Below are 72,089 nucleotides of genomic sequence, written 5' to 3'. Positions count from 1 at the left end.
ATTCCCATCAAACTTCCAACATAATTCCTCACAGACTTTGGAAAGAGAGTTCTCAGGTTTACATGGAAATGCACAACAAAAAAACCAAAAAGACCCAAGATACCTAAAATAATCCTGAACAATAAAACAGCTACTGGAGGTCTCACAATTCCTGATTTGAATATTCCCTACAAACTTATACTAATAAACAGAGCATGGTATTGTGATTAAAACATATATGTTGACTAATATAATTTAAGACTAACACATAAATCTACACACATATGGGTGCCAGTTATTTGATAAAGAAGACAGAAATAAACACTGGAAAAAACGATAGTATCTTTGACAAATAGTGCTGGTCAAACAGGACAGATGTATTTAAAAGAATGCACATTTATATTTTTGGTTGTGAACCTAACCTAAATGGGACCTCCTGAAACAGAGAATTTTCTGTAAAGCAAAGGACATAGTCAATAAGACAAAAGGCAGGCTACTGAATAGGAAAAGACCTTCATCAACCCCACATCAGAGGACTGATCTCCAAAATATATATTAGAAAAACTAGTCAAGAAACTAGACATCAAAATTCCAAAGAATTCAATTAAAAAGTGGGGTGCAGAACTAAACAGAGAATTCCCAACAGAAGAATCTCAAATGACTGAAAGACACTAAAGAAATGTTCAACATCCTTAGCCATCACTCTGAGATACCATCTTACACCAGTTAGAATGGCTAAGATCAAATATACCAATAACAGCTTATGCTGGAGAGGATGTGGAGTAAAGGGAACACTCCTCCATCACTGGTGGGAATGCAAACATGTATAACTACTCTGGAAATGAGTATGGTGGTTTCTCAGAAAATTGAGACTCAACACACTTCAGGACCCATAATACACTCTTGGGCATATACCCAAGGGACTCTCATTCATACCGCAAGGACATTTGTTCAACTATGTTCATAGGAGCATTATTTGTAACAGCCAGAACCTGGAAACAAACTAGATGCCCCTAAACCTAAGAATAGATAAAGAAAATGTGGCAATTTACACATTAGAGTACTACTCAGTGGAAAAAAAACAATGATATCTTGAAATTTGCATGCAAATGGATGAAACTAGAAAAAAAATCCTTAGTGAGGAACCCCAAACCCAAGATGAACCTAGTATATACTCACTCACAAGTAGATACTAGTTGTAAAGTAAAGGATAACAAACCTATAGTTCATGACCCTAGAGAAGCTAAGGAACAAGGTGAACCCTAAGAAAAACATATAGATCCATCAGGAAAGGGGAAATAAACAAAGATTGCCTGAAAAAAAATTAGGAGCATGGGGGTGGAGGGAGAAGGGAGGGCAGAAGGGGAAGAGGGAGAGAGAAGCAGAAGAGGGAGATGGACTTGAAGAAATGGGATAGTGAAGGTAAAGGAAGGACAGAGATGAGAGCAAGGAAAGAGATACTTTGATTGACAGAGCCATTATGGGGCTAGAAAGAAACCTAGCACTAGAGAAATTCCCATGAATCCACAAAGATGACTCCAGCTAAGACCCTAAGCAATAGAAGAGAAGTTGCCCAAACTGGCCTTGCCCTGTAGTCAGATTGATGAATACCTTAAATGTCACCATAGATCCTTTATCCAGCAACTGATGGAAACAGAGGTAGAGACCCGCAATGGAGCACTGGGTTGAGCTCCCAAAGTCTAGTTGAAGAGTGGGAGGAGTGAGAATATGAGCAAAGAGGTCAAGACCAGAATGGGGACACCCATTGAAACAGTTTACTTGCACTAATGGAAGTTCATCAACTCCAGCTGGACAGGGAAGGAACCCATACAGGAACAAACTAGACACTGAATGTGGGTGACAGTTGCATGGCTGGGGTAGACTGTAGGGTCACTGGCAGTGGTACCAAGATTTATCCCTACTGCTTGTACTGGCTTTTGGGGAACCCATTCTCTTTGGATGGATACCTTGCTCTGCCTAGATATAGTAGGGATGACCTTGGATCTTCCCCCAAAGCAGTGTGCCTTACCCTATCTGAGGAGTGAATGGAGGGTAGGATTGGGAGGAAAGTGAAGGGAATGGAAGGAGGGGAGAGGGTGGGAACTGGGATTGGTAAGTAACATGAATAAAGGCAGGTTGTTTTCTCTTTTAAAATAAAATAAAAAAGGATAAAATAAAGAAATGCACAAATATACATACCTATATCCCTGCACAAAACATAACTACAAATGGATTAAAGTCCTCCACATAAAATCACATACACTAAACCTGATAAAAGAGAAAGTAAAGAATAGCCTTAAACTCACTAGCAGAGGAAATGGGTTTTATAACAACCCCAGTAGCAGAGGCCCTACAATCAACAACAGTAAATAACTAAAAAACTTCTATAAGGCAAAGTGCCTCATCATTTATACAAAGAAGCAGACTAATAATGGGGAAATATTTTTACCAACACCACATCTGATGGAGGACTAACACCTAAAATATATTTAAAAAGAAACCTCAAGAAACTAGATATTGACAAATCAAACAATTTAATTAAAATATGGGATACAGATCTAAATAGATTTCTCAATAGAAGAAGCTCAAATGACTGATAAACACTCAAAGGAATGAATGTTCAATATCCTTCCTTAGCAATCAGCGAAATGCAAATCAAAAGTATCTTGATGTTATACCTTACATTTATCACAATGGCTAAGATCAATAACAAACCACTAGTGACAACTCATGCTGGCAGGGATGTGAACTAAGGGTGTGCTGAATAAGTTTATATCATCTTGGCACAAGCTGAAGCCTTCTGACAGGAGGCAGCCCCAATTAAGGAAATGTCTCAGAAGATCAGGTTGTAGGCTGACCTGTAAAGCGTTTTCTTAGTTAGTGGGGGTATAATTTTCTTAATTGTGGGTAGTATAATCCCTGGAATGTTGGTCCTGGACTCGACAAGAAAGCAGGCTGAGAAAGCCATTAGGAGTGAACCAGTAAGCAGTATTCCTTCATGGTCTTAGCATCACCTCCTATTTCAAGTTCCAGCCCTGTTTGAGTTCCTATCCTAGCTTCTCTGTGAAAGTTTACGCCAAAGAGACCCCTTCCTCTCTGACGTGCGTTTGTTCATGGTGTTTCATTGCCGCAATAGAAAATCTGACCGAGACAAGTTGGTACCAGTATAGTCAGGTATTTCTGTGACAGACCTGGCAGAGTTTTGAAGAGGATTTGAAACATTGGATTAGAAAAGCCATTGATCCTCCCAATCCAAGAGCAAGGGAGATCTTTCCATTTTCTGGTATCCTCTTCAATTTCTTTCTTCAAAGACTTACAGTTCTTGTCAAATAGATCTTTCACTTCCTTGGTTAGAGTTACCCCAAGATATTTTATGCCCTTTGTGGCTATCGTGAAAGGTGACACTTCTCTGATTTCCTTCTCTGCTTCCTTATCCTTTGTATATAGGAGGGCAACTGATTTTTTGGAGTTGATCTTGTATCCGGCCACATTACTAAAGGAGTTTATCAGCTGTAGGAGTTCTTTGGTGGAGTTTTTCGGGTCGCTTATGTACACTATCATATCATCTGCAAATAACGAAAGTTTAACTTCTTCCTTTCCAATTCGAATCTCCTTGATCCCCTTGTGTTGTCTTATTGCTATTGCTAGAACTTCAAGCACTATATTGAAGAGATAAGGAGAGAGTGGACAGCCTTGTCGTGTTCCTGAATTTAGTGGGATGGCCTTGAGTTTCTCTCCATTTAATTTGATGTTAGCTGTCGGCTTGCTGTAAATAGCCTTTATTATATTTAGGAACGACCCTTGTATCCCTAATCTTTCCAAGACCTTTATCATAAAGGGGTGTTGAATTTTGTCAAATGCTTTTTCAGCATCTAATGAGATGATCATATGGTTTTTATCCTTCAGTTTATTTATATGATGGATTACATTGATAGATTTTCGTATGTTGAACCAGCCCTGCATCTCTGGGATGAAGCCTACTTGATCGTAGTGGATAATTTTTCTAATGTGTTCTTGGATTTGGTTTGCCAGTATTTTATTGAGAATTTTTGCATCGATGTTCATGAGTGAGATTGGCCTGTAATTCTCTTTCTTGGTTGAGTCTTTGTGTGGTTTAGGTATCAGGGTAACTGTAGCTTCATAAAAGGAATTTGCAATGACTGTTCTGTTTCTATATTATGAAATACCTTAAGGAGTATAGGTATTAGGTCTTCTTGGAAGTTCTGGTAGAATTCTGCATTGAAACCATCTGGTCCTGGGCTTTTTTTTTGGTAGGGAGGTTTCTGATAACAGTTTCTAATTCTTCGCGACTAACAGGACTTATTTAGATTGTTCACCTGGTCCTGGTTTAACTTTGGTATATGGTACTTATCTAAAAAAGTGTCCATTTCTTTTACATTTTCCAATTTTGTCTCATACGGGCTTTTATAGTAAGATCCTAGAGAAGCTAAATAAGAAGGTTAATCCAAAGAAAAACATATAGTTATCCTCCTGGATATTGGAAGTAGACAAGATTGCTGGACAAAAAATGGGAACTTGGGGGTGGGGTGTGATGGGTGATGGGGGGATGGGGAGAGAAAAGTGTGAAGTGGAGGATGGGGAGAGCTTGGGGGAATAGGATGGTTGGGATATAGGAAGGGTGGATATGGGAACAAGGAATTATATATCTTAATTAAGGGAGCCATTCTAGGGTTGGCAGAGACTTGACTCTAGAGGGGTTCCCAGGTATCCAGGAAGATGCTCCCAGCTAGTTCCTTGGGCAGCTGAGGAGAGGATATCACCATAGAACCTTCACCTGGTGTTGGATGGAGAAAATGACAGAGCCCCACATTGGAGCACCGGACTGAGCTCCCAAGGACCTGATGAGGAGCAAAAGGAGGGAGATCATGAGCAAGGAAGTCAGGACCGTGAAGGGTGTGTTCACCCATTGAGACAGTGGGACTGAACTAAGAAGAGACCACCAAGTCCAGTTGGAATGGGACTGATGGAACAGTCAACCAAACCAGAGTCTCTGAATGTGGCTGATGGTGGAGGAGGACTGAGAAACCAAGGACAACGGCGATGAGCATGAACTCTTCAGCATGGACGGGCTCACTGTGAGCCTTGTCAGCTTGGTTGCTCACCTTCCTGGACTTAGGGGGAGTTGGGAGGACCTTGGACTTAACATAGTGAAGGGAACCCTGATGGCTCTTTGACCTAGAGAGGCAGGGAGTGGGGATATGGGTGGAAGGGAGGGGAGGGAAGGAGGAGGAGGAGGGGAGGAGATAGAAATCTTTAATAAAAAAATGAGAAAAAAAAAGAAAAGCCATTGAGTGTTAAGAGCTCAGGGAGGATGTTCTTGGGGACCTTAGAAAATAAGAATGTTGAGATCAGTACAGAAGATGGAGGCCTGTGTTGGGAAGTTTCAAAAGAATTGTGTGTGTGTGTGTGTGTGTGTGTGTGTGTGTGTGTTTGAGACAGAGTTTCTCTGTAGCTTTGAGGCCTGTCCTGGAACTAGTTCTTGTAGACGATGATGGCCTCAAACTTACAGAGATCTGCCTGCCTCTGCCTCCCATGTGCTGGGATTAAAGGCGTGCGCCACCACCGCCTGGCTTCAAAGGGAATTTTAAAGACTCTAATAGGGCCATTTGTGAATATGAATTAAGATTCTGTGGTTCTGGTTAACTGGGGCTGAAGTATCAGCTCTGATTCACAAGATACCAAAACATTAGCACATTCAAACACATACAGTCAGTCCCTTAACATACGCAGTGCCTTTAAAAATCTAACGTCTCCTTTAAAAGCTCTAAATCTCTAAACTTTTATTCGTTAAAAATCAAAATTAAGTTAAATACTTCCTTACCTCAAGAGGGAAGAACCAAGCATAGTCACAATCTGAACAAAGCAAAACCAAATTCCAATTGTGTAAATAACTAAATGTCCCATGTCTGGAGCACACATAGGAACATACTACATGAAGAGTGACAAACCCAGGGACAAATAGCTCTACATGGGATGTCTCCATCAAATCCCTCCACTTAAAGACAGGGAAGAGCAGGTAGAAGGAATGTAAAAGCCAAGGGAGATATAGGACACCAGGAGACCATGGCCCTCTCAGTCAACTGAGCAAGGCTCATGTGAACTCACAGAGACTGAAGCAGCCAGCACAGGGACTCCACAAGTTGGTTGTTGGTTTTTTGCACATATATTACAGAACTCTATCTAGTATTTTTATGGAATTCCAAGTATGTGAACCTGTGGGTCTTGGATCTTGAACCTTCTCTTAAGCTCTTTAGGCTCTTAGGCTCTCTTAGGGTTCATTGGATCAATATATGTTATACAAAATTTTCTAAGGACTACTAACAATAAAACAAAATGAAGAAATTATTTAATTGAAAAAATAATAAAAGAATTGAATAAAATAAAAAAATTCACATGTGAGGAATAAACATTCACTTGTAATGGAAATAAATTAGTTGAGGAGAAGACAGAACTTCAAAGAGCATGCCCCTGGATGTTTTACTAGCACATTCTCAGCAGATACAACCAGGCCACAAGAGCTTAGCTCCTAAGTCACAGGCTCTGTGTGGAACCTGAGTGTTACTTACCTGCTTTTACTCCAAAATTATGCCATTAACTAATACAAGGAACTTGGGCCACAGGCTAAAAAGGGATTTCCAAAGTAAACAGATACCTATATTCTCAAAAACCATAAAATTTTTACTCCTACCCTGACTCTAGCATTTTGGAGCCTTACAGAAGTCAGCTTGGATTCAGGAGAAGAGGAGATATATACAAGAGAATGGTGGAATAGAGAAAAAGTAGTCTTCCCTAACTCCACTTACTTAATAGAAATACATTCAGTGTCTTCATCCCATTTTGTGAGTCACTGGATATGAGAACTGATGCTTCTGGTTATGTAGTAGTGAGTGGGACAAGAAAGCAGCTTTTACTGCAGTGCTTCAGCTGAATTATAGAAGGTTATAGTCAGTAACAACACAGCAACTCGCACAGACGGCTAACTGGCTGTCAGGCATTTCTTTATTAAAGGATGTGACCCATATTGCAAAAATTTTAACTTAAAAGGGGATACTGGTGTTCTGGATTATGCAACATGGCCAGAGAAGGGAGATGTGAGAGGATGCAAAGAAGCCCTAAAGGAATGGGGAAACAGTCTCAAGGATGAAATAACAAGCAAGCTTTCAGAAGCCTGCATTGACTGGTATATAAAAGCTATTTTTAGAGTGCAACAAGTTCCTCATACCAGAGCACCTGATCTAATCTGTGTTTGCTGAAGGAACAATCACCTCTGCAATCTCAGTCGCTATTGTACACTGTTTACAGTGTTCAATGGTGTGAGACTTCCTGGTTTGCCAAGAATAGACTGTGACTGAGATCTTGCAAAGGCTGTAAAGCTCCTGCAGAAAAACAACTCACAGGAAACAATCACTGCTTATCACAATGATTTCTCCAATGCCTGAGTTCATCTAAAAACAGTTGTTTCAGTTTGAGGTTTATACCAGGTGTGAGTCTAATAAAAACCCATCGAAGTGCGATAAAGAAACAACTTCCAAATGAGAGAAAATATTTCTGATAGGGCCAAAAAAACTTTCAGGTACTATTTGGGTAACACTCCTCTACTTGCTCTAACCTCTGTCAAGGAACCCTCTCCCTCTCTGCCTCTTCCTATTGTTCTCTTACACAATGGAGTTAGCTTCCGTGTAAATTGATATAAGCAAGAAATTCCCTTGAATCAGCAGGATTATAGAATAAAAGAGGAAGCAATTCTCCATGCTTTGATCAACAGAGAAATGGGTGGTGTCACATCAGATTAGGAGAGTAAAGTATGTGAAACAGAAACAGAGGTGTCAATTACAAAATCCAATCAGTAGATTCCACATGACCTGCCAGGCAACGCTGCAAAAGAGGAGGGGAAATATTTAGAATTCCCTTTCAGATAGCGAGTACCAGCACAGCTCTGCATGCAGCTGAAGGGAGTTTAATGCTGGCAACAAACTGGGAGGCACCATAGTCATTGGATTGTCTGCCAACACAGTGTACAGACTCTCCTGACCCCTTACAACAATGACTCCTACACGTGCGCTGCTGGCAGAAACTTCATGGAAAACTGTCCTTCTGGCCTTGTCTGTGAGCCCCCTGGGATGCCTTTAGAGGCACTAAAAGCCCAGACCTTAACGCTTTTCTTACAGATTTCCAAACTTGTCTGTCTTTGCTTGAAAAATGGCCTTGTTACCATTTAGATAACAATTTAAAGTAACCACCTAATGGCACTTTTATACCGATATTCTTTGGGAGCTTTCTAACTACTGTCAGTGCACAGGCAGATGGAAGGAGTTTTCCTTATATCCAAGCCTTTTACTATCAAAGCTCTAAGTCTAAGCCCTCTGTCCCTGCAAGTTGTTCACTGCTCACGTGTTGCTGGCTATGCCATCTGAGCTGGAAGAACATTCCGCTTCTGCTCTGGACCCAGCTAACAAACCCCCACCTTTCTGACCTCAGTGGGCAGCAACTCCTGCTCCTTCAGCGCCTGCTCTGGTCCCAGCTAACAAACTCCTACCTTTCCAACCTCAGCGGGCAGCTACTTTCACTTCTTCATCTCCCACTCTGAAACCCTGCTAAGGTACCCACACCTTTTCAAGGTCAAAAGATGGATACTTGTACTTCTTCACCTCCTGCTGGCTCCCTGCCTGCCTTGCCACCTCTCCTCTTGGCTTACACCCACTTAGGCTCTACTGCCCTCTTCACTGAAGAAGTATCCATACAGGCAATGATCTTAGGAGACCATAGGAAAGTCTGATTGAATAAGGAGAGATACATTAAATCATAGAATCATAACAGAGTTGTAGTCTGAAATCTCCTTCTTAGTTGTCATATCCTGTGTTGAACAAAACCAGGCAGGACTTACTCTCTGCGTGGGGGGGGGGGTGTCTCAGAGATCACCACAGTCAGCACACTAACAGTCCACAGGAGTCAAGAAATTAGTTTGTTTCAACATGGCTGAGTAGCTGGTGATGTTTCAGACTTCAGGAGCTTGACCCCAACTAGATTATTTTTATAGCACAACTTGGTGAAAACTTTCCTGTTGATAATTAATTCAGTCCAATAAAGTATGCATACATGACCTTAAGAAACAAGGTAAATAAATTAAGAAAAGACATGACTTTCAAACCTCTTTGGAAGTACATTAACACCTTCGGTAAAGGTGGGGTTTATAGATTGGCAACACGTTTTAACTTCAATAAAAAAAATGTTTCATAGGTTGAATAAGAGAAACAATTTCCCAATAAGGGACTGGCTGAAGGTTGGAGGGAATCCTAACCGTATAGTGATGGAGGAGAGTTATCTGTCTATGTTTCTTTCATTGGTTAATTAATAAAGAAAACTGCCTTGGCCCTTTAAGAGACAGAAAATTAGGTAGGTGGAGTAGACAGAACAGAATTGTGGGAACAAGGAAGTAGAGTTGGGGAGATGCTTCAGGCAGTCTCCATAGTGAGTCTCCATGCTTCTCCTCTCCGAGATGGACACAGGTTAAGATCTCTCCTGGTAAGCCACACCTCGTGGTGCTACCCAGATTACTAAATATGGGTTAAAGAAAGATGTGAGAATTAGCCAATAAGAGGCTACAGATAATGGGCCAGGCAGTGTTTAAAAGAATACAGTTTCCGTGTAATTATTTCGGGTGTAAAGCTAGCCGGCGGCCGGGTGGCAGGACCCAGCCCCGCCTGCTTCTCACTACAGTATAGACAGCACAAAAATACTAGTTCTATCTAGGAACCATGTCTGTTCTTAGCCATCTCAGTGGGCGACAGGTTATGCATTTCTTCCTTTGAAAGAACAGTCCTTCCGGGCGGTGGTGGCGCACGCCTTTAATCCCAGCACTCGGGAGGCAGAGACAGGCGGATCTCTGTGAGTTCGAGGCCAGCCTGGTCTACAAGAGCTAGCTCCAGGACAGGCTCTAAAAAAGCTGCAGAGAAACTCTGTCTCGAAAAACCAAAAAAAGAAAGAACAGTCCTATGTGTTTAACATGCTAGGTTCCGCTAGTGCTTATTCATGAGCGCAAAGACCTATGTGTCCTCTATATCTATGTCTGATTAAAAACTTATTTGTGAAAATAATGAATTTGGCCATGGTGCCTTCAGTACTGCCTCAGCAGAACTTTCTGGTTTTTACCCATCTGAGATCCTGGTAGTTGCAAGGTTATTTAAGAAAGTGTTAACCAGGATGTGCGTGTGTGGCTAATCAGTAAATCAACAGTCTGGCTCACCAACTGACTCAACTGCTTCAGTATCTCAACACAACATCACCTTTTTTTGTCCTTTATGGGCAAAGCAATACTATATCTCCAAGAATTTTGGTGGATAAAATTACCATAGGGAACACTCATTCACTTATTTACAGATCTTAGGGCACCTGTTCAAATATAGTACTTACGTTTTGTTATTTAGATATTTCATAACTAACATCCAATTACAGTCTTACTGGAGATCAAACATTACACTTCCTTCATAGCTGTTAGCTCTTTCTCAATCTTTTTCTTTCTGGAATTACTCCCATCAAAGTCTTAATGTCATTCTTTCTCACTTTTTGTACTACTCTCTTGACACTCAGTCAACAGCTGTTTCTAGAAATGACTCTAAGTTATGGGTGTAAGATTATTTTTTATAAGAACAAATGGCCCATGGATAATGTCTCTCAGGCCCAAAGGCATTCTCTAGACTTCGAAAATATCATCTGACATATAAGAGTTTCTACAAAATGTTTTCAGTTGCCAATATATAAAGATGATTGAGAAAATGAAATATCTCTTTCCCCAAACCATTTACTACTTGGAAAGTTTCTGAATGTGTGTTCAAAATTAGTTCCTTCTACTCCCTCCAAAGATGTTCTGCTCCCTTACCTTAGATTAAATTTCTACATATTAAAAATATTGTACCTCTAACCCCTGACATACTTTGTTTCTGCTCAAACTGTCCTGCTATTTCTCATCTCACTCTTTAGCCAATGACAATTCCTCAGGTCAAGATTAGTCCTCTTTACCTCTCAGTTATGCACTCTCTTCATTCTCTTTCTGTAATTCAAATTGTCTGGACAGTGTATAGATGTTACCCTGTGACAATACGCAGAACTTAACTAATAGGAAATGAATGTTCATCATGATAAGTCTCTTCCACACTGGAGTTATTGTTAGTTTAGACTAATTTCTCCATTTAATCCATCTGGAAACTGAAATGCTTCCATTCCTTCTATAATGACTAGATTTTGAAGGCTTGGTTGCCATTCACAGGACAAGGCAAAGCTTCAAAGAAATGCTTTCAGAGAACATTTAACTGTACAAATAACATCAAAAATTTCTGTATGTACTTGTTATGGGTCATTGGTTACAAATGCATATTTCTTCCCCCTAGGCTTAATTTTTCGGGTGACCAAAAACAACCCTAACAATCATAAATCAGGGTATTTGGAAAACATTGGGATCTCACATCATCAAAGCAATGAACATAGAAACTGCTTTTGAACTGAGAGAAATCAAGTCTTCATGAGAGGAAGGAATTAGAATTGGAAGCTAGGATAAATAAACTGCAGTGTTTTCCCCAACAATGAGTTCAGATCCAATTGTGAATCAAGATGATGTTAGAAAATTCTCAAGTTGTGGGGTACCAGAACCTATATTAGGAAAGGACAGGGCAGAAGTACTTGTGAGTCAATCAAAGAATATGGGGAAGGACAGCTAAACTTAGGACCATTTGAGTGGTAGCATGGAAACTTAATACAATAGAAGCTAACTGGAATAAACACATAAATGAAGGTGATCTAAAAGAAATCACCAAATAGTAGGCAGAAGGACATTCAAAGAATGGGTGTTAGAACACAGTGGTTTAAACAGTTTAAGGAAAATAGTGATACACAGAGGTCTAAACTGAGATGTTTGAAGAGGAGACAGAAAAATTACTAATATTAAGGACCTTTTGAAAAATTCATATGATAACATAGTATAGTAAAACCTTCCTAAAAGGTATATACACATATCCATATAAAAGTTAATATGGGATACCTTGTAGTGGAACAATGTCCCTACTTCATACCATAGTATAGCAAATTAAAAGTTCAATGAAAAGAAAGGGTTACCTCTTTAGAATTCTTGGCCAGTGAGGTCCCACAGAAACCCAATTATTGCCAATGTTTGTCTTCTACAACTTGACAGTAAAATTCTGTTGATGGAGAAATTGACAGAGTCCAGAACATGAAGAAATCAAGATGGTACTTACCTAGAAGCTGAATACCTACTGGCTTTCTTTTTAAAGTACTCAAATATGCTATGCCTACTACCAGAGGAATCATCAGTCCTACTGAACTCTGAGAACTACAGTAATGGCTAGCCTTATAGGACCAAGAGCATTATAGTAACCAAACACTTTCTCATTGGATTTAGGTCCTGCTCTACAAGATAATACCCATACCTGCAAACATTATCAGGGCCAGAACCCATGAGTATATAGACCCTAGAATGAATGGACATAGTAACAAAGTGACTCCTAAGGATTTACTATAATACTCATATATTAATGCTTCCCTCAACCCCCAACAGAAAATCTATTTGCAGTAGAGGGTGATTAATACAGAGACACACAAATGTACAGCAATCACAAATAATCCTGAAAGGTGTTCATCCATAAATATGACATCTATACCACAGCTTCTATTCTCAAGTCTCAGGCCCTTTAAATCACAAATGGATAAGGAAAAGTGGTACATTTACACAATGGTGTAATACACAGCAGAAAAAATAACATCATCTTGAGTTTTGTAGGCAAATGGATGGAGCTAGAAAACATCATTTTGCGTGAGGTAACCCAGATACAGAAAGGCTATTATCACATGTACTCACCCCTAACCAATTTTTAAACATAAAGCAAAGAAAACCAGCCAACAAATCACAATCCCAGAGAACCTAGACAACAATTAGGACCCTAAGACAGATATAAATAGATCTAATATACATGGGAAGTAGAAAAAGACAAGATCTCCTGAGGAAATTGGGAGCATGGAGACCTAGGGAGAGTGTTGAAGGGGAGGGGAGATGTAGAGAGGGGAGCAGAGAAGAATGTAGAGCTCAATAAAAAATAATAATAATTAAAAACAAAACAAAACTAGAACTAATAACAGTTGATAGCAGTTTTCATTAACAGTGTAGCCCCTGGTAGGACAACCAAGCCCCAGTGGAAGGTCACATAAGCAAAAATATATGTACAGTTAAAATTATATTTGATGAGTTTTTTAAAAAAGACACAAAGTTGAACGGCTAGAATAGAGAGTTTTGACATGGAAGGAGATCAGGGAGAGGGGTGGATTTTTTTAATGATTTTTATTAGCTCTACATTTTTCTCTGTTCCCCTCCCTGCCTCTCCCCCACTTCAACCCTCCCCCAAGATCCCCATGCTCCCAATTTACTCAGGAAATCTTGTCATTTTTCTACTTCCCATGTAGATTAGATCTATGTAAGTGAGGGATGGATTTAATCAAAGCACATTGTACAAAACTTTCAAAGAACAAAAAATTAAAGAATTTTAATTTTAGATATTATGAGCATATCTAATCAAATTGAACCTGCGCACCAAAAGAAGAGCCAAAATGGTAAGCTTTATATACATTTTACTACAACAGAATGTGGAAAAGTGTTAACATGTCTAATATTAGTGAATGCCAATCAATCAAAGTAGTGGGAGTATGACAGATGATGGGAGCTACTGCGAGGACTGCAATGAGAAGGGCAGTGTCTAGGAAAATATCCTCTATGACCTGTAATTAAGCATTCTTCCCATGAGGAGTCGACTGCAGAGATATTCCCCAAATCCCAGAGGTATAAGAGCTGCTCTAGTTTTCACTGGAAGTGGGAGAATGTTCTGACCATTCATTCCTAAGCCAGCCAAGCATAACTCCCTGGTTTGGAGTCCTGGAGTCATCATGGCTTGTAACATGAGGGAGCCAGGCCTGCTTGTTTGGGTTTCTGTCCCGCCTAGTACCCCACAACTGGCAACGCCCAAAGAAATAACACAAAGATCTCTAAAGTTATAAAGCTGATTGGCCCATTAGCTCTAGCCTCTCACTGGCTAACTCTCACATCTTGATTAACCCATTTTTCTGATCTATGATAGCCATGTGGCTCAGTACCTTTTTTCAGTGGGGCAGATCACATCCTGCTGCTTCGGTGGTCTGGACAGGAGTGGGAGGAATCAACTTCCTCCTTCCCAGAGTTCTCCTGTTCTCATTACATCATTTCTACTTTCTGTCTGGTTTTCCCATCTTTACCTCCTGCCTGGCCAATCAGCATTTATTTAAAACATGATTGACAGAATACAGACAATTCTCCCACACCTGTGGCTTTTTGGCAGTAGTCACTAGGCTATAGATGTTTCTTGTAAAACCCCTTATCTTTGGCCATGTGTCAAATAGTGATTTTCTACTCAAAGCCTCAGATGCATACAGGTAAGTGTTAGTAGATAGGTTATAGAAGGGTTAATTCCATTAGTTCCTCACACAATCTCTTCTGTGTCTTCACCCTATGCAAGACTGGTGTTTTTGCCGGGCGGTGGTGGCGCACGCCTTTAATCCCAGCACTCGGGAGGCAGAGGCAGGCGGATCTCTGTGAGTTCGAGGCCAGCCTGGTCTACAAGAGCTAGTTCCAGGACAGGCTCTAAAAAAGCTGCAGAGAAACCCTGTCTCGAAAAACCAAAAAAAGGAAAAAAAAAAGACTGGTGTTTTTATATCTAGGAAAAAATTCTTCCAGGGGTGTAGGTGCATGCACATACACATACACACACACACACACGAAGAACATCCCAGTTTTGACTGCAAGTTTTAGTCCAGAAGCATTAGTGGGTAAAATGGCCTTGGGAAAGAACAAAGGAGACATCCTGTTAGAACTGGTCAAGCTCAGGCACATCTGCATCATCACAGCTATGTCTGACAACAAGTTCTCAGTTGGAGTTCTGCTCATATGTGATTCAAATCAGGCTGTGACTTGACAGATTATTCTTATTCATCACAGGTGAGCAATATTGAATCAAGCACCAGAGAACTACCGAACTTTCTCTCACCCACACTGTCTGGAGAAGCAGTTATTCACTGAAAGTCAAACATAGAAGCCATACAACCTAAAACACACACCACAAATAGCTCAGCAATGAGACCAGTGAAGTAACTGGCTTCTCTGAGGTAAAGTAAAGCAAAGTAGTCATGGTGGTGTAAGAATGTAACTATCTCCTCCAGAGTACCTCAGGAATTAGAAAAGCTATCATATCAGGGCTCTTTTCTCAGGATCCCTGGAGAGCCAGTGCTAGTAGCTACAATTTCAGTGTTGGAAGATTTGATATTTTCAAATTTCTACTAGAAATTTTGGTGCCTTTTATTTGTAGTATAAGGGAGATTGAGATATATTTCTTTTTGTGGTTCCTTAGTCCAAACACAGGGCTTTGCCTTGGCAGGTAAAACTCTCCCAATAAGCTACATAACTAGTCTTTGTAATTTTGAGAGAATAATATAAACATATAGCTCAAAATTGCTTCAAAACAGCAATGCATCTGCCTCTATCACCTAAGTGCCAAGATTATGGAGATGAGGCACCACACCTGTTAACCTGTGCAATGTTAACAATGCACAGTGCAATCTTATATTTATCCCTGTGCCACTGTAGATTGAGCTAATGGCCACCCACATAAAAGGATTGATACTGACCCATAGTCCTACACATTCTTTTTAAATTTTCACATTAAGCTCTTATTTTTCTGCTGTAATTTTGTGCTTCAGGGTATAAAGAGATGTGTATTTATTCATAATTTTATGTTGTAATAAAAATCTATAAAATGTAACTTAAACTAGATGTTATCTTCTGCTCAGATCTGATTAAATTATTTTGATGTTTTATATATTTTAGTATTTTCTTAATGTGAGTATCTTAGCTAGGGATTTTGTTGCTATGAAGAGACACGATGACCATGGAAATTCTTAGAAATGAAAAACATTTAGGGAACTTGCTTCAGAGGTTCAATTCATTATCATAAGGCAGGGACCATGGTGGGTGGCATGTAGGCAGATATGGTGCTGGAGCTTAGGGTCCTACATCTTGACTTAAAGGCAACAGGAAGGCAGCTGACTCACTGGGAAGTATCCTAAACATAGAAAACCTAAAAACTACCCCTACAGTGACACACTTCCTTCACTAAGGTTATACCCACTCCAATAAAGCCACATCTCCTAATAGTGCCACTCCCTATGAGATTGGGGAGCCAAATATATTCAAACTTCCATATTCCACTTCCTAGCCCCTTTACCCTTTAACAGTATTATAATGCAAAAATCATTTAGTCCAACTGCAAAAGTCCCCATAGTCTTCTATAGTCTCAACAATAATTCAATGTTCAAAGTTCAAAATCTCTTCTGAGATTCATGCAGTGTCTAACTGTAATCCCCTGTAAAGTCAAATAAAAAAGCTGACCACATACTTCCTACATATATTGACATAGGGTATACATTATCATTCTTAAACATAGGGAAGAGAGCATAGTGAGGAACTACTGAAACAAAGCAAGACCAAAAGCTTGCTGGACAAACTCCAATCTCTCCATCTAAATGTTCTTTATCTCTCCAATTCTGTTCAGCTTTGTTGACTGCAACACACTACTTTATCTTGGGCTGGTTTCCCTCCCAGTTAGCAGTTCTCCTTGGCATATATTTCAGAACCCTGGCATTTGTATCATCTTGGGCTCTCCAAGGGCAATCCAGAGATTGGGCAATCCAGGCTTCAACTTCATAGTTTCATGTAATGGCCTGTCTACTAGGTCTCCATTTAGGGACACCCTTGACACATGCCTGGGCCCAATAGCATTCTCCTTAGGCATGGAGGCAATTTTAATAACCTGTTTATTCTATTCTTAACTCTAAAGCCAGAATGTTGCGGCAGAGACTGCCAAGTTCTGCTGCTTGCTGGGATGGATAATGGCCCCCTTTTCAATTACATCTTTGTTGGATTTTCTGTTTTCTACCTTCACTTCCTAAGCTTGACTGCTCTTGAACTTGCTCTGTATACCAGGCTGGCCTCAAACTCAGAGATCTGCCAGCCTCAGATTTCCCAACACTGGGATTAAAGACATGAATGGTCACACCGTGTTTGAAGCATTTCTTAAATTCCTTTTCACAAATTGGAAACCTAGCTGGGTAAGATCTGACGACCCCTACCTCCCTAATGCAGGAATAAGGGCATGTACCCTCACACCCAGCTGCAATCTTTTCTTTAGCTCCTTTTCATTATAAATCTTTATTAGAATTACCACAAAAACCCATAGGACAGAGATTAAAACACTTCTAATAAAAATTTTTCTCCTCTGAGGTTTGCCCCCCACAGTTCCTCAAATCAGAGTCCGTGACCCTACTAATATGGCCCATTAAGCAGTGCTTAAAGTATTCCACTGCTTTCCTAATCCAAGTCCCTAAATCCATTTTACTCCAAACAAATGTGTAGTCAGGCCTATCACAGCAATACCCCAGTCCCTTGTACTACTTAGATTTTTCTTGCTGTGAAGAGATACCATGACCATGGCAACTCTTATAAGTGAAATAATTTAATTGAGGGGGCTAGCTTAGAGTTTCAGTGGTTCAGTCTACTATCATCATGGTGGGTGTTATTTCAATTTTCTTGTCTCTGTTGAACCTTCTTTATATCCAAATATGTGATCAATTTTAGAAAATATTCAATGAACTACTCCAAAGAATGTATATTCTTTTGTGCTTGAATGAAATGCTCTATAAGTATGTTGGGTCTGTGTGGCTCATGATGTCACTTAGCTCCAACATTTCTGTTTATTCTTTGTCTGTATTACCAGTCTATTTTTGTGAGAGAAGTATTGATGTCTTCCTCTATCCCTGTGTGAGGGTCAACATGTGATTTAAGATTTAGTAGTGTTTCTTTCATGAACTTAGATACCCTTGTATTTGGACTATAGACATTAAGAACTGTAATATCTTCCTGAAGGGTTTTTTCCTTTTGGTGAGTGTGTAGTGACCTCCTCTATCTCTTCCGACTAGTTTTGGTTTGAAATCTATGTATTTCAGTTATTAGTGTGGCTACACAGGCTTGCTTTTTCAATGTATTTTTAAAATAACTTTTTTCATATTTTTATGCTGAGGTGATACCCATCATTGATGTTAGGTATGCATCTTGGATGTAGCCTAAGGACTTATCCAAAGCCATTGGAAATTTTTATAGAGAACTGTTTCATTTAATGTAATCTTACCAGGAACAATAAAGGCCATAAAACATGCCATGGGTGTAGTCATGGTACTTGAGCTGAGTAAATGAGTTTATAACACTTTTATGACCATTTCTCACATCTACATACACACTTTCAAAGGCTTGGATTGAACACAAAAACTGACTGAAGATAAATCTCATCCTATCTTACCTGAAATCTCATCATTTCTTTAGTGTTGTTAGTTTTTGACTAAGTGTCCCATGTCAGTATGCTTCAGTGCCTTCAAAATTCTGTTCCCCTGGAGTAAAGACTCTTCTTGAGGAGAATAGTTAAATCAATGACAACTTAGTGTTGTATGCAGGTAGAAGAATTACTTCAATTTAGTTCATATGTATTTCAATCTCTCTAAACTTTTGCTGACTACTGAACTGGAATTCCACTGAGAAAAACCTCTTGTGAATGTCAGTTTCTTTAAGGCTAATGCTACCTTATGTCAGGAATAAGAAAGATGTAAAGGTAATTTTATTCTTCATATCTGCCAGGAGACTAATGAGGAAGGCCTTGTTCTAACAGTAATTGAATATTAAAATACTTTAAACTTAATGCTTCTATCACTTACTTATTTTTCAATTCATTGGATGCCATGTAGGGAGTCAGAGAATTTCATAATTTGGTTGATAGCTTGTTCTGAAACTCAAAGAAAACACATAGCTTGGAGTCTAAGTTTGAAAGTTCTGGGCCCGACATATAATACCCATTGCTTATCAGAGCCTGTTATTCAAAAGAGGGTGAGTAAACATTACACAGAAAGGACTCCAGTGATTATAAGTATGTAAGAAACCACAAATTTCCAAAGAACTTTTCTTGTTACCTCAGTACTTTCTCACTTATCCAACATCCAGTCTGGCTCAAAAATTCAGCCAGCTCCCCCAGAGAGTGATACATTCTAGAAATCCTGTAGGAGAATAGGCAGAAGACTCTGGGATGGCTTGCTGTGATGGGGCTTTCTTAAAAGTCTTTGGAACGGGTGTGTTTTGAGTTGGGAAATAGCCATCAGAAAGTATTTTAAGTTACCACACAACCCCCAGATTATTGGTCTTTATCCATGTTATAACTTAGGATTTCTTACAATAACATTAATAAATTTAGTTACAGTATGCCATGAATTTCATGAAAAGAACTTTAAAGTAGCCTTCAGATCAGAATCTCCTATATCTGAATATTCATTCTGTCTTCTTCCTATCTGCTCTAACCAGAATATTTCTCTAAATGTTATTAGCATTTTTAAATAACTTTCTATGCTTAATAAAAATGGAACGCACTTAACAATAAGAATATCCCTTAAGGGATGGAGAGATGTGGAGAGAAAAGTGAGGAGGGGAGGATGGGGAAACCCTGGGGGAACGGGATGGTTGGGAGGACGGAAGGGTGGATAGGGGAGCAGGGAAGAAGATATCTTAATTAAGAGAGCCATTTTAGGTTTAGCAAGAGACTTCACTCTAGAGGGGTTCCCAGGTATCCATGGAGATGACCCCAGCTAGTTCCTTGGGCAGCTGAGGAGAGGGAGCCTGAAATGGCCCTTTCCTATACCCATACTGATGAATATCTTGCATATCACCACAGAAGCTTCATCTGGCGATGGATGGAGATAGAGACAGAGACCCACATTGGAGCGCAGGACTGAGCTCCCAAGGCCCAAATGAGGAGCAGAAGGAGGGAGAACATGAGCAAGGAAGTCTGAGACGGTGGGCCTGGTCTAATGGGAGCTCACCAAGGCCAGCTCTACTGGAACTGAAAAAGCATGGGATCAAACCGGACTCTCTGAACGTGGAGGACAAAGTGGGCTGACTGAGAAGCCAAGGATAATGGCACTGGGTTTTGATCCTACTGCATGTACTGGCTTTGGGGGAACCTAGTCTGTTTAGATGCACACCTTCCTGGACCTGGATGGAGGGGGGAAGACCTTGGACTTCCTGCAGGGCAGAGAACCTTGACTGCTCCTTGGACTGGAGAGGGAGGGGGAGGGGAGGGGAGGGAGGGGGAGGGAAATGGGAGGTGGGGATGGGGTGGAAATTTTTAATAATAATAATAATAATAATAAGGAGGAGGAGGAGGAGGAGGAGGGGATTCTCTTCCTCCTCCTCCTCCTCCTCCTCCTCCTCATCCCCTGCAGGCCGGGCCTCGCAGCCGGCCGGCGCACGCCCGCCACGCCGACCCGCAAAAAAGAAAGAAAGAAAGAAAGAAAGAAAGAAAGAAAGAAAAAACCAGAATATCCCTTAAGCCAGGCGGTGGTGGTGCACGCCTTTAATCCTAGCACTCGGGAGGCAGAGGCAGGTGGATCTCTGTGAGTTCAAGACCAGTCTAATCTACAAGAGCTAGTTCCAGGGCAGACTCCAAAGCTACAGAGAAACCCTGTCTCTCAAAAAACCGAAGAAGAAGAAGAAGAAGAAGAAGAAGAAGAAGAAGAAGAAGAAGAAGAAGAAGAAGAAGAAGAAGAAGAAGAAGAAGAAGAAGAGGAGGAGGAGGAGGAGGATCCCTTAAACCATGATATTATAGTTTCATGATCTTTTTTATTACAATATAAAATGATTAATAAATACACATCTCATTATACCTTGAAGCCCAAAATTCCAGCCCCAAAATAAGAACTTAATGTGAAAATTAAAAAAAAAGAATTTTTAGGACTATAGGTCAGCATCTATATACTATTACATAGATGGCCATTAGTTCAATCTCCAGTAGCACAGGAATAAATATAGGATTACACTGTGCAGTGATATGACCTGAATATGGTTAACAGCTGTGGTACCTCATCTCCATAATCTTGGCACTTAGGTGAAAGAGGCAGGTGGATTGCTCTTTTGCAGCAATTTTGAGCTATACGTTTATATATTCTCTCAAAATCACCAAGACTAGTTATGTAGCTCATCGGGAGAATTTTACATGCCAAGGCAAAGCCCTGTCTTTGAACAATGGGACCACAAAAAGAAATATATCTCAATCTCCCTTATACTACAAATAAAATGCACCAAAATTTCTAGTAGAAATTTGAAAATATCAAATCTTCCAACACTGGCATTGGTGCCACTAGCACTGGCTATCCAGGGATCCTGAGAAAAAGAGTCCTGATAAAGTAACTTTTCTAATTTCTGGACACAGAGTTTTCTTCTGATCTAACCTGAAGTACTCTGAAGGAGATAGTTACATTCTTTTTTTTTTTTTTCATTTGTTTGTCTTCTTTAGTCTTCTTTTTTTTTTTTTTCTCATGGTTTATTATTTGCTCCTTGGCCTTGAGAGGGAGGGAGGGGAGGTATGGGTGGAGGGGAGGGGAGGGAAGGGGGAGAAGGAGGGGAGAGAAGGGGGAGAAGGAGGGGAGGGAGGGGGGAGGAGGAGGGAAGGAGATGGAAATTTTTAAATATAAAAAAAATAATAAACCATGAGATAGTTACATTCTTACACCACCATGACTACTTTGCTTTACTTTACCTCAGAGAAGCCAGCTACTTCACTGGTCTCATTGCTGAGCTATTTGTGGTGTGTGTTTTAGGTTGTATGGCTTCTATGTTTGACTTTCAGTGAATAACTGCTTCTCCAGACAGTGTGGGTGAGAGAAAGTTTGGTAGTTCTCTGGTGGTTGATTCAATATTGCTCACCTGTGATGAATAAGAATAATCTGTCAAGTCACAGCCTGATTGGAATCACATATGAGCAGAACTCCAACTGAGAACTTGTTGTCAGACATAGCTGTGATGATGCAGATGTGCCTGAGCTTGACCAGTTCTAACAGGATGTCTCCTTTGTTCTTTCCCAAGGCCATCTTACCCCCATGAAAGTCTCTAGAATAAAACTTGCAGTCAAAACTGGAATGTTCTTGGTGTGTGTGTGTGTGTGTGTGTGTGTGTGTGTGTGTGTGTGTACGCATGCTCATGCACGTGCACATGCACCTGCGTGCTCTGGAAGGATCTTTTCCTAGATGTAAAAACACTAGCCTCACATAGGGTGAAGACACAGAAGAGATTGTGTGAGGAACTAGTGGAGTCAACTCTTCTTCTATAACCTTCTTTCTAATAACACCTTATGCATCTGAAGCTTTGAGTAGAAAATGACTCTTTGGCACATGGCCAAAGATAAGGGGTTTTACAGGAAATATTCATAGCCTAGTGACTACTGCCAAGAATCCATGATGACTCCAGGACTCCAAACCAGGTAGTTATGCTTTGCTGGCTTAGGAATGAATGGTCAGGACATTCTCCCACATCCACTGAAAACTGGAGCAGCTCTTATACCTCTGGGATTTTGGTGACACTGCTTTTCTTCTTCCTAGAGCTCTCTCTGTCCAGAAGCCCCAGATTTACCTTCTGCCTATCTATTGGACATTTAGGTTTTTTTTATTAAATAAATCACAGTGATGTAGATTTATACAGTGCAATCAAATATCTCCAAATACCTAGTATTAGTTCATGGCATAATCTTGCAGTAGAAGCAGGTAAGTAACACCAAGGTTCCACACAGAGCTAAGCTCTTGTGACCTGGTTGTGTCAACTGAGAATGTGCTAGAAATATCTCCAGTGGCATGCCCTTTTAAGTTCTGTCTCTTCAACTAATTTATTTCCATTACATGCCAATATTTATGCCTCTCACATGAATTTCTGATTATGTACAATTATTTTATTGTTTTTTCGATTAAATTATTTCATTTTATTTCATTATTAGTAATTCTTTGAGAATTTTGTATAATGCACTTTGATCCAATTAACCCTTCCCCTATCTCTTCACAGGTCCACTCCACTCCTTTATACACCCAGGTCTGTGCTATCTTTTCTTTCTTCAAACCCAACACATCCTATTTGTGCTAACAAATGCTCTCAGGTGTTTAGTCTTCCACTGGGTGTAGATGACCTATTACGGGTAACAGTGACATAGATTTCACTCTAATGATACTGAGCTTGGCCAAAATGGAGAATAGAATGAATGTTAAGGCATTCTTTTTGCTAGCAAAAATTGATAAGACTGCTTTGAAAAAACATTAGTAAAATAAATTGAAATACAAATGTTGTTCTGTATAGAAACTGTGAAGAATCCAATGCCCTAGAGTTATAAATGAAAGCAAATACTGCATAGCAACAACATTGGTGACTCTCGAGGACATAAAGCTGACTATGAAATCAGGAATAAAAGATACATGCATTCCACATCTTAATTCAAGTTCTCAAGTATTTGTTACATAAATCAATACAAAGATCAATAGTCTATTTTCCTTTATTTGATTGTTTTTCACACACTATATTTTGTTCATGCTCCTTCCCTTCCTCCTAGTCCTCGCCACTCAACCCACTCAGCTCCATATTATCTCTCTTTCAAAAACGTTTCTATAAAACACAATGAAAATCAAAACAAGCACACAATAAGACAAAAATGACTGAAGTGAAACAAATGGTCCATGCACAAATGGATTTTCTTTTGTGTTGGCCAACTACTTACTGGCTTAAAGGCTGCCCTGGCAGATATTTATATTACCATTAGGAAAAGCTGATTTAATTTTTCCTATTGCCAGAGAATCTCAATTGCAAGTACCTTTTTGTTCGATATGTGTCCCAGTGTTTCTTTATCCCTTTAAATGTTAATTACTTCTAAAACCTCTGCTGTTAAATTCTAACTTTATTCCATGGTGATCGATAAGACACAGGTGGTTACTGCAATTTTTTTTGTATGTACGAATGTTTGCTTTTTTACTGAGTATGTGATCAGTTTTCCTTTTTTTATTAAAGATTTCCATCTCCTCCCCTCCTCCTCCCCCTTCCCTCCCCTCTCCTCCACCCACATCCCCACTCCCTCCCTCTCCAGGCCAAAGAGCCATCAGGGTTCCCTACTCTATGTTAAGTCCAAGGTCCTCCCAACTCCCCCCAGGTCCAGGAAGGTGAGCAACCAAGGTGACAAGGCCCACACAGAGCCTGTCCATGCCGTAGAATCCAAGCCCATCGCCATTGTCCTTGGCTTCTCAGTCAGCCTCCACCATCAGCCACATCCAGAGAGTCCGGTTTGGTCACATGTTCCATCAGTCCCATTCCAACTAGTGGACTTGGTGATCTCCTGTTAGTTCTATCCCACCGTCTCCATGGGTGAACGCACCCCTCATGGTTCTGACTTTCTTTCTCATGTTCTCCCTCCTTCTGCTCCTCATCAGGACCTTGGGAACTCAGTCTGGTGCTCCAATGTGGGGCTCTGTCATTTTCTCCATCCATCGCAAGGTGAAGGTTCTATGGTGATATGCAAGAAATTCATCAGTATGGCTATAGGATCTGGCCTTTTCAGGCTCCCTCTCCTCAGCTGCCCAAGAAACCAGCTGGGGGCATCTCCCTGGATACCTGGGAAACCCCTAGAGTCAAGTCTCTTGACAACCCTCAGATGGCTCCCTTAATTAAGATATATGCTTCCCTGCTCCCCTATCCACCCTTCCTATATCTGAAGCATCCCATTCCCCCGAGCTCTCCCCATCCTTCCCTTCACGATTTTCTCTCCCCATCTCCCCTTGCCACCGTCCCACCCCACCCCCAAGTTCCCAATTTTTGCCCGGTAATCTTGTCTACTTCCAATATCCAGGAGGATAACTATATGTTTTTCTTTGGGTTCACCTTCTTATTATCTTCTCAAGGATCAAGAATTATAGGCTCGATGTCCTTTAATTATGGCTAGAAACTGATTATGAGTGAGTACATCCCATGTTCATCTTTTTGGGTCTGGGTTACCTCACTCAGAATAGTGTTTTCTATTTCCATCCATTTGCATGAAAAATTCAAGATGTCATTGTTTTTTATCATTGAGTAGTATTCTAATATGTATATATTCCACAGTTACTTCATTCATTTTTCCACCAAAGGGCATCTAGGTTGTTTCCAGGATCTGGCTATTACAAATAATGCTGCTATGAACATATTTGAACAGATGCTTTTGTAGTATGATTGGGCATCTTTTGGGTAAATTCCCAAGAGTGAAATTGCTGGGTCCTGGGGTAGGTTGATGTGATCAGTTTTCAAGAAGGGATATTCTTTCCTATTTGGGTTGAATGTCCTATAGATGTCTGTTAAGTCCATCTGATTCATTACATCTGTTAGTTCTCTTATTTCTCTATTAAGTTTCTGACTGGTTGATCAGTCCATTGGAGAGAGAGGAATGATGAATTCTCCTATTATTAGTGTGTGGGTTTTGATGTGTGTTTTAACTTTTTAGTAATGTTTCTTTTACATATGTGGGTGGTTTTATATTAGGGGTATAGATATTAAGGATTGAGAATTCATATTGTTGAATTGTTCTTGTTATGAGTATAAAGTGTCTTTCTCCATCTCTTCTGATTGATTTTAGTTTGAAATCAATTTTGTTAGGTATTAGGATAGCCACACCTGCTTGTTTCCTAGGTCCATTTGATTGGAAAACCTTTTCCTCTTTACTCTGAGGTAGTGTCTGTCTTTGAGGTTGAGGTGTGCTTCTTGTAAACAGCCAAATGATGAATCCTCTTTTCGTATCCATTATCTTAATCTGTGCCTTTTTATAGGTGAATTGAGTCCATTGATATTAAGCAATATTAATGACTAGTGGTTGTTAACTTCAGTTATTTTTTGGTGGTAGTGTCTGTGTGTTTCCCTTCTTTGAGTTGTGTTGGTGGAGGGTTATCAGACATCTGTGCTATTGCCCAGATGGTTGTTAGCTTCCTTGGGTTGAGGTTTTCCTTCTAGTACTTTCTGTAAGGCTGGGTTTGTGGATACGTATTGTTTAAATCTGTTTTTGTTGTGAAATATCTTGTTTTCTCTATTGATGGTGAAAGGAAGCTTTGCTGGGTGTAGTAGTCTGGGCTTGCATCCATGGTCTCTTAGTATCTGCAGCACATCTATCCAAGACCTTCTGGCTTTCATGGTTTCCATAGAGAAGTCAGGTGTAATTCTAATAGGTTTAGCTTTATATGTTACTTGACATTTTTCCTTTGCAGCTCTTAAAAAATGAAATGCACATGTACTAGCACCCATATATACACACAAAGTAAAGTGACTAAAATAAAACTTAAAATTCTCAAAAAAAAAAAACAACCTCTGCTGCTCTTGTGCATGCTGCCACAGTTTCTGTAGGTTCCTATGTGCATCTGTAGTATCACTATTTGCTTGGTAATTATATCACCTATGATAATTACAACCTTTCCTCATCTGTGTCTTCATCTTGATCTTCTCTTTCCTTTTCTTTTACTTCATAGACCCCTAAGCCTTGAGGGTAACACTGAGGAGTTTAATATAGACATCCCATTTAGTGCTGAGTACTCCCAAGTGTCTTATTCTCAGCATATTCTCCAGCAATGTCTCTGTTAATTACCATCTAGCATAAGAAGCGGCTACACTGATGAGGGTTGAGTGATACTCAGATCATGGATATAATTATTTGTTGTTAGAAGTCATTTTATTGCTATGTTCCCTTAGCAGAATAATATTTGCAAGTTTTCCCAAAGGACACATCAACTATCTAGTCTCCAATTGTTGCCCACTTTAGCAGTTTCAAATATAGAATGTAATTCATGAAGGGGGCTTTAAATCTAATTTTAAAGCTGATCGATTACTCCCATGACATCTGTGCCGCAATTGCCCTAGCATATCCTGCAGTCAGGTTGCTATTGTAGATTGCAGAGCTTGTAGCTGTGTCATATTTATTGATGATTACTTTTCTTCTTTGGTAGCATACAAAGTCCAAGGACCTAGCTGGGGGCGTCTTCCTGGATACCTGGGAACCCCTCTAGAGTCAAGTCTCTGCCAACCCTAGAATGGCTCCCTTAACTAAGATATATAATTCCTTGTTCCCATATCCACCCTTCCTATATCCCAACCATCCTATTCCCCCAAGCTCTTCCCATCCTCCACTTCACACTTTTCTCTCCCCATCCCACCATCCCCCATCCCACCCCACCCCCATGTTCCCATTTTTTGTCCGGCAATCTTGTGTACTTCCAGTATCCAGGAGGATAACTATATGTTTTTCTTTGGGCTCACCTTCTTATATAGCTTATCTAGGATTTTTTACGAATTATAGGCTCGATGTCCTTTATTTATGGCTAGAAACCAATTATGAGTGGGTACATCCCATGTTCATCATTTTGGGCCTGGGCTACCTCACTCAGGATGGTGTTTTCTATTTCCCTCCATTTGCATGCAAAATTCAAGATGTCATTGTTTTTTACCACTGAGTAGTACTCTAATATGTATATATTCCACACTTTCTTCATCCATTCTTCCACTGAAGGGCATCTAGGTTGTTTCCAAGTGACTTTCAGTACTATGAATGTTTATCAGTAACAGTCAAGCTTCAGCTGGATAGAAGCTCAATTTCTCCATATTCCAAGGCATAACTAAGTTGTGTCTTCAGCAACAGAGTCTCAACAGCAGGTTTTGGAGAATAACCAAAAAGCCTTGGAAATAGTCTGTGATGTTTGTGGAGATGTCAAGGGGACCTTTTTGCCCAAGGAGTCAAAAAGGTATACACCATTCCTGGAAGTTTTATTTGGTAGCATAAGATCTCCTTTTGTAAGTATTCTCTCCCAAGTTATATGGAAACTCTATGTAAATTCCCTTAAGGTATGTGAGTATTTTAGGAAGCTTCTATGGTGCTAGGTTTCTATATGGCTTTTCAAAAGGCCCATTGTGCTGCTTTGTCTCCCTCTATTCTCTTTTTACCATTCTCCCCTGCACTCCTCTCAGTTTAATTCCTCTATTCTAGTTCCCCCATCATCTTTCATAATTCTATATTCCTTTTACCTGTTCTTAGGAAAAACCCTCCTACTTCCTTGTTCAATACTAGGTAACTAACTTCAGGGCTTTTCAGATTGCAACACACATATATCTAAAGTTTAAAAGCTAATATCAATGTTCATAGAGGAAGTCAATATTTGTCCTTAAGAGTCTGAGTAATATCACTTAGGGTGATTGCTTGTAGCTCCATCTATTTTCCTGTAAGTTTAATTTTTTTCTTAACAATTGAATAATATTCCACTGTGTTTAATGCTCCATCTTTCTTCATTGTTTATTTTCCCCATAATATTTTATTTGCTCTTTGGGAGTTTCACATCATAAACCCCAATCACAGTTCCTTCCCAGTATTTCCATATCCACTCTCCCTCTGACTTTCCCTACAAAAGAAGTTAAATATAAGCACAAGGAAATAAAGAAAAAAGAACAAAAATACAAGTCCACTTTGGGTTATCTATATCTATACTCATGGAACATGACTGAACTCTTAGTAGACTGATCCTTAAATAGAACTGAATCCTCTCCCCCAACTTCACCAGACGCCATCAGTTATGAAGAGCTACTCTTCAACATTTCCATCACACCTTTTAAGACTTTTATTTGGTGGTTTCCTGTCTAGGCTTTTACTTGAGGGTGGGATTGCAAGTAGTGTTGTCACAGAAGCCTTTTATGTCCCTCCCTCTCAACTGTGCAACTGCAGTCATCAATATCACAACAAAAGTAGCTTCCTTGCTCTTCACTGTCAACAGGAGCAGACAGCGATCATGGGTCTGCACATCGTTTTTATGAAAGACACAGACTATAAGATGGTCTAATGCTACAGTAGAGCCCTAGACATAGACAAGGACCTCAAAGTCTTCCTAGAACTCCAGACATCAACATGGACTAACATGGCAGCCCAGGCCACTCACAACAATGTGACCCCTGGAGATTGCACACAACGTCTACATGGTTTCAGGCTGCAGCACAGACCATGGGCATCTGCCTGGCCTTAGGTGGTAACAGGAGCCCAAGACATCAACACAGACCCCAGATACACTAGGACCATGGGCCAAGACATGGCTCTCTGTGGCAGGAATAATCTGGGCATCACCAGGGCCTCAGGTGGCATGTCAAACTTTTCACATCCAAATGCCAACTACATACACATACACAAGGTGCCATTACAGCCTATGGACATAGCTTTAGGCTACAGGAAAGACTATGACCTTCTTCATGGCCCTTGGTGGTAACATGTGCCAGAGACACCATTCCAATTCTTTCAAAAAATGACTGGAAATGGTGTGGGCATTTATGGGCCTGGCTGGCTCACCTGACTGCTGACTTTTCTGCCTAGACACTTGTTCAGTAATGTTCCATATTTTCATGATACTTTTTTCAGTTTTTGGATGTGTAGATTGATTCCAATTATGAACTATTAAGAACAGTGCAGCAATAACTATGATGAGAAAATATGTGGAGTCCTTTGGAGATATGCCCAAGAGTAGGATTGCTGGACTGTTTTGAGGATAAATTTTCAATTTTTTTTCTCATTTTTTTATTCAAGATTTCCATCTCCTCCCCCTTCCCTCCCCTCCCTTCCACCCATACCCCCACTCCACCCCTCTCCAAAGACAAAGAGCCATCAGGGTTCCCTTCACTATGTTAAGTCCAAGGTCCTCCCAGCTCCCCCTAAGTCCAGGAAGGTGAGCAACCAAACTGACAAGGCTCACAGTGAGCCTGTCCATGCTGTAGAGTTCATGTTCATTGCCATTGTCCTTGGTTTCTCAGTTCTCCTCCACCATCAGCCACATTCAGAGAGTCCGGTTTGGTCCCCTGTTCCATCAGTTCCATTCCGACTGGACTTGGTGGTCTCCCGTTAGATCTGTTCCACCGTCTCAATGGGTAAAAGCACTCCTCGCGGTCCTGGCTTCCTTGCTCATGATCTCCCTCCTTTTGCTCCTCATCAGGACCTTGAGAGCTCAGTCTGGTGCTCCTATGTGGGGCTCTGTCATTTTCTCCATCCAATGCCAGGTGAAGGTTCTATGGTGATATGCAAGATATTCATGAGTATGACAATAGGATCTGTACATTTCTGGCACCCTCTCCTCAGCTGCCCTAGGAACTAGCTGGGGTCGTCTTCCTGGACACCTGGGAACCCCTCTAGAGTCAAGTCTCTGCCAACCCTAGAATGGCTCCCTTAACTAAGATATATAATTCCTTGTTCCCATATCCACCCTTCCTATACCCCAACCATCCTATTCCCCCAAGCTCTTCCCATCCTCCACTTCACCGTTTTCTCTCCCCATCCCCCCATCCCCCCATCCCACCCCACCCCCATGTCCCATTTTTGTCCGGCAATATTGTCTACTTCCAATAACCAGGAGGATAACTATATGTTTTTCTTTGGGTTCACCTTCTTATATAGCTTCTCTAGGATTTTTTATGAATTATAGGCTTGATGTCCTTTATTTATGGCTAGAAACCAGGAATCTCTATGCTGATGTTCACAGGCAACATCCCAGCTTGCACTCCAATCGTTAAGGAAAAATTTTACTTTTCCCCACATCTTCACAATCATATGCTGCTTTCTGTTTTATTTATCTTGGCCATTCTACTGGGAGAAAATGAAATCTCAAAGTAGTTTAATTTGAATATTCTCAATAGCTGTTTTTTTAGTCATTTCTTTTCCATCTTTTAAGAAATTTCCCTTTAGAACACTCGTCCATTTCTGGTGGAAATGCAAATTTGTGCAACTACTTTGGAAATCAGTGTGGCAGTTTCTCAGGAAACTGGGAATCAAATTACCTCAGGACCCAGCAATAACACTCTTGGGAATATACCCAAGAGATGCCAAATCATACTACAAAAGCATTTGTTCAACTATGTTCATAACAGCATTATTTGTAATAGCCAGAACCTGGAAACAACCTAGGTGCCCCTCAATGAAAGAATGGATAAAGAAAGTGTGGTACATATACACATTATAGTACTACTCAGAGATAAAAAAACAATGACATCTTGAATTATGCATGCAAATGAATAGGAATAGAAAATACTATCCTGAGTGAGATAACCCAGACCCAAAAATAAGAATATGTTATGTACTCACTCATTAGTGGATTCTAACCATAAACAAAGGACATTGAGCCTATAGTTAGCAATCCAAGAAATGCTAAGTAATAAGGTGAACCTAAAGAAAAACATATATAGATCCTCCTGGAAATTGGAAGCAGACAAGATCCTATGCAAAAGTTGGGAGCGTGGGGGTGGGGGTGGGATGGGGGAAAGGGGAGAGGGGGAGACAGAAGGGAGAAGGGGAGGTTTGGGGAGAGCTTGGGGGAGTGGGATGGCTGAGATGGAGAAAGGACAGATATGGGAGCAGGGAAGAAGATATCTTAATTAAGAGAGCCATTTGGGTGTTGGCAAGAGGCTTGGCTCTAGAGGGGTTCCCAGGTGTCCATGGGGATGTCTCTGGCTAGGACCCTGGGCAGTGGAGGAGAGGGTGCCTGAACTGGCCTTGTCCTGTATTCAGACTGATGACTATCTTGAATATCACCATAGAACTTTTGTCCAGGGACTGATGATAGATAGATACAGAGACTCACACTGGAGCAACTCCCAAGGACCAACTGAAGAGCAGGAGGAGGAACAAGATGAGCAAAGAAGTCAGGACCACATGGGGTTGGTCCACCCACTGAGACAGTGTGCCTGAGCTAATGGGAGCTCACCAAATCCAGCTGGACTGGGACTGAAAAAGCATGGGATCATTCTGGACCCTCTAAATGTGGCTGACAATTGGGGCTGAGAAGCCAATGATAATAGCACTGGGATTTTTCTCTACTGCATGTACTTGCTTTTTGGGATCCTAGTCTATTTGGATGCATACCCTCCTATGCTTGGATGGAGGGGGAGGGCCTTGGACTTCCCACAGGGCAGGATACCCTGCCCTCTTTTAGGGCTGGAGGGGGAGGGAAAGGCAGAGCAGGGAAGTGTGAGGGAAGTGGGAGAAGGGGAGGAAGTGGAAATTTTGAATGGTATTACTTATAAAGTAATAAAAAATGTAAAAGAAAAGATAACCAAGGGAGAAATAGGAGCTAGGAAAAAAAACCTTCAAGTGAGTTGTTGACTCAGAAACCAGAGACTTTTTCAGAAAATAAAGATACAGGGAGTGAGTTGCTTGGGCCAGAGTGTGACTCAAGTATTAGAGAAGATGAGTGGGGATTTTCTTTTGGGTCTCCAGATGATTGTATGAGCAGTTTTTTAGGACCTGGATGCTGGACTCTATGAGGGGTTCTATGACATAAGTAGAGCCTTGGTGATGTCACAAAGCCCTGGGTAGGGGGTGTGCATCTGTTCCACTAGGGACGCTAGACTCCCTTGAAGGTGGGTTCATTGTTTTCGCAGCAGCTGTGGAGATCAGTTCAGCTCTTGAGCCCCATGATTGTTCAACGGGCTTTTGGCTCCTGAACATTTCCAGAGGACGGAATCTGGACAACTAGAACATTTTCTATTGGCACTCATAGTGGAGGCAACGACTTTGTGTCTGGTTTAAACAGATGAGTTTTTCCAACACAGAGAGTGGGCAGCTATGAAGCCCAAGCAGAGAAAGACAGTGGACCAGGAGTGCTCTGAGTATGAGAGGCAGGCCGCCACTCCAGAAGAGGAACTGGTCATCTCTCCAGAAGCAAAAACTGGGCAGAACTTTCAAAGCCCTGGAGAACATTGTCGGCCACAGAATTTCTCATGGATGGAAAGAAGGCAATGATCTAGTCACTCCGTGGAATGCCATTGTTCTAGATCAACTGCCGACAAATCTTTCTATTTGCTGGGATGGGATTGATTGTGTCTACGAATTGGAGCTTCCCAGAGATTAATGGATTTTAAACCTTAAGATCCTGCCTAATAAAGTGTCATTTCCTCAGGTGACAGACACCCACCTCGCAAACACCATAGCTGGCAGAGCAGTGAAATATAAATTCGAGGGCAAAAATGGCTCTAAGGTTAAGTGGAAGGGGATGGTCCTAGAGGAGGTGCTTATCGTAAAGCCCTGGTTCTACATTTCCCACAAGAAAGATCTGGTCTTGTACATTTACCACCTCCTGGATGGCTACATTGAAGGCAACCTCCACATCATGCCAGAGTGTCCTCCAGTAGAGGTGACCTCGGAAGTAGGCATGGATGTCTTGACAGGCAAATGTGTGCAGTACAACAGAGACGGAACCCAAAAGTCAGGCAAAATCATTTACCAAGTTCCCACCAAACCTCCCATGTATTTCATCAAGTTTGATGTCCATACCTATGTCAATGATTTGGTGAAGAGCCATTAAAGTGAAATTCACAAAGTATGGAGGGACAGACATAAAATTGTATTGGGGGAATGCTTTTTTTTCAGAGATACATAAGGTCCTCTAATATCCCTTGGTATCTTTTCCAATGAAATTTGTCTTGCTCTAAAAATAAAAATTTGTGAACATGCAAAAAAAAGAAATTTCCCTAAATTTAGTTTTATAAACTCTTTAAAATTTGGTTGTGTTTTCTAGATATTCAGTTGTTAAAATTTATTTACAGATTTGAATACTTCACATTTATCAGAATTATAACACGAGTTTTTCCCATGCTGTATGCTACCACATTGTTCAAATGGTCTTGTGCTTTGCTGTAAGAAGTATTTGAGGTTCCTGAAGTCTCACTTAGTAATTGGGGTCTTAATGCCTGTGCTATCAATGTTTTGTTCAGCGTTCTTTTCTGTGTCAATGAATCCAAGCCTATTCTGCATTTCCTATTTTTTCAGATTCAACATATCTGGTCTTACAATGATGTCTGTGGTCCATTGTAGTTGACATTTGCATTACACTTATCTTTATATATTATAAGCAACTGAAATCTTTGCCAGAAATCTTTGGATATTATGACACAAAGACTAGAGGCCTCTGAGTGACTTAAGAATGAATAATTTGTACCTACAAGTTGCATTATAATATTAAATTCTAGTGCAAGACAATTTTGGAGTCATTTTACAGAACAGCTACAGGCTGAGTGTCCTAAGCCTGGTCCCACAAGTGAGCACTTTTATTTTTAACAAACTGAGAACTAGGTTAGACTTAGGAATATATATGTATATACATATAGATATTTGCATGATACAAGCATTAATGAAAAAAGGGGCCATGAATTTGAAACAGAGAAATGATGGGTATAAGGAAGGCTTGGCAGAAGTAAAGAGAAAGAAGAAATATTATAACCATTACAATCTCAAATATAAAAAATAACTTGAAAGTTATAAAAATAAAACAAAATTAGATCATTTCTTACATGGTCCTGTCTTCTGCTTCTTTTTTTCACATGTCTGAGACTAGTTTACTTGGTGTTTTCTGAGTGATTGCTTTGTTTTATAATTTTTCCCCTTTTAAATTGAAAATAGGTTCTTTCTCATACAATAAATTTATTCTTGTTCTAGTTTCCCTCCCTCTCGTCCTACATCCTCCCCAACTAGCCTTCCCTCTGGATCCACTCTCTTTTTGTCTGTCATTAGAAAAGAGCAGCCTTCTAAAAGATAACAACAATGCATAAAAAAATGAAGCAAAACCATCACATTTACAGTGGACAAGGCAAACCAAAAGAAGTAAAAGAGCCAAAGAGAAGGTTCAAGATCCAGAGACCCACTGCTTCACAAACTCGGGAGTTCCATGAAAATACTAAATGGAAATCTGTCATCTATTTGCAGAGGAACTGGCACTGCCCTGTGGAATCCCTGTGCTTGCTGCTTCAGTCTCTGTGAGTTCCCATGAGCTTTGCTGAGTTGATTGAGATGCCCTTGTTCTCCTGGGTCCTACATCCCTTCTGGCTCTTACATTCCTTTCACTTGCTCCTTCCCTGATTTGATGGAGGCATCCCATTTAGAGTTGGGTATTTCAAGGTTTTTCACTCTCTGTATATTGTCTGCCTGTGGGTCTCTGCATCGGCTCTCATCTGCTGCAGGGGGTACTTCTCTGATGATGGCTGAATAGGCGCTAGTCTATGAGTATAGCACAATATCATTAGGAGTCATTTTATCACTACTATCTTTTAAGATCAGTGGTATTTGTTTTATCCTAGGTTTCTGGAATATCCAGTCTTGGTTCTTGGTCACCCAGGCTGTGTCAGCATGAGTCTCATCTATTAGAGTAGACCTTAAGACAAATCAGACTCTGGTTGGTTACTCTGAAAAGCATTGTGTCACCACTGATTTAGCATAACTTGAAAGTAAGAAAGCATTGTAGATCAAAGTGTTCGTGACTGGGTTGGCGTTTATGTTTCTCTTTTAGAAGGCCATGGAGTACCTTCCTATACCAAAGACACTAGAACATATGGAGAAAGTTCTAGGCAGGCACCATCTAGACCTCTTCATTGCCCAGTGAGTTGCACGGGTATGGTCTTGAGCCATAGGTCCTTGCTATCAGTCTGTGGAGATCAATCTCTTGCCTTGGCAATAGTCTGGGTTGTTTGGTGAGACATCAGTAATTCTTTTATTATTCAGAATTGTTTTTGCTATCCTGATTCTTTGTGTGTTTCCATGTGAAGTTGGTAATTTCTTCAAGGTCTGCAAAGAATGGTGTTGAAATTTTGATAGTAATTACATTGAATCTCCATATTGCCTTTGGTAGAAAGTCATTTTACTATACTAATCATACTGATCTGTGAGAAAGGATGATCTTTCCATCTTCTGATGACTTTTTCAGCTTTTAAAAATTGTCTTACATTTTTTTATTATACAAGTCACTTTCCTGGTGAGAATTACCCCAAAATATTTATATTATTAGATGCTATTTTGTAAAATGTTGTTTTCCTAATTTCTTTCTCAGTCTATTTGTCATTTATATATAGGAGGACTAGTGACTTTGTTAGTTAATTTTGTACCCAGCTACTTTGCTGAAAACATTTATCAGCTATTGAAGTTCCCTAATATAATTTTATGCTCACCTATGTATACTATATAATCCTTAAGTAGAGATTCTTTGGCTACTTCTTACTTTCCTATTTTTATTCTGTTGGTCTCTTTCAGTTGTATTATTACTCTAAGCAAGCCTTCAAGTATATCAAATAAGTATTGAAAGAATGGACAACCTTATTTTCACTTTATTGGCATTGCCTTGAGTGTACATTTAAGTTGATGTTGGCTAAGGATTTACTGTAAACTTCCTTTATTATATTTAACTATGTCCCTTGTATCTCTCATCTCTCCAAAATTTTTTATCATTTAGGAGTGATAGATTTTGTCAAAGACTATTTCTTCGTCTAATGAAATGAACCTGTGGTTTTGTCTTTAAGTTTCTTTATTTGTTGAATTACATTTATTGGTTTTTATATATTTAACTATTCCTGAGGCTCTGGGAAGAAACTTTCTTGTCATGGTATGTCATGGTTTGAAAGAAAATGGTCCCAAAAGGGAATGGCTCTATTAGAAGGTGCAGCTTTTTTTTTGGAGTAGAAAGTCTCAAAACAACCTCATATAGACGCTTATTAGTGGTAACTTTAGTTAAGATGTATAATTAAAAGGAGCAATCTGTGTAAAAAGAATTGGAGGTTTTTTCTGTCCTGAGTGTCCAGTCCCAACCAAAAACTTATATTAATTACAGAATTCTTGGCTGATAGCTCAGAATAATTACTAGCTAGCTCATACCTTTAAAGTAACCCATTTTTATTAATCTATGCATTGCCATATGACTATTGGTTTTATCTGTGCTCTAACCTCTTGATTCTTGGGTGACTCACTGGTGTCTCCTTTGACTCTGACCTTCTTAATCTCAGTCCTCAGTTTGATTGTCTCAGTCTTTCCTGCCTTGCCAAACAGGTTTTTTTTACTAACCAATGAAAACAATATATATTCACAGCATATAGGAGGATTGTCTATCTTACAACATTTCCCCTTTCTGTCTAATCAAAAAGAGAGGTTTCAACTTTAACATAGTAAAATTACATGCAACAAAACAGTTATAAGCAAGAATTAGAGTTGCAATATTAAGTCTATTTGTATTTAACAAAATCTGAGAAAACATTTAATTATTCATCCTGTCTTGGTGAATCTAAAATTTTGTATCTAATTTACCCTTCTACCACAATAAAGAAAAATTATAACTATGACTATCTAGTCTTGAACTCCATCAAAGACATCAGAAGGATGAAATGTTACCTACTGTCTGGGACATCAAGCAGCCTGGACAGCCACCTGTAGTTTCTCTGTGCTGTTGGGGCATCCATCTTTGGCCTACAGTCCTAGGATATCTGACAGATTTTCCTGTGAAGCATGGAATTTTGAAGGACTGTCTACATTGTCTTGGCAAAGTTGGCAGTCACGTTTTTGTGTCCTGCTGCTCCAGTTTGGACAGTAATTGCCAGCAACTGAAGCAAGAGCATTTTCTTTTCCCACATGGATAGCTTTTGCCATAAAGAAAACAAACTCAGTGCAGAGTTTCCTTGGTGTCCACCATCTTCTCTAAAGTACATCAGTGCTGCCAGAGCAGACATATGACTCATTGTCATAAAAAGTCTAAGATAATAAAAGTTTAAATGCCATACTCTGAAGGTTTCTGAAGAATTAAAAGAGTACTTATCTGAAATATATCTCTATATACCTAGAAAGCCTAACTAACATAATTCTAATTTTGACTATTATACATGGCTCTTAATCTGTATTTCTTAATTATATATTACTTTTTAAAATAAGTTATATAAACCTAATATGTTAAACAAGAATAGAAATATACATACATTGCCACAAAATTAACTTTAAATGAGTATCCATAAACCAAAATCCATACCAATATAAAATACTTTGAGATTAGTGGCTGTATTTTTTTATTAAAATAGATTCAATAATCTACCCTTTTCTATCATAATAATCTACCTTTATGTTTATCATTCCTATATAACATCTCCTATTTTTCTTTTAGAATGAGATTAACTATGTTCAACAACAATTTGTAACTAACCCCCTTAAATGAAAACAAACATTTATAACCAACATTTTGAGAATGTGGGAAGAGTTTTGTAGACTACTTCTAGCTAATTGCTGGGCACTGATAATCTTTGAGGTACCTGAGAAAATCAAGATAATTGTTAAGTCTTGACTGAAGTATTCTGTGAGGTTGGATCTTCTCAGCCAGTAATCCTGAGGCTATTTTGGCTGGTGGATCATATGGGCCATTTTTATAGGTGTCTGGTCCCCTTAATCTGAAAATACATAAACTTTTAAAGGTAACATACATATCTGTATTAATACAAATATAAACTGTATTGTACACAAACCAGTCAAAAATAACTTTGTTTTGGTACATAAAATACATGTCACATGTCTTGTAGTTACTTTAGGTTCATTTTACCATGTCTGCAGTCAGGATTTTCAACGGGTCTTCCTCAATCAAACCTGATTTTCCATAACCTGGAATGAATCCATAGTCTCACATTTTCTGTAGAAACAAAAACACAATTTCTCAGCCGGACGGTGGTGGCGCATGCCTTTAATCCCAGCACTCGGGAGGCAGAGGCAGGCAGATCTCTGAGTTCGAGGCCAGCCTGGTCTACAAGAGCTAGTTCCAGGACAGGCTCTAGTAACTACAGGGAAACCCTGACTCGAAAAAACCAAAAAAAAAAAAAAAAACAAACAAAAAAAACCACAATTTCTCCCCCAGAACTACATACTTTTTGACTTAAGTTTTGGAGTCAAATATTTAAAATATATAGATCTGTTTAATTTCGTAGCTTTCACAATCAAGTGTCTCCTAGCAGTTATCATTCACACAATAACAGTCAAAAGATCCAAAGACAACACAATAAAATATAGACTCCAGACTCTGTTTATTTCTCATCTTCATGTGCCTTATCGTGTTTTTATTACCCTGTTCTCTTTTTGTAAAGTGTTTTATATATTATTTTAAAACCATTTTTAAACCTATGACTCTTTCTACCCTTTCACTTATCTCTCCCAGGCCTACACACATTTTTCAAACATACTGTGACCCATTTCAAGACCTTTTGGTTTGACTCTCTTTTTACTGTGTATCTCTACCATTTTTGTCCATATGAGGAAAAACCATAAACCAGCCTGTCACCATGAAGCTGGGAGATGCCTCCCTGTATCATGGCCAGTGTAAGACCCTGGGAATACACTATATTGCAGCTCAAGCCCTCATCCTGCAACAAGGAGATATGTCTCTGGACCACAACCTGCATGAGAGACATGAGCTATAGAGTTGTTCTTAGCTCCATTTTTTTTGTTTTAGAATCATTTTTTCAGCTTTGTTAGGTCTTAAATAGAACTTTTGCCCCCATGTTGAAGCACCATATGTAAATGGAGTTGGAGTTTTCCTGTCCCAACCACCTGGTCCAAAAGCTTATATTAATTACAGAATGCTCAGCCAATAGCTCAGGCTTATTACTAACTAGCTTTTACCTTTAAATTAACCCATTTCGATTAATCTATGTACTGCCATGTGGCTTTACTTTTCCTACAGCATCTTGCTTTTTGGGTGTTCACTGGCAGCTCCCTGAACTCTGCCCTTCTTCATCCCATCTTCTATTTGATTGTCTTTTTTAATTTTATACTGCCTTGCTATAGGTCAAACAGATTTATTATTAACCAGTAAGAGTAATACATATTCACAGCATATGGAAGGATTATCTCACCCCAACGCTGAGTGTGATAAATTACAAAATATAAAATTAGAGGAGAAAAGACACATCAGGAAGTGGAAAGGAGCTAATTTCTATGTTCAAGGAGACAAACAGATTAAGAAATGAAATAAACAAATTGGGGGGCTAAGGGCAAGTTTCCACCCAACTAAGTTCCCAACTTGTAAAAAGTAATTAAAGAAAATCTTAGAGCCAGGGTGGTGGTTCACACCTTCAATCCCAACACTCCAAAGACAGAGCCTGGCAGGTGTCTGAGTTTGAAGCAAGCCTGATCAACAGAACAAGTTCCAGGACAGATGAGTTTAAGCAATGAAAGTAATTATTGAAAACATAAATCTGGTGAATATGTAATTAAAGAGGGGGCCATGATTCAGCCCCAGCATGCAGCATACCCTGGCAGTTTCAGCCATGTGGTTCTGGCTTCAAAGATAGAAAAGGGGGTTATAGACTGTTTCTCTGAGATTAAGAAAATCCACTGAGACCAGGCAGTTTTCAACAGTGTCCCTGAATAGAGGTCTCAAACAGACACTGGGTGAAGCTATGAAGGAAAAGCTTGGATTGCAGTGGATATCTCAAGATGTTAGAGATACCAGAGCCATGTGATATCTGCTGAGGAAAGCTGGAAATAGGGAGAAAAACAAGCTCAACAGAAAGAAAAGTGTTGCAGTCAACAAAGATGAAAAGAATTGGAGATCTGAAGTGTATTTCAACATTAGACGTGGAAATACAGAGTTTGGAGTTTGACAATCTGGTTTTCAATCTTGTTTTGGTCCAGCATTTCCTGATATACTCCCTCCCCTATGTTTTGGGGATATCTTGTGTCATTATATGTTGGAAGTATGTGATCTGTTTTTGATTTAGATTTTATAGGAAATTGCAGATAAGAGATTGCATGAATTTCAGAAGAGACATTGAACATTGTACTTTTAAGCATTTTTGAGGTTGTTATAGACTATGGGGAATTTGGAGTTAAATGGAATGTATTTTTGCATTATGATAGGACTACAAGCTTTGGGGATATGGGAATAAGATGCAGAAGTTTGAAAGAAAATGGCCCCCAAAGAGAGTGTAAATATTAGGAGGTATGGCTTTGCTAGAGTAAGTGTGGTTTTGTTGGAGGAAATGTGTCACTGTGAGGTGGATTTTGAGATCTCCTATATGCTTATGCCACACACAGTGAGTCATAGTGTCTCTTCAAAACAATAGAAACCCTAACTATGACCGTGGATAATGATCTTGATGTGTTCTTAGATTCAGTTTCTAAGTATTTTATTGAGTATTTTTGCATATATGTCTGTTATGGAATTAGCTTGTAATTAACTTTATGTGCTGGGTCATTATGTGGTTTGGGTATAATGGTAATGGAGACTTCATAGAAAAAAACTGATCAATGTTCTTTCTATTTTGTGGAATAATTTGTAGAGCATAGGCATTAACTTGTCTTTGAAATTCAGATAGAATTCTACACAAAGAACATCTGGTCCTGGGTGGATTTTGGTTGAGAAACTTTTAATGACTGCTTCTATTTCACTAGGAATAATAAGTTTGTTCAAAATGCACATATTATCTTTATTTAACTTTACTAAGTGGTACCTATCAAGAAAAGTATCCATTTCTTTTAGACTTTCAATTTAGTGGAGTGAAGGGTTTTTGAAGTATGTTCTTATGATTCTAAGGATTTCCTTAGAATTATGTCAAGTGGGTACTAAAGACTTCCATGGCAATAATTGTAGGAAGAAAAAAATGTGGAAAGTAGATAATAAATTCTACAGAGTTGTTTTGTTTGCTTTTCAAGAGTAATGTGATTTTATGCCAAATATGAAATATCTCCACAACAAAACTTTAATTTTATATTTGATCAGCTGATATACAGAAGACTCCTGCTTCAAAGATACTGATAGAATGAATGTTTTCTGGGGCTATTACATCCAGCATAATGCAAGGAGATATAACATTTTTCCAATAAAGGGCAAGTAAGTAGGTGATGGTGGTGAGATGCTTAAGGAGTTGAGTCAGTATGTAGATCTCTGGATTTACTGATTACCCACACAAAAACCCATAAAGTGTTTGTTTTTCATCTGGAAAATCTGTGATAAGCAGGCTCTCAAATGCATAAAAAGGCATTGGAGGCTGTGCTGGGGCAGTCCTAAAGGCACCATGGCAAGGCTCATTCTTGTCACAGGTGAGTTGGTAATCAGATTTAGAGCCTCAACCTTGCCTTTTTGCCTCAAGATCTGACAACCAAGGAGCATATTTCATAGTACAGTACTATTATAATTAAATTGATTATCTTTTCTTATTTAATTTCTCTTCTTTTTTAACCAGGATTTCTCATGCTCTTCCCACCATGGGCTATCATGACACTTCTTCTTTGATGTCAATGCCACAGCCTAGCAGAAAGTCTCATTCATGTGCAATGCTTGTGCTCTTTTCTCCTTGGTGCAGCCAATCATTCTCTCTGCTCCTCTTTGGTTTACCCCTTGCCTAACTTTGGAGTTGTGCTTATGAAGCTATTCATGTCTTGAAACTAGAGTTCTACACAGATGAAAATGATTGGGAGAAGCTAGAGCTAGCCATGTGTTCTTTGCCCCTTATGTTGAAGAATGTTTTTCTCATTTGTCCTTGAACATTCTGTACTTTTGGTGACATAAATGTGTAATTTTTATGGATTAGGGCATTCAAAGTGATTGTGTCAGTAGTTGTTTATTCCATTTCATTGAAAATCTACCAGCTGCTCTAAATGTGTTTATGAAATTTGCTAAAATGCTGAATATATTAAAATAATCCTAAGCTCAGTGTATAAGAGATTTAGAGTACAAGTGGTCTGATGGCATGGTGATGTCAGATGTCTACCATTCATCTGTCAGGAGTTAGGGGGTCCAATGTTGAAGGAAAGTCTGAGCTAGTAGTGAGATTGCCAGTTAAAAGCCAAAAACAAGGGGGCTGGAGAGATGGCTCAGCGGTTAAGAGCATTGCCTGCTCTTCCAAAGGTCCTGAGTTCAATTCCCAGTGACCACATGGTGGCTCACAACCATCTGTAATGGGGTCTGGTGCCCTCTTCTGGCCTGTAGGCATACACACAGACAGAATATTGTATACATAATAAATAAATAAATTTTAAAAAAAAGCCAAAAACAAAATAAAAAGTGAAACCCTTTTAAAAAAATCCAAGGACTGTTTTTGAAGCTCATAATAGGTATGTGGCTCCTCACATCATATTAACTGTTGGGAAAAGTCTTCAAAGACTCAAAAGAACACATTTAGAGGGGGTATTGCTTGATGCCTGAGTATACCTCAAGTGTTGGAAGTCTGGGATCACAAGGGCTCTGGCAGGCCAGGTATTTCTGAATGTTGAGTCACAGAAGAGAACCAATTTGTAAAACTTTTAATGCGTGTTGCTAGTATAGACAGTTGATTTCTGAAAATAATCCTCAATTATGACACAGAAGGAGAAACAGGAGTGTCTTTGCATGTTTTGTGAATTCATAAAGAGTAGAGGGAAATGTATGTATGTTTATTAAAAAGGTCGCCCTTGGTACAGATGTAAAGATTTATTTACATATTATTGATCAACTTCTAGTAGAATTGCCCAGATTTCTCAGAAGTGCTAAGGATTCCAACAGCTGCCTCTAAGTCAATGTTTGTTCTCTCTCTCTAGGTCTGGCACTTCTGCTGAATGTGCAGCTAGGTAAGTTAGTGATGTTATCTCATTTTGTTGGCAAAGTCTTTTCCTCCCATAAGCCTCGTGTTATCAAATTTATTTTTACAACATATGTCTGCTTATTATATGTCCTTTTAAAATTATACCATTGTTGCAGGAAGAGAGGACCGCTTCTTTGTCCCAGCTGCCCAGCTTGTTTACACCCAAAATAACCACACAGAAACTGTAATAATTAAAACACTGCCTAACTTCTTATTGGCTAACTCTTACATACTAGTTTAACCCATTTCCATTAACCTGTGTATCACCATGTGGCAGTGGCTTACTGGAGATTCTAACCAGCATCCATCCCAGGTGGAGGATCCATGGCTTCTCTGACTCTGCTCTTCTTCTTCCCAGCATTCCGTTGTTTTCTCCACCTACCTAAAGTTCTGCCCTATCAACTAGGGAAAGGCAGTTTCTTTATTCATTAACCAATGAAAGCAACACACATACAGAAGGAACTCCTACACCATACCATCATATTAATGCACTTGTAAAACAGTGTGAGGAGATAAACCAACCAGGGAAAGGGATGGGTTCTCATTAAGGAATGACTCTTAGTTCGGCCATCTGTGTTGTCTTCAGCAGTGTTTCCCTCTGAGTGTTAAGGAACTGGTAACTGTAGAGCTTCTCGGGAATGGTGAGCATGAATTCTTACTGAGCTCCTATGTTCATGTAAACTCTGAACACGGGCCTCTACCAACTCTAAATAACAAAACTCAGTGAGTGCCTGGTGCTTGAGTTAGAAACCCTGGACTCATGCTCAAGAGTCTTCACACAATCTGTTTCTCAGAGATAAAAGGTACCTGAGATACAGGAAGGGTAAGAGGAAGGGACAAAAGTCAGCAGACCCCACTGTCACCTGCTGCATACTGCTGTTCTTACTCTTCACATCCCACAGGTTCTTCCTACCAGCTGATGTGCTACTACGACAATGCGGCCAAGGACAGGCCAGGACTGGGCAGTTTCAGTGTTGGTGATATTGACCCCTGCTTGTGTTCTCACCTCATCTATGCCTTTGCGGAGATTCAGAACAACAGGATCACACAAAGAAGAATGGGTGACTTGACTGACTACCAAATTTTACATACCCTGAAAAACAGGTCAGAGAAGGGGAAAACTATCTGTTTGGTGTCTATATTGTCTCTTCTTCTAAAATGTGGCTTAGAAGCAATTTTTTAATGTGTGATCCCAGACAATGCCATCTTTTTACATTTGTATTAACCGAGACTGTATATATTTACCACACAAAACAAACATATGCATCCTGTCCATGTCCTAGAATGTTCCAGGACATGGTTGGCATATATCCATACACACTCATTTCAATGATAAATTTCTTAATTTGGTTTTCTAGAATACATCTTTATTTAATTTTTATTTTGTGTTTTTTAGGAGAGGGAGAGAGAACATTTTTATTTATTATGTAAAGTGTTCTGACTGCATGTGTGCCTGCAGGTCAGAAGAGGGCATCATATTTCATTACAAATAGCTGTGAGCCACCATGTGGTTGTTGGGGATTGAACTCAGGACCTCCGGAAGAGCAGCCAGAGCTCTTAACCACTGAGCCATCTCTCCAGCCTCTTTTGTCTTCTTATAACGATTTTCTAGTCTTTCTTTTCCTACATACCCTTATAGTCTCATTATAGAGTTTCATAAGTGAAACCAAGAACATTGGCAAAAACTTTTACTATTTTGCAGCTTCTGTGGCCTCTCTCATCAGTGGCTCTTGTAGAGCTGTTCTCACACTTGGAACTGGTTTTGTTTAATGTCTCATTGCCTATAGTCAGATGCTGCTTCATCTTGTAGGCTTTCTGTGTGCCTACTCTCCCAAAGGTTAACTGCATTCCCCATTAGGAGGTTGCGCAGTGGCTTTCTCATATGCACTTCATTTTCCTTGATTCTCTTTCCTCTGTTTCCCCTTTTTTCCTCAACCTACGCCCATCTTCCTGCTGAAAGCTTTACACCACATGTATATTCCTCTTCACAGCCATTTTACCTTCATGGCACTGTTCTCAGGCTTTACCCACTATCTAAATCATTCACTTTCTCTTCTCTTGTGCCCTAAAGTATTAATAGTAAACACCAGGGAAATAAACAGTTATGCAAAAGATAACATGTTACTTTTATCTTACCATACTTGGGTTGCTTCTCTTGGTAATTTTTCACTTTTATAGATTTCTTCAAAATTTCACAGTTTTCGTATTCTTTATAGCTACCTAAAATGTACAATATGTTACTTATACATTTGTCACTTGAAGGGAATTTGAAGGGATTCTTTTATGTAGCTATTGAGTATAGAGTTTTAGGGAAAGGGGACATGCAAGTGTCTCTACAGTGAGGTCTAGACTACTTAAGACACATTCACAGAAAAGTTGTGCTCATCAGACTGATTTTTAAATTGACTGCACTAATTTACATCACACCGGGAGTACATATTTGCTTTATTGTGCTAGATAAAACAATCATTTTTGGTCTTTTGATAATTTAATGGTAGCCATTCTGAATTTTTGACAGACTATTTTATTGAATTCTTTTATTGAAAATAGAGGTTTTTTTCATACACTGAATCTGAGCATGGATTCCCCTACCTAAAGTCCTACGAGATCCTGTCTACTTCGCCTCTCATCTGAATTCATACCCTTTCCATCTCTGGTTAAATATTAAACAAGCATCTACAGAATAATGAAAAATAAAATAAGATAAAACAAAAACAATCAAACCACAATAGACAAAAACAAATGAATGGAAAAGAGCCTAAGATAAAACTCTAGAATCAAATACAGACACAGAGATACAAGCATTCTTATACATAGGAACCCTGTAAAAACACAAAAACACCAGACATCATATGCTATATATGCTAAAAACCTGTAAGGTTAAAAAAATATCATGACAAAACATTTTGAGATAAAGTACCTCCAAAGACACCATTGAACTTATTGTGTATTTTTAAATACACAATAAAGGACCTATCTTTAACAGTAGTAGTGTATAGTCCCAGTGAGACTCCATTGGAGAAAACTAAAGTTTCATTTGTGAGTATCTATCAATTGAAGAGCGTTTCTGGGCTAAGGAAGGGGCTTGTGTCCATCTCTCCTCTCAGTGTTAGGACCCCATCTGTTGCAGATCTGTGTAGTCCCTGAGGATGCTGCCAGTCTCTGTTAATCCTGCTGTGTTTAGAAAACTTTCTTCCTTGGTGTCCTTCATCCCATCTGCCTCTTACAATCTTTCTGCCTTTTCTTCTGTAGGGCTCCCTCTACCCTGGGGGGTTGGGAGGAGAGGGACTCGATGACGCCATCCCACTTCAAACTAAGTATTCCAAGGTCTCTCACGCTTTCACATTGGCTCATTGTCCAGCTCTGTGTCTCTGTATTCGTTTCCATCTACTGCAGGAGGAAGCTTCTCTGATGATGACTGATCAAGGTACTTCCCTATGAGTGCAGCAGAATGTCATTAGTTGTCTTATGACTTTATTCCTTTAGCAGAACAGTTGTATTTTGTTTGCCCTTGTGTCTCGGACCTTTCTGGTCTTGGTTTGTTGGCCACCTGATCAATGTTGGGGACTGATTTCATCTCATAGCATGGTCCTAAATAAAATCAGATATGGGTTGTTTACTCCACTAGATTTGCACCACTACCGCTCTAGCTTAGAGCAGTTTTCATCTGTATTTCCTGATGGCTAAGAATGTTGGTCACTTCTTTAAGTGTTTCTTGGTTCTTTGTTATTCTTCTTTGTACATACGAACAATCCCCTTGCATTTTTTTAATTAGCCTATTTGATTTTCTTCAAATTTAAGATTTGTTCTTTTTTCTTCCATTGCCTTTTCTAGGCACTAATCATCTAAGTGATGGATGCCTAGCAAACCTTTTCTCTCATTCAGTGGAATGCCCTTTCATTTTACTAATAATTTTTTTTTTTCGTGTAGAAAAATCTTTCTTGCAATCTTATTTGGTTATTATTGGTCTTATTTGCTATGTTGCCAGAGTTCTATTCAGACAATCATTTTCAATATGTGAAAGCACAAATGGAGGTTGTGGGGGAAAGCCACTGCAAGTGGGCATGAAGTGTTTTGTGATCTGGGATGGGCTGGGTCACCAGTGTGGGTAATCTCCAGCATTCTCCAGAGTTAAAGACATAGAATTTGGAAGGATTGACTTTCTCAGTTTACCTGACTCAAGAAAAGCAGCTCAAGCAGGCTATGGGAGACAGGAAATATTATAGGTTTTGAGTGTTGAAGGTCTGTCTGCCTAACAGACCCTGTCCTGATCTTTGAATGGGAACTGCAGCTCTAGCAGACTGAAAAGCATCAGAGTTTGCAAACAGTAGATGCGGAGGGACCGCCATATCCCACATCCAGGTGACAGAGTCAGCTGGATCCCACCCTGCTTATTACTCCATACTTAGAGGGAAATGTGAATATTAATAAATGGGAGGTAGAAAAAAATGGAGATACAAAAGAAATAGACAAAGTGACACAGAATAGAGTTGGGAGGAAAACCCAGTAAATACTGAATCTGCCGACAATTATTTTCCATATGCTTATATACCCCCATAAAAAGAGGGGAAGAAGGCAAAAGACTTCTTTAACATGATACAAAGAACAAATAGAGTAATTACCTCTTCAATACCTGAAACACCAAGTAATTATATCCTGAGTTAAGTATTCTGTTGTTACTCAGAACAAGCAGCAACTATACCTTAGGCCAAATATCCTACAGGCAGCAACGCCCTGGGTCATAACCTGTCATAACCTTGAAGGGACAAGAATAGACTTAAACTCTCTGACCTTTAGTCAAGGTGAAGCAGACCCACTTCTGTGGGCTCCAACAAGGGACCACCTTTCCTCCTCTAACTTGGATCGCAAATGTTCCTCACATCATTATAATAATCCTTTATTATATGTATGACTTACAAAAGTTTTCTTCCATTCCAAGCTTCATTCTTTATTATCGTTGTCCCTCTTTTTTTCTTTGCCTTACAGATTAAGTCCTAGTATACATTTTTAAATTGGTTGCCTTTGTTTTTATTTCATATCAGGAAAAATCATGTACAGCCCCTGCTATGGAGCTTACCACATGCTTTATTGCAATTATTTGATAAAAGTCACATCTAATATTTACTCAATAATTTCAGTTTCAAATAATTTTAGCATATGGTGTGATGCTGAAGGGCAGCTTTCTGTTATGTATTGCATAAGACATTACTTCAAGAAAAATTACTGCATACGATACTCACCCTTTTGGCTCAGGAGTCAGCTGTCAGGTGACAAGGACTTAGATAACATTTCACATTACTATGGTATAGAGTATTTGAAAGTTAAACAAAACTAGTTGTAGAAGAGAATAGAAGCTAATTTTAATTTTTTTGTTATAGGAATATAAGTACCTGACAGTTTACTACTTCCAGAAAATCAAATTGAAAATGGGATTATAGCATAAGGGGCTTGGACTGCATTTTTTAAGGGAGGGGTAGGGGAGGAGGAGAGGAAAGGAAATGGGAGGCAGGGAGGAAGTGGAAATTTTTAATTAAAAATAAATAAGAAAAAATCAAATATATATATTTAGTTTGTTATATGTATATATAAAGCATATAATGTACATATTATAGATAAATATATAAATCTTTCAATAATGCAATGTGATTAACCTATAATATGATGGATTATGTTAACACCAAATAATATGAGTCTTAGTACAGATAACAGAACTTTTTTTAAAAAGAGAGACCCACAGACTATAAAATTTCTCATTTTTAACTTTTTCTTTAAAGGAACAATGAGCTGATAACTCTCCTGGCTGTTGGAGGCAGCAATACTGGATCTGCCCCGTAAGTGCTCAGTTCAGAGTCTCTGGTTCATTTATTTGAAAACAAACTAGTTCTATTCTATATGAGTTCCGTTATTTCACAACATTACCATGGGCATTAAAGATGTCATTTCAAGAATTTTGAAATTCAGTTAAATCTTTCACTAGAGCCTAAATAGTAAGTGGAAGATATTGAAAAAGATACCCTGGCTTTCTTGTGTTTAATTTTGGAATGATACGAATGGACAGCATCCTCTGAGCTGTGAGTTAGTGCCTTTCAAACATTCTGTTCCTAAACCTGTCATGGACAGAGGTGTGACAAATGTCTTTTCATTCTCTGTCTTCTGAAGAAGAAGAATGAAAGGGAAGCTTATGCATAAGAAGACTTCTTTAGTATCCCTGTATTTAAAAGACATTTGAAAAAAATAAACACAGTTAGCTCAGATATCTTGTTGGTGAAAACACCACAGGAAGTTCAGGAATCGTGGGGTAGAAAAAAGAAAACCATACTAAGGTGCCATGTCTGAGAAAAGTCATTATTTTAGAAGGAGGCAGGATGAAAACCAGAGAGGCCAGGGGAAGAGCTCGGAGGCAGAAATTGAGTTATTCACAGGTTTGATTCCAATGTGTCTGTATCATGGCCTTATTTTTTTGGTATTCCTCAGTTTTTCATACATGGTGTCCACTGCTGAGTTCCGCAAGACGTTCATCGAATCAGTTATTGACTTCCTACGCCACTACGGATTTGATGGGCTGAACTTGGACTGGCAGTACCCAGGCTCTCATGGGAGCCCTCCTGAGGACAAGCATCTCTTCACTGTCCTGGTGCAGGTGAGGAAAAGGATAAAGTGTTTTGAGTCCTAGAAGATACAAAACCTGTTCTCTCTAAAGAGTGTCTCAGAGCATAGTCTAAAAAGAGTTTAGAGTTGAGAATATTTGAGAATATTAGGCTTACCGAGATCCTTAGATATCACCACCACACCTTACTGCAACAAGTTATGTGTTAGGCATTACTCTGTGTGCTTTTCAACAATCTAGAATCATCTTCACATTTTCTGTCAAATAGCATGAGGCTTTATTTCACAAATAACTAACTATAGTAGAGAATATCTCAACCAAGAGCCCAAAGACACGGAATGTTATAATCACCCGTGCAATCTGATTGTAGAGTTCAATGCATGGGACAATTATATGAGACTGTTTGTGGTAAATAAGCAAGACATATGGAAAATATTTGGACTATGTCAAAACTGAGATACATGAGTATAATTAGATTTGAGGAATGTATATCTAAGGTGGAAACTTGAAGCCATAGCTGCAATTACAAGCTCATTTAGATAACTGATATGATAGAGGTCCCTAGAGGACAAAATTTCAGCATCTAGTTTTTACCCGAGTCTATGTTATGGTAGGATAAGAAAGAACTTCTCATGTTGATGCTTGATCTCAGTCTTGACAAATTCAGGAAGTGTTCAGTTAGGTCAGGAGAGGATAACACATAGGGATCTACATGAGCAAAGGAATAAGATAGAAAAGGTGAGTTTGCAAAAACAACTAGCATCTGATCGTGGGGCACATTGTGTATATTCAAGTATTAGGAAATCTTATTCCATTCTATGGAATTATTTGAAGGATTAGAGAGAGAGTAGAATTGTGACATATGTATGTTTGGGTATTTATTCAGACATTAACCATGAAGGATGGAAAAATCTGAGGAGGCATGTTAAAACAGAAAGCCATAAAAGTCAGTCAACAATGTAAAAGTTAAACCTGTACTAAACAGGGGTTGGACACAAAGGTAGGATGTCAGGTACATGAGACCATAACAGAGACATTATCAATAGGACCAGGGAAACATTTTAATATGAAGAAGTTTGAGAGCTACATGTTTCTGCTGAGATCATTTGACCCTTACAATGTTAGGTAAAATGGTTAACACAGACAAGGAGATTTTGAACAGAAATTGATGAATATCCATAAAGCTGTTGGGTGTGATAAATCCAGAAGCCCAAAACATCTTGAATGGATAATAACTAAGAGTTCATGCAAAAGAACCTGAGATAATTTACTTTACTGATGGTCTCAGCAACAGTAGGTGATTAGGAAGCAAAATGAGTAAATAGTGTGAAGTCTAAGACTACAGATGGTTTTGTCCATTGATTCCCTTGCAAGGCAGAACCTTTACTACCTAGATTTATTTTCCTAGTCTTTCCTTTTCCACTCAGACTGCAATGCCAATGGGATATGCTTCCAGCGACAGATTCTTTTTCACACCACCAATACCAGATCTGCATTCACTCTGAATAGTTTCAACGTAAGACACTAAGTCAGCCTTACGTTACTTTTATTTAATAGCACTAATCATCAAACCCAACTCCTCTGTTTTCATGCCTCCAGACACTGCTATGATTCCTAGTCCTTGCTTCTCGATCTGCCCTTGGAAAAACACAAAATCAACCCACATATAATACAATATGTGGGGGCTTAATATTTGAGGTGAGGTGGTAAGCCCATTTTATTTGGTCTATCCATCCAGTAAAAATTCTTAGTCAAGTAACCACTGATCTAAATGGTAATGTCTGTAGCAACTGGTTGAAAATAATTTGCATACCAAAATAATTTGTTTATTAGAGCTGACCTAAATGCATGTTGATTTCATCTGCAACTTAATTATACTTATGAACAATTTCTTACCACCTTCCTCTTTGGATTTTGCTAAAAGTACATTTAATTCCATAAAATATTGGCCTTATGACAAAGTTCAGCTACTGAGAAAGTAGAAGCAGGTTTTTCCACCATAGAAAACTGGCTATGAGGAAAGCCTCCCAGTGAAATATCTCAGGCAGAGTAGCAATGGATGGGAAAGCTCTGACCAGAAACATGGACTCTACATTGTAGGTGACTGGATAAGAAACTGAAGTGGGGCATAGTTAGATTTTCTAATTCCATGTTTATTAGATAACTGACAAATTCTCTAATATCATGTATCATGAGTTTTTTGGTACGGTATCATGTTTAGAAGAGGCAAAACATTAAAAGCATTTTATTAATTATTATACAATCATATATATATACATCCATAACATATTTGAATAGGCAAAATAAATGTGAAGTATACATAAATGTTCTGTAGGAAATGTCCGAAGCTTTTCAGCAAGAATCCCTGCAAAGCAAGAAGCCAAGGCTGACGATTGCTGCTACAGTAGCGGGTATCATTCCCACCATTGAGTCTGCCTATGAAATACCCCAGCTATCCCGGTAAGTGCTCCTCTTACTCTTTCTTCACCCCTTGGAATTAAGGCAGAGGACACTAACTCTTAGGGATCTTGTTGCTCCAGTGCTTTGTGTACAGGTTTTGTATATTGTGTCTTTTTCCTGAATGAGTGTGGCAAGTGTCTGTCAGAAATTATTTGTGAGTTTTTTTTTCCCTCAAGGTTCTTGGACTACATCCTGGTCATGACCTACAATCTTCATGACTATAAGGAGAGATACACTGGAGAAAACAGTCCTCTGTACAAATCCCCAACTGACACTGGCACTGATGTCTTCCTTAATATGGTAAGCCTCTGAAAAGATGCAATGCAGATAATACTAGAAACAATCTAAATGATGAGTAAATTAATACAAAAAATAACTAGAAGCATACACAGCTTCTCAAACTGATGGTCATAAATCATTCACAATAAATTTAGATATATGCTTTTGAAAAACCTCTAAAATCTACCTTAATCACAGAATCTGTGCTATTGGGAAGTTAACATATATGACCACAAGTCATCAGCAGCTGTCTGGGACTTTTAATTGCCTGCTGTGTTTCAGGATTACATCATGAGGTACTGGGTGGAAAATGGAGCTGCAGCTGAGAAGCTTATGGCTGGATTCGCAACATATGCACAAACCTTCTCCCTGACTGACCCATCTAACAATGGAATTGGTGCCCCAACCTCAAGCCCTGGCCCTGAAGGTCCCTACACACAGGAATCTGGGATCTTGGCCTACTATGAGGTCAGTAGGTTGGCCATCCTGTGCTGTTTCAATTTCAGGATGAGAACTGGGCTGTAGCCAGGTGTCAGGGGTAGAAGACTGGAATCAGCTGAATATGAACATTCATTCTCTTCAGTTCATACTAAATCTAATAAATGTTCTTCCAAATTTATAAAATGTTTTAATTTATATTTCTTCAGTCATACAAATATAAAGTGCATAACATTAAATACTATTTCTTCATGTAACAGACCACATACTGATGTGTATCTGCATTAGCACAGAGGAAAGTTATATCAAAGAATGTATCTTACTACGTGGATTCTCTAAATCCAATGCTTAAATCTGAATGTTAGATGAGCATCTGAAGATAGCACTGTCTGGGTGTTCCTCTATGGTCCAACTCTTTTCTTAGTGAAAATGACTGAGTTCATTTACTAGGATTTGAGGAAAAGTTGTGACTGAATAGTTTTGATAACTGTGATGCCTCACACCTGTAAACATATTTCAGGCCACAAATGCAGGAGACACAATAGTGTAAACTTACTGTGTGCTACAGACCTAGACTGTACCTAAAACAAAAAAAAATGGGAAGAAAACAAAATGTAAACAAAAGAAAGAATAAAAAAAAGAAAATTGACCTTTGATGTAGTTTAGCTGTAGAGAATTTTCTTTCACAGGGAATACTGCTCAGCCCCACTTAAAATGTAACTCAATGTCTTTAATTACAAATAACATTTTAAAATGAGACACAAAGAATACCAAATAAAATACATTTTTTTCATAGCATAATATTTTAAGAATTTGATCTCTTGTCTTTTTAAAGGTTTGTACCTTCCTCACAAAAGGAGCTATTCAGATCTGGGATGGCTCTCAGGAAGTGCCCTATGCCTACCAAGGGAATGAGTGGGTTGGCTATGACAATGTCAAGAGCTTTCTTATCAAGGTATGTTCATTCCCTTGGAAGTACCGAGGCCCCCAAATTAAGAATCCAAATGACTCTTACCCTCTCTCCTGAACCAGGCCCAGTGGCTTCAGCAGAACAATTTTGGAGGTGCCATGATCTGGGCCCTTGGCATGGATGACTTCACTGGCTCTTTCTGTAACCAGGGCAAGTTCCCTCTGACCTCTACAGTGAAGGAAGCCCTCAAGGTGACCAGTGCAAGTAAGTGACAGCAGGGTTATGCCAATAGTACAAACACGTTCCTTCACTGAGTCAAAGGCCCCTTGACATGTGTGTCATCCTTGCATGGGGAGGATCTTCCCGTTTCATCCCATTGCTCATCCCCAGTGGGATAAATATCCTGATGTTGTCCAGTACCCAAAGTTCCATGCTACTGTCTTAGACTCCTCAAGAGAAACAGGATCACCTTATCATTCAAAGGACCATGCAGAGATTTCTAAATTTCATGATGTGCAGGAACATTTAGAAACTGTACTGACTCTCACTGTACGTATCTGCTTCCTTGTGAAGGCATCTTCACTGCCTCTCTCTGTCTCCTTGGGGAAACAGGACAGGAATGAATTAAGAGTACTTTAGTTCTTTTACTGGAATGACCTTTTAATTTTTGTTTGTAACAAGATCTTTTGGATAAGAAGCTTTTATATGCATGGCTTTCATCAGCATGTAGTGTCATATATGATTTACAAAGCAAGACATATTAAGTTGAAAGGGTGTCATTGAAGAAAGATACAAAGACAGGCAATCTCATGAGAACATGAGTCAATATGACATCCCCTTTCAACTTCTGATGATAGAGAAATCTTCTGATCTAATGTGAGGAAGATGAGATAATCATCCCTCTCCTCTCTAGTGCATCTTGTCCACACTTCACTTCTAGGAAAGGTTTGTTTTTAAATAAAGGTTTCTACTCATCCTGTTGTGCTGTCTTTCAGGTTGCATAGTTTCTGCTCCAGACCTTCATCAGGTAAATGCTCCACTAGACAGTGGGAGCAGAAATCAGAAGAACACAACTGAGCCAGTGGAATCTCTGCCTTCTGTGCCAAGAGAATAATAAAGATGCCTTCATATGTGGCCTGAATGCAATCTAATCCCTGCACAAATCCCAAGTGAACCTTGTCTTCAATCTACCCATGATGAGGGGACATGGATGGGCTTCACCTTTCAGCTTTTCTCATTACTCTGAACAGAATGGTATCCTTTGCTTTTTGCAAAGCTCCCTTGCTCTTCCCTAAATTACTAAAATAAAATCAGCATTCAGAACATGAGTCTTTATTTCTCTCTGTGTGTGGTGTTGTGTGTGTGTGTGAGAGAGAGAGAGAGAGGAGAGAGAGAGAGAGAGAGAGAGAGAGAGAGAGAGAGAGAGAGAGAGAGCGAGCGTTAGGAGAATTCTTTCATTCAGGTGAAAACAGCAGTTCTGTGTGTCTGTGTGGACTGTGATACTAGAAGACATGTGTTAAGAAGTTGTAGAGCCATGAAGCTCATAGTCTTTTATCTGTCAGCATTCTTGTGCATAATGGATGGAGATTGGGAAAAGAAGCATTTGATGTTGGTGCAGGGATGAATGAAGACTTGGATCATTTATATCTCTCAGTTTGAGACCAAACTCCAGAAGGAGTCACAGTGACTACAAGACAGCACAGCACATGCAAAGCTGAATGTCTTGCTGAGCAGTAAAGTCCAGGTCTCTCTTTAATCTCTCCTTTAGTCTCAGAACCTTTTCATCACCTCCACTATTTGATGATGCTATTCCCCCTTTACCAAACTCTTGGTGTGGGAAGTCCTTTTGTGTATTTTTTACTTTTATTGATTGATGAATAAATCTCCTTTGGCCTATGGAAGGAAAGAATGCTAAGAGAAAGAAAGTGGAATCAGAGAGATGCCATGTAGCAGCAAAAGGACACAAACACCAGAAACCTTACGGGTAAACCACGAGCCTTGTGGTAAAAAAAATAAAATAATAGAAATGGGTTAATTTAATATGTAAGAGCTAGCTAGAAATATGCTTAAGTTACTGGCCAAACAATATTGTAATTAATATAGTTTCTGTGTGATTATTTTGGGTCTGGGCACCTGGCAAACAAGTGGTCTCTGCCTACAAACTCATTTCTTTCCCATTTTTTTCTAGCTCCCTCTTCTTTCCCCATTCATCCTTAGTTTTATCCTTTTGTTTTATGGGCTTTCACAAATTCTGGGTATAATTCCCTTGTCAGAATATTTGAGTTCAAAAGACCTTCTTACATTCTATTTCACTCCTACTAGGTAGGTTTATATAAATATTGAAATGCCTACACTAGGAAGTTTGGGATCTTGGCCCACTTAGATGTCAGTAGGCTAGCTGGATGCACAGTTCTGTGTAAATTTCATGACAAGAGGTCTACCCTCACCTGACGTGTAGAATCTATTGAACTGGAATGTTATTCTAACTTCAACCTGCCTTCCCAACAGAGAAAGTTACCTTCAGAGCTTAAAGTCCTTCATCTGAGGGACTCTTCTAGGCATAGCTCGCATCTCTCTTCTGAACAGCACAAACATACTCACTTTTCCTCTGGAGAAGCTGCTGGCACTAGAAGCTCACGTCTATGCTTTCTGTGGTGTGTATTTCAGTTGTAGACCCTCTGTTCTGATGTATTGTTAGTAGCTACTGCTCTAGGAATAGGTACGAACTGTCACTCTGGACTGTTGATTCTGTGTCACTCGCATGAAGAGTGACATCAGTAGCTTCTGGCATGACCTAACAGGAATCACATTCCAGAAGAACTGTGTGTGATGAAGGTATTGTATGCTGTATAAGCTGTCATTGTGCATTTGGGCCTGAACTTGACCTGTCCCATTTCCCAAGCTTCTTATGATTCTCCAATCTTCACTCTGAGGACAAAATAATCTTCCCTAACACTGTTGAGTATAATGAGATATCAAAATCTATGTCTTTGAAATTTTAACTTGCTATCTTCTGTCATAGATGTAGAAATGTCATCTGTGCATTGTGTAGAGAGGTGCAAGAGAGTGAGTGGGGATGAACTGATTCCAAAGCCATACATGCTTCTATTTAACTGGGTCAACAGCTACAATGGATGAGACCCTGGAAAGGAATATTGCTGATTTAGGCACATGTGCAGAATAAGAACATTTACAGAAAAAGCCTATTGTCTAGTGTCCAGCATAAAAAGATGTTACTTACACTTCAGGATGGGCAGTTCTGCTTGGCATTCTCATGAGTACAAGTCTCTCTTGAAGAAATTATAAAAGTAGCCACCATCTTCAGTCCTAACTGCCTTGACTTTTCTGACTGACCTGAATTCTCTCATCAGGCTGCGTCTACCTTTTCTCCATGGTAGTTTGTAACAAAACCACTCCCAGTTGATATTCTCAACTATTCTTCAGCATGCAGTTCATATTAAAATTGTATTCATATTGCTTTTCAAGCACAGTTAGGCTTAGTTTTGAATTAGACACGTTTAGGAAAAGGAGGTCACAACTGAGAAAGAACCACCATACAATTGGTCTGTGTGACAATTTGGTAATTACTGATTGATGTGGGATGACTCATCCCAAAGTGGACAATGCATCCTTAGGCAAGTGGCCCTGGATTATATAAGAGAGGTAGCTAAGCAGACCTTTAGTATCAATATGCAAGTAGTGTTCCTTTCAGGCCTCTGATTCACATCCAACTAGTCTTAACTTATCTTCCTTGATGATACACTGTAATAAATAAGCTGAAATAAGCTGTTTTCTCTCTGAAGATAGTTTTTGTCAGTGTTTTAACACAACAGAACAGTAAATTAGGTGTGTCACTATTTTCCCTTTATTTTCATCTTATTGACTTCAACTCTATTAAAAAGTTACAATAATAGTTATTAAATAGTGAATCTCCAATTCTTTATAACCCATCCTGATAAGCAAGAATAAATTCTAATATATGAATCTCTTGTCAGAGGAACCAAACAATTTGTCCCTTTTTGGTTGGCTCTGGTCACTTTGCATAGTTGTTCAAAGTTTACCATATTGTGAAATGATTAAGAAAAGATGAGATAGTGACAAGATTTGCCACAAACTACAGCTTGTGAGCTCAGATTTTTGCTTTCTCTTTGCCTCCTTCCTCATGAATAAGGAGAGGATGAAGATTAGCTGCCTTCCCTTGACATACAGCTCAATATGTTAATACTGTCAATCATTTTCTTCAGTGCCTGTCAGATCTTGAAAAGTGTTTGCATTCTTTATTAGTCATTTAAAAGACAAAATATACCTGATACTTTATTTTCTTTTGTTTCTTTAGTGGTTTTAGTCGGGATGCATTATATCACTTCCCTCCTCTCTGCCCTTCCTCCAACCCCTACCAGTTATCCTCCCTCAAGCCCTCCCCTGGGTTATCACCTCTCATGCTGCTGTCTACTTTTCATTTGATTATATTTATGTATGCTCAAATTTATATAAATAGAACAAACTGAGTCCATTTTGTAGTATGTGTATAGTTTCTAGGCTAGCCACTGTTCCTTGTGCAAACAATAAGAACCATTGTCAGCAATATAAATAATATATAGTGTGTAATTTTTGCCAATATAGGAGTATTTCTTGAGGCTTTATTAATCAAGCATGGTGTTATTTTTCTCTCCATAGTTTTATGTGTTGCTGTTACTCTTTATACCACAGGAACTGACAGTTTGAGTAGAGCATTGTTCATAATAATGGGGGTCATCATGAGGCTCCACTTTTCACTGAGAATTCATGAATGGTGATAGCTAATTGGTATCTAAGCTATTTTGTCTTGTTGTTTTGGTAAACAACTCTGACAAAACCCAACCTTGTGGGGATATGGTTTCTTTTGCCTTGCAGTTCTCAAGAGACAGAGTACAGGGCAGACATTGTATCAGGCACCTGCTATTCACACAGCAGTCACATTCTGGAACTAAAGAGAACAGGAAGTGTTCAGTCACAGCTGAGCTGTAAAACCTCAAGGACTAGCCCTGGTGATGTACTTTTTCTCTCCAGAATTCAACTTGTAAAAGTTCAACAAGCTTCCCAAAGATTTCCACCTGCTGTTGAACCAATGTTCAAACCTATAAGCCTATGCTGGAGGTTCGCATTCCAACAGAAACAACGGGGAAGGAAGAGACACTTTTGTCCATGTTCCCACAAGTAAGGTGACAGTTCTCCTGAAATCCCTTCATCTGTGATCTTGTAATAATTTACAATGCATGTGGGCTTAAATAGTCAAACCCACTGTGTCATTCAAGGGAAAAAATTAATGTAGAAGAGGCCATATTTCAAACAGGAAGGAGATCACTGAGAGTTCAAGTGGAAAAATAAATAAGAGTGTTAATGGGTATTTTTAAGGAAAATACACTACATGTCTGTGCTTCTCCCAATCTCCAGTGGGTTCTACAGATCTTCCCATTCTAGACCATTCTACGCCACTTGTTGCTTTATCCCATCCCCAACACCAGAGGGGAATCCCTGAGATCCCATGGGCCGCTCCTGCCAGGGAAGCAGGTAGGCTAACTTCAGATCCCACTTCTCCACCCATTCCTCCAAGACCAATCCCTCAGGTTCATCTCAAATTCAAGATAAGACCTTCAGTTGTGGCCTCTCTTCATACCTTGCCCCAATTCCCAGGAGACCAATTAAGCAGATATTAGTGGAAAACTAGGCTTTCCTCCCTCTTGCAAAGTTCATCTGCCACCATAGCCCATTCTCATTTTTAAATCTAAGGTCTTCATACAAGAAAGACATTTTACATGAATCCATCAGTGGCCATATCTATCAGGATCCCAGAAGATTTTACCCACAGGCAACACACAGCACTACACTCTCTAAGAACTAGAGAGGAAACAGAAATGAAGGAATAGAACACACACCCAACAAAGACAAACCTGTAAATCATTAATAGATCTATCATTCCAAGCTCAGATGCCTAGACCCCAGAGTAAAAACACAATTAATAACAGCATAACAATATAATTCTGCTAGAGCCTTGTCATCTTACCACAGCAGGCCCTGAATATCCTAACACATTTGAAGTACAAGTAAAAGAACTTAGGACATGGGCTGGAGAGATGACTCTGCAGTTAAGAGGACTGACTCTTCTTCCAGAGGTCCTGAGTTCAATTCCCAGCAACCACATGGTGACTCACAACCATCTATAATGAGATCTGGTGCCCTCTTCAGGGGTGCAGGTACACATGCAGGCAGAGTATTGTATTCAGAATAATAAATAAATCTTAAATAAATAAATAAATGAACAAACAAACAAATAAATAAATAAATAAATAAATAAATAAATAAATAAATGGACCCATTTGATGCTGTTCTTGGTGGTAATCCCACAGTACCAGCATCTTCAAATTATTGGGATCTCTGCTGCAATTGGGCTACATTTTTACCAATACCATCTTCTTGACTCTCTCATGGTGTCAAGCCTCAATTTATCTGCCTTTAGTCCTGGGCCTTCAGCTACTATCCTGGCTATCCCTTCACCAGTGGCATTTCTTGAACTCCCAGAGTGCCAAACCTCAGCTGTTCCCCATGACATCTTCAAGTCCTGCTGTCAAAACTGTACTACCTGGGTAACTCTTACACTACAAAGTTTGGCTACCAGCAAGAGGCACAACCTTGGCCACCTCTGAAAGACAGCTTTGGTGTGCTGACTGAAAAAAAACACGCTCTGGAAAATTTCATTTCAATGACTCTAGTCTCTGCTTAATCACTGCTAATTTCTCAGTCAAAGAACATCAGTTTTCCCAGTAATGCAAAGGTTTCATTTCAATATTGTTGGTCTCTTGAGTTTTCAGTGCCAAATGATCAGAACCAAAGCATCTTAATTCAAAATAACAAATGGCCCTGGTACTCTTTAAACATCTCTCTGAAACTTTACAACCTATACCTCTATCATTGCTCTGCTCTCAACATTCTTATCACCCAAGCTCCCAGAGAATAGCTTGCTGAGCTCTAAATACTCAATGGCTTTTCTAGCCCAAAGTTCCAAAGTCTTTCCACAGTCCTCCCCAAAATGACACAATTATGTTTGTCACAGCAATATCCCACTATCCTGGTCCTAGTTTGTCTCCGTGTTTCTGTTGCTGGCATGAAACACCATAACATAACCAAAGTAAATTGGAGAGGTAAGGGTTTATTAGACTTATACTTCCACATCACAGTCTGTCACTGAAGGTTGTCAGACAAAATCACAAAAAGAGCAGGAACCTGGAGGCAAGAGCTGATGTAGAGATTATGGATGGTGCGTACTGGTGTGCTATTCTTGTGTATACTGTCACAACTTTTGTGATGTTATATGTTTCTGATAATGTCCAGAAAATGCTGCTCTCTTGTATTTATCCACGGATTATGACTCTTACAATCTTTTGAGAACCACTTCTATGGTTATCCCTGAGTCTCGAGAGGAGGGGTGTGATGTAGATATCTCATTTAGGAATAAGCATTCCACAGTTTCTTATTTTCTCCATATTGACAAGTTATGGGTCTTTGTGTTAATTGTCATCTACTGCGGAACAAAGCATCTCTGGTGAAGCTTTAGAGAGACACCAAATCATTAGGAGTTAATTTGATACCCTTGATAAAGACACCTGCGCGCCTCTTTGGTAGGCAGGCTTCCAAAGAGGAGTCCATGCTATGTATCTAGCCACTGCTTCCAACTCCAGAGTTGCTGGAAAAGCACCAGATCCCCAGCAAGAGTGGGGATCTTGAATTTCATTCCTCAGCAATGTAAGCAGCATTGTGTTTCCTCTAGACTTAAGGAAAATGATCTCTAGGTTATTGACCCATCACCAAACATTAGATTCTTCTAGAGCCTAAGCTATTATGCACATGAACACGGAAGGGTAAAAAAATGCAGAATTCATGGCACCACCATGTTGTCACACACTCTTCTCTCTCTCTCTCTCCTCTCTCTCCTCTCTCTCTCTCTCTCTCTCTCTCTCTCTCTCCTCTCTCTCTCTCTCTCTGTCACAAACACACACAGCTGGTCTTTCTAAATGGAGAAAAGTTTTCCATTAAATCATGAAAAATCAAGGACACCCATGCTTTGGCAACTGATTTTATTACATGGCTTTAGATGGAAGCAAGATGTCTTTGGCAAGGCATAGTAGAAAGTACAGAAGTTTGGAAAAGCATGACAGAGTCAGGTTTATGGCCAGTTGCAGCAATTACAGCTGGTATCAAAGACAAGACCTGCCTGACAGTGCTTCAGGTATGTGATTCCGTGGGAGCAGTGCCAGAAGGCATTTCTGTCATCGGCCACAGGGTACAGGCCATCAGCTTTGCCGGCACAGAATCCACTGCCCTCAGAGCTTCCTCCAGAGCTCCCACTCCCACCCTCGCTCCCACTTCCACTTCCTGGAGGAGAAGTCACTGGCTCAGTAGGCTCAGTCGGCACATCAGGGGCTGTGCAACCTAAAATATACAAACAGAGAGAGTAGAGGGGTGGTCCTGCTATGGCCGTGAACTTCACATCTAAGTAAAGAAAACTAGGTACATTATTGCCAGGAGGGGATGCAATTAGCTGAAGTCTCACAACTGAAGAGACTCAAAGACAATTACATATCAGGGATGAAGAAAAAGTGTGCATCCAGTCCCACTTTCTGTTTTTCTCTCTTTTGCCATCTAAGGCATTCAAGAATTAGCACAAACAGATGGTTTTAAGATCTGAATATTAATACCTCTGAGGAAAAAATCTAGAAACAGTTAGAGAGATTGAGACATTCCCTGAGTTCTGGATAAATAAGAGTACTGGCATAACTTCCTGTTATTTCATCCCAGGAACCTAAGCAAGACATTGAATAACACACACACACACACACACACACACACACACACACACACACACATTAAAAGACAAACACAGAGATTTGTATACTAAAGATAAGCACAATTTCTGCAGACTCTTACAAACCTTGAAGTCCTAAAAATAATTTCCAGATCTCCTGAGTAAATTGGAAGCAGGGGGACCATGGGAGTGGGTTGAGGGGGAAGGGAAAGGCTGGTAGAAGAGTAGAGAAAATGTATAGCTCGATAAAATAAAATAAAAATAAAAATTGTTCCCACACACACCAAAGTTAGGCTGGTTTCCCAAAATTTCATTGGAAGTTGAGATTTAGGAAAGGCCACCTGGGCAAGAACAAGGGAATGGAATGGGAAGAGTTTACCCCATGCAGTGAGGGTGAGCATGCCAAGCCTGCCTTTATATTGATAAAGGGACATTAGAAACACTCCATCTGCATACTCAGGTTGTCACTCACTTGTGGACACACCCAGGGCCTTGTTAAGAGTAGAGGTCAGAGGGAATTTGCCCTGGTCACAGAAAGAGCCAGTGAAGTCATCAAGATCAATGGCCCAGATCATGGCACCTCCAAAATTGTTCTGCTTAAGCCATTGAGTCTGTTTAAAGATAGAAGGTATAAGGTTAATTTGATTTCCTGAGCCTTGGTGCTGTGATGTCAGCAAATCCAAGGAGCTGACCTTACCTTGACATTGAAGCTCCTAATATTGTCATAGCCAACCCACTCGTTGTCTTTATACGCATAGGGCACTTCCTGAGGGGCATCCCAGACTTCAGTGGCTCCATTTTTCAGGAAGGTGCAAATCTTTAAACATCAAGAGATTTCAACCCTTCACATGTTAATTTCATGAAAGAGAGAAAACATTGATTTCTTTCCTTTCTTATCTTCAGTTGGGGCTAACTCAATTTTATGATTCAGTTTTGTTTGTAGTAAAAAAAAATATATTGAGTTGTTTTCATCGTTGCAGTGGTGGCGATGGACCCAGGACATCTACATACTCAATACAGACTCTACCACTGAACTACATCACACCCCTAGTCTTCCCTTTTTAAGGTAGAATCTCTCTGTGCTTTGCTTTGAACTTAGGATCAAACTGCTTCAGCTTCCTAAATGTTCAGATTAAATGAATGACCAACAAAAGCTGGGAATACTTTTTACAAAAAGTCATTGTACAACATGTTACTACTTTGCTTTGTCCTATGCTACTAGAAATTATAGGGCTGTTTGCATTCTAGGTAAATAGTGTACTACTGAGGTATACTCCCAGACTGAGTTATTTATCAATTTCTTACATTTTATCCATATTTTAGTACTAGAATATTGGAATCCATAGTAGAATGACAAATATGTTCATATGGTTTCTTTCTATGCTAATTTAACTGTTCTTAGTAGCATGATCTTTTGCTCGAAGCAATATTATTTGGATTAAATTTAGAAGCTTGTTATCCAAACATATAGCATCAGGAGTTAACTGTTTAATACAAGTAGGTAATAGGCAAAATGAACTTTCAGATCCAGGAGATCATAAACTAAAGGCTATGTACAATGTTGGGTGTGAAATTCACAGAGCACTAGACAGCCAATCTACTGACCTCGTAGTAGGCCCAGAACCCAGCCTCCCTGGTATAGGGTCCAGCAGGGCCTGGACCAGAGGTAGGGGCACCAATTCCATTATTGGAGGGGTTGCTCAGAAGAAAATTGTGTCCATATTCTGGGAATCCAACAATGAGCTTCTCAGCTGGAGCTCCATTGTTCTTCCAGTAATTCATGGCATAATCCTGTAATGCCGGTAGGTTAGGTACAGTACACAAAGAATCAATGGTCAGTATTTAATTATATTAGCTCCCTGTTTTAGCAGGAAAATTATAAGGTGTTTGTAACCAGTGGATTTATTTCTTTATATTTTCTTCTCAAAAACTTTTGATAAAATTATAGTTCATGAGATATGGCCAGTAACTTAAGAAGACCTTTATCTAATTTGGACAGTTGCTGAATTTGTGTAAATTGGGGGCCTTATTTCCATATGGTTTACTTTACCCCCAGTCTGCATTCCTGTAGGGTCTTACCACATTGAGGTAAGCATTGCTGCCAGTGTCAGTAGGATATTTGTAGAGGGGACTATTCTCTCCTGTGTAGCCATCCCAGGAGCCATGGAGGTCATATGTCATGACATGGATTTGATCTAGGTACCTGATAGGTAGTTAAGATTTAAACTTATTTAAACGTTTCTGATAACTGTTTATCACATCTATGCAGACAAAAACACCTATTCCTAAGCAAGTTCACAAACAAGGTCTTTGAGTGCAAGACATTTCTAGCATCACCACAGTGCTTTAATTGTTCCTGCAGAAGTTTAGAATAAGTACATCACTCACTGGGAAAGTTCACGAATCTCATAGCCAGCATCAATGGTGGAAACGCCAGCAGCTACAGCCGCAGTAATCAATAACCTGGGCTTGTTCTCATTAGCCTCCTTCTCAAAAGCTTCACGAATTTCCTATAGAACAAGGCAAGCATATTTGAAGTTAGTTTCAGAGATGTATATATAATGAGTCCATATTTTCACAGCATCTTTCTTCTTTAAAATGCTTTCATCAGATCTAATGGGAGCTCACCAAGGCCAGCTGGACTGGGACTGAAAAAGCATGGGGTAAAACCGGACTCCCTGAACATGGCGGACAATGAGGGCTGCTGAGAAGCCAAGGACAATGGCACTGGGTTTTGATCCTACTGCATGTACTGGCTTTGGAGGGGCCTAGCCTGTTTGGATGCTCACCTTCCTAGACCTGGATGGAGCGGGGAGGACCGTGAACTTCCCACAGGGCAGGGAACCCTGACTGCTCTTCGGACTGGAGAGGGAGGGGGAAGAGAGTGGGGGGAGAGGGAGGGAAATGGGAGGCGGGGAGGAGGCAGGGAGGAGGCGGGAATTTTTAATAAAAAAATAAAAAAATAAAAAATAAAATGCTTTTATCTATTTTGTCTAATTTAGTCTATCAATATCTTAATAATTTAATAGTATAGATAACATTAATTTTAAAAATTACAGCTATACAATATACATGACAGTTGGAAATTTTCTGAAGCTACACTCTCAATGGTGTCCTCTATCTGGTTGTCAGCAGTAGAGAAAGTTGTTTCCATTCACTTTACAACACCAACATATCATTCAATAGAGTACTGAATTAGCAAGTGGGGAAGGGGCAATGTCTGGGTGACAGGTCCAACTCAGTGACAAATGTTAATTCACACGCATTCTGTATGACTCTCGTGTATTTGGAACACTGAGTTGAGCTCTGATAATGGCATTATTTGCGTCACCAGAGAGTATTCCAGGGATACCTCTGAACATTTCTGCATAGGTTATAGTTTAAAAAATAAAATATTTTACTAGAAGAAAAAGAATATAAGCAGATTGTTATGTCTGTCTTCAAATGGTAAACCCAGACACTGCAATGTTGGTGGTTTTATTCTCTGTTACTTCACTGAACAGAACTCCAGTCAATGATTATATGTTATAATTTACAGTAGTCATGTTTCAACTAAGAAAAGATGTGTTATATCTGATCTTTGGAGCTATTCAACAAAAACTAAAGTGAGCCTGTGGAAATATCTCAATGGTTAACGTGGTTACAAGTCAGGCAGAAGGACCTGAGTTCAAGAGCTCAATTCCCACAGAATACACATAAAATGTTTAAGCAAAACAAAGTGGCACAGTTTTATTAATCTTGGTGCTGACAAACCTGAGACAGAAAGATCCTAGGGTTCACTGGCCAACTGGCCTGTACCACTCATTATTTTTAGTGACTGAGAAACTGACTCAAAAATCAAGGTGGACAATGTCTGTGGAATGACACCCCACATACATGTATGCAATATATACATACACACACATAAAATGTTCATGTTCACATGTGTGAGTACAAGCACATGTGAAAACCTCAGTTGCCAGTCTCACCTTCTACCTTCTTTGAGGCAGTTCATTTTGTTCTTTGCTACTGTGCTTGCCAGACTAGCTTGTCCACATGCTTCCAGGAATGCTCCTGTCTCTACCTCCCATCTCTATAGAAACCCTAGGATTACAGATGTGCGTTACTGCATTTGGCCTAATGTGGGCTCTAGAAACTTGAACTCGGGTTCTCATGCTTTGGACAAAAAACATTACCTACCAAAGCATCTCACTAGTCCAAAATTGAAGTTATTATGAAGCCAGTTGATGATCTGATTGTAAACAGATGTTATCCTATCATAACTGATTAATACCAAATAACCAAGCCAAACTATTAATATTATCCAAAAGTGCTCAGACAATAGCTCAGGCTTGTTGCTAACTAACTGTTACACTTAAATTAATCAATAACTCTTATCTCTGTTTAGCCATATGGCTTGGTACCTTTTTTCAGGCCGACATTCTCATCTTGCTTATCTCTGGTGGCTCTCTGTGTCTGGCCTTCCTCTTCCCAAAATTCTACTAGTCTGACTCTCACACTTCCTGCCCAGATATCAGCCAACCAGCTTTTGATTAGCAAATGAGAGTAATAGTGTAGAAAAGGATTGTTCGGCAGCACCTGACACATGAATTGATGAAGAAAATAATTTACATTATTATCTGAAACCCATATTATGGTGAGGTCACTGGAAGGTCAGAAAATGTACAACTTAATTTCACAAGTTTGGTTCATAAATTTTTTTAAAAAAAAAAAACCTTGTCTCCAGCCAAACTGCTAACTAGAAGTGCCAAACAAAACTACAATACTACCTCACCTTAGATTGCCTACGATGAAACTGATCAACCAAGACTACCTTAATTTTTGTGTCCCTCAATTTTACGGACTTTATTTTCCTGGCCTGGAAGAGATTGTAAGACAGGAAAGGATGTGTTTAGTAGGTGCATAGTCTGGACTTTACTCATTTACACGGTGGAAACTACACACCCAGAAGGTGCATGCTAAGATATTCACTCTTGAACGTCAAATACTTCTTCAAAACAGAAACAACTCCAACATGCAACCTACTTTGCTATTCTGTTTTTAAACCTCTAATCACTGCTTCCACTCCCAATGTACAAAAAAAAACAGGTTTTCTTATTGCTTTAAAGGTGTAAAGGGTCAATTTATTAACTACCAATTTCTTTCCCAATTTGACAAACATAATAACTATTGCTTAAGCATTCCATTTATTTTTCCTTAGCAAGTATATACATTTGCTGATGAGCTCAGTAGTGTTTTTTATTGTGACCTCTAGATTGGTATTTATTCAATTATTTGTGGTTATTATTCTTCCTATCTATACCAGCTCCACTACAATAAAATTAGTCTTCAAAATCAGAAAACTAGGATTCCTTTCTACTTCAAACCCAATTCTTACTGATATTTGTTCTTTTTATAAATCTCTGTATATTCTCTTCTTTTTCCAGTGTTAAGGCCACTTAGGGGACCTTGGTCACCTCTTGCTTCACTTACTTCTTTGAACTCCTGCTTTATCCTGCCTCTGCACTCCCAATTCATGATTCATAGTTAATCCAAAAATAACCATTCCAAAATTACAAGTCTTGTCATATTTATTGGTCATGAAATCTTTCAAAGATCTACATTGTCCTTAGGTAAGTTCAGAATTATTTAACAATATAAAAGTCTCCACATGATCTGATTCTTGCCACCTATTTGTTCTCACAGGCTTGAATCTCATTCCTCACTTGCACCCACAAATATATTGTATCATTTCCATCATCACTGAATTGGATAACACCAAGTTCTCTCAATGAAGTCCAACATCACTTTACCTAGAATGCTCCTTGTGTCTTGGCCAACAGCAGAATCAGATAACTCCTCATTTGGTTTTTGGAGTCTGTAGACCGTCATTACATCAGTATTTATCAAAATATGCTACAGTTATTGCTTATGCTTCATTCCTCAGCTATGTGGTCTTTAAAGTCAAGATTCTGCCTTATCCTTGGTTTTGCTTTTAGCAAATAACTGGCACAGAGCCTAAATTCCTCAATAACAGTAGACAGTTTTGAGCAATGACTCAGTAACAGACAGCACAGGTATTTGTGACACTTACTAGCTGTGTGACGGTCAATATACTTACATATTTTCAGTGCCTAAGTTGCTTATCTGTAAAATGAGGACCCTAGTGCTTAGCAAACCTATATAATAGAGTGAATGTTAAGATGAAATGAATTGTTCTGAAAACAGCATATAGAGGAATGTCCAATATATAGTTTGTTCAAGGAGTGCATGGTATCTAAGTACTTTTTCTATGCTAAGATTCCATAATTATCAAGTCATATTTGGTTCTACTATGCAAGCACTCAATTGTCCTTTGAATAGGCTTTGAATTATGGGGATACCACCTCTTCCCACTTTCCTCACCTTCACCAGGACCGTGAAGAGATGCTTGTCCTCAGGAGGGCTCCCACGAGAGCCTGGGTATTCCCAGTCCAGATCCAGTCCATCAAACCCATACTGGCGCAGGAATTTGATGACTGAAGTAATGAAGGTGTTGCGGTTCTGGGAAGTGGAGACCATGGTAGTGAAGCTGAGACAAACCAAAATAAGGCAGAATAAGATTTTGACATTTTTTACACACCAGAATAAAACAATTTACAGTTCAATTTCTTCCTCACTGTCTTTACCCAGGACCTGACTGAGAATTAAAGTACATTCCAGGGTTCTCCTAGTATCTCTTTGCAATTATTACTCTTGCCAGTCACAGTATCTCAGAATCCACATTATCCTAACTTAGATGGGTTTTTTTTTTTTTTGCAAATTGCCTTGTTGTTTTTCATGCCTAACTAACTTAGTTCACAGACAACTCTGTGTCTTCAAATACGCTCCAAGTTCATGTGTATTCAAGTAAGTCTTGTTGGTATACCTGGTCTCCTTTTCCTTTCTCAGAAAGACAGACAAAAGATATACACAACTTTCATCAGTCTTTGTGCCCTCCATATACTTTATGAAGAGGCTTCTTTAGAAGCAAGCAACTAAAACTCAGAGGATTGCATCCCAAAGCATCCATCAAAATTTATTCCTAGGAAAGCCACAATAGAAATTCTAAATTTTTTTAATAAGAATTATTATTTTTCATGGTACTTTATTAAGTTAGACCTTAATGTAATGGAGGTCCTTAATTGCATCTGAAGTTTTGAAATCTAAAAGGACAAGGACCATGCTTGAACTACATCACTTTTAATGAACAATTGCTTTTCTAAAGAGAACTTACGGGGCAGATCCAAAGTTCCAGCCTCCAATGGCCAAGAGGGTTTTCAAATTGCTATTCCTTTAAAGCAAAAAAAAAAAACAGAGAAATGTTTAAATTCGTGGGTTCTGCCATTTAAAACAGCATTGATGTTTATAGTATTGTATCTGCTGAAACTATGCAGAGTAGGGCTGGTGTCATACTGTCTGCTGAAGATTTACTTGAGGTATTTTCTTCCACTACTAAAACTTTATTATCACCATAAATGAGGTCAGAGCCACTCAGCGAAATCAGATCTATACAACTCTTCAGTCTTATTGTCTTGTACTAACAGTACTTGTACTAGATATAACTTAAAAGCATAATTACCTCCTTGCTGTTTCATCAGATAAGGTGTTGAATAATGCTAAAGTGTAATCACTTTAGTATACACTATAATAATTAATATAAGTTAATTGACTTGACTTTACAAACATAGATGGGAATAGTGGTGATGAAATGTCTGAATCATAAGAATTAAGTGCAAGGGTAGTGAGAGGACATGAAAACTCTAGCTTTATTTTCCTTTCCCCAAGTTTCTGACAATATTACTTTAGGGCAATGGTTCTCAACCTTCCTAATGCTGTGACCCTTTAATACAATTCCTCATGTTGGGATGATAGCCAAACATAAAATTATTTCATTGGTACTTCATAGCTGAAGTATTGGTATTATAAACTGTAATGAAAATATCTTATATTTCTAATTGCTTCAAGAATGCTCCTCCATTTATGGTGGAAGTGAAAACTTGTACAACTACTTTGGGAAACAGTATGGGGATTTCTCAGAATATAAGGAAATAATCTAGCTCAGGACCCAGCAATACCGTTGTTTGGTGTATACCCAAAGGATGCTCAACCATACCACAAGAACATGTGATCAACTGTGTTCAAAGCATAACTATTCATAATAACCAGAACCTGTAAACAAACTAGCTACCCCTCAACTGAAGAATGGATAAAGATGAGTTACATTTACTCAATGGAGTACTGCACAAAAGTTAAAAATAATGACATCTTGAATTTTTGAACAAATGGGTGGATCTAGAAAAAGTCCTATTGAGTGAGGTAAACCAGGCCCAGAAAGACAAATGTAATATGCACTCACTAAATAAGTGTTTTTTAGACAGAAAGCAAAGAAAAACCAGCCTGCAGTCCATAACCCCAGAAAACCTAGACAACAAAGGGGACCACCAAGAGAGAAATACAAGGATCTGTATAGAAGGAGAAAAGGCAAGATCTCCTAAATAACTTGGTCGCATGGAGGTCATGGGAGAGGGTAGAAGTTTGGGAGAAAATGAAGGGAGTGAGGAAAAATGTATAGCTCAAGAAAAACAATGAAAAGGAAACCCCTATGAAAGGGTTGTTCAACCATCAAAGGAATAGCAACCCACAGGTTGAGATCCTCTGTTTTAGGGTGAAGACAGACATTTTTATCAAGAGACCCGTGCAATTTTGATGCAAATAATCAATTACTGGAGAAGAGGCTCGGCCATTATGAGCGCATGTTGCTAATGTAGCGAATTAAAGTTTAATTTGCAAGGACTCATATCAGGTGGCTCCCAACTTAACTATCTGTAATTCCAACTCCTGGGGATCCAATGTCAACTTTTGGACTCCCAAATACACGTGAACTCTGTTACACACAGACACATCCTGGGACGGAGAATAAAATATGTTTTGTGGGCAGGTTAACGTTGAAGATGGGAGTGGGAAAATCATGTAAGAGAGATGTGGGGTAGAGAGGGAGCATGTGGGAAGAAACAGCTGTGTTGCAAAATATTTGATTACTCTGTGTAAAGATATGTCACTGTGAATGGTTTAATATAAAGCTACATGACCAATAACTAGGCAGAATTTTCAGGGCAGAAAGAACATTGGGAAGAAGGGTGGAATTTCGAGCCAGACACAGAGGAAGTAGGTGATGAGGGAGATAAGGTAACAAGCCATGAGCTAT

General features: G+C 39.3%; 3 protein-coding genes across 3 annotated transcripts in view; 2 read left to right on the top strand and 1 right to left on the bottom strand.

Annotated features, from left to right (window-relative positions):
- Nucleotides 1-32,616: 32,616 nt before the first annotated feature.
- On the top strand, nt 32,617-33,394 carry LOC119800660 (Y-linked testis-specific protein 1-like). The gene is given in 2 exon segments (XM_038310840.2): nt 32,617-33,296; nt 33,298-33,394. Coding segments are annotated over 2 exon segments (777 nt in total).
- An 8,412-nt stretch (nt 33,395-41,806) lies between these two features.
- On the top strand, nt 41,807-55,159 carry LOC119800979 (chitinase-like protein 3). Its single transcript, XM_038311382.1, has 11 exons — nt 41,807-41,831; nt 43,308-43,337; nt 44,254-44,455; nt 49,126-49,182; nt 49,826-49,991; nt 52,294-52,418; nt 52,595-52,718; nt 52,980-53,165; nt 53,971-54,090; nt 54,168-54,309; nt 55,041-55,159. Exons 1-11 carry the CDS (start codon nt 41,807-41,809, stop codon nt 55,157-55,159), a joined length of 1,296 nt encoding a protein of 431 aa, XP_038167310.1.
- Nucleotides 55,160-62,245: 7,086 nt separating this feature from the next.
- The window catches only part of LOC119800956 (acidic mammalian chitinase), an 18,635-nt gene continuing 8,791 nt past the window's right edge, over nt 62,246-72,089 (bottom strand). The window contains exons 4-11 of the mRNA XM_038311341.1: nt 70,119-70,175; nt 69,269-69,434; nt 65,273-65,394; nt 64,964-65,087; nt 64,490-64,675; nt 63,582-63,701; nt 63,357-63,495; nt 62,246-62,511 (exon numbers count right to left, since the gene is read on the bottom strand). Of these exons, the coding sequence (XP_038167269.1) occupies nt 62,246-62,511; nt 63,357-63,495; nt 63,582-63,701; nt 64,490-64,675; nt 64,964-65,087; nt 65,273-65,394; nt 69,269-69,434; nt 70,119-70,175 (1,180 nt within the window). The remainder of the gene's footprint in view (nt 62,512-63,356; nt 63,496-63,581; nt 63,702-64,489; nt 64,676-64,963; nt 65,088-65,272; nt 65,395-69,268; nt 69,435-70,118; nt 70,176-72,089) is intronic.

The sequence above is a fragment of the Arvicola amphibius genome, chromosome 14, assembly GCF_903992535.2.
Source record: "Arvicola amphibius chromosome 14, mArvAmp1.2, whole genome shotgun sequence".
Taxonomy (NCBI): domain Eukaryota; kingdom Metazoa; phylum Chordata; class Mammalia; order Rodentia; family Cricetidae; genus Arvicola; species Arvicola amphibius.
Note: the sequence above shows the minus strand (reverse complement) of the source record. Positions and strands in the feature narration are given on the sequence as shown.

Bases quoted from the DNA above. Each gene is read 5' to 3' on its own strand.
- LOC119800979 (XM_038311382.1), top strand. From the start codon at position 41,807: ATGGCAAGGCTCATTCTTGTCACAG. The intron at 52,419-52,594 runs GTAAGTGCTCCT...TTTTCCCTCAAG, and splicing joins GAAATACCCCAGCTATCCCG to GTTCTTGGACTACATCCTGG. The intron at 52,719-52,979 runs GTAAGCCTCTGA...GCTGTGTTTCAG, and splicing joins CTGATGTCTTCCTTAATATG to GATTACATCATGAGGTACTG.